The sequence below is a fragment of the Ascaphus truei genome, chromosome 13, assembly GCF_040206685.1.
Source record: "Ascaphus truei isolate aAscTru1 chromosome 13, aAscTru1.hap1, whole genome shotgun sequence".
NCBI classification, from domain to species: domain Eukaryota; kingdom Metazoa; phylum Chordata; class Amphibia; order Anura; family Ascaphidae; genus Ascaphus; species Ascaphus truei.
In genome coordinates this window covers 4,951,306-5,023,394 of record NC_134495.1, presented here as the reverse complement: position 1 = coordinate 5,023,394, position 72,089 = coordinate 4,951,306, and the positions used below count along the sequence as shown (strand labels likewise).

The window sequence follows — 72,089 nt, the reverse complement described above, 5'->3', positions numbered from 1 at the left end:
GTTCCTGGGAGAGTACCAGTGGGGCTGTTCCTGGGAGAGTACCAGTGGGGCTGTTCCTGGGAGAGTACCAGTGGGGCTGGGACTCAGGGAGAGTCATGGTGTGTGCGTATATACTGTATTAATACATATGTGTTACTGGGATACATGTCATCGTGTGCGTGTGTGTGGACACACACACGTTTCATATATACAGTTGTGTGAAAAAGAAAGTACACCCTCTTTGAATTCCATGGTTTTACATATCAGGACATAATAACAATCATCTGTTCCTTAGCAGGTCTTAAAATTAGGTAAATACAACCTCAGATGAACAACAACACATGACATATTACACCGTGTGTGTGTGTGTGTGTGTGTGTGTGTGTGTGTGTGTACACATGACATCTTACAGTACACCGTGTCATGATTTATTTAACAAAAATAAAGCCAAAATGGAGAAGCTATGTGTGAAAAACTAAGTACACCCTTACTGCTTCCATAGGAATTAAGATGCTAAGTAGCAGACAGGTGCTGCTAATCAATGCCCTTGATTAATTGATCATCAGCAAGTGTGACCACCTCTATAAAAGCCGAAGTTTTAGCAGTGACTGGCCTGTCAGCCCGGATCCCAGTGACTGGCCTGTCAGCCCGGATCCCAGTGACTGGCCTGTCAGCCCGGATCCCAGTGACTGGCCTGTCAGCCCGGATCCCAGTGACTGGCCTGTCAGCCCGGATCCCTGCGACTGGCCTGTCAGCCCGGATCCCAGTGACTGGCCTGTCAGCCCGGATCCCTGCGACTGGCCTGTCAGCCCGGATCCCAGTGACTGGCCTGTCAGCCCGGATCCCTGCGACTGGCCTGTCAGCCCGGATCCCTGTGACTGGCCTGTCAGCCCGGATCCCAGTGACTGGCCTGTCAGCCCGGATCCCAGTGACTGGCCTGTCAGCCCGGATCCCTGCGACTGGCCTGTCAGCCCGGAACCCTGCGGCTGGCCTGTCAGCCCGGATCCCAGTGACTGGCCTGTCAGCCCGGATCCCTGCGACTGGCCTGTCAGCCCGGATCCCTGCGACTGGCCTGTCAGCCCGGATCCCTGTGACTGGCCTGTCAGCCCGGATCCCAGTGACTGGCCTGTCAGCCCGGATCCCAGTGACTGGCCTGTCAGCCCGGATCCCTGTGACTGGCCTGTCAGCCCGGATCCCTGTGACTGGCCTGTCAGCCCGGAACCCTGCGGCTGGCCTGTCAGCCCGGATCCCTGCGACTGGCCTGTCAGCCCGGAACCCTGCGGCTGGCCTGTCAGCCCGGAACCCTGCGGCTGGCCTGTCAGCCCGGATCCCTGCGACTGGCCTGTCAGCCCGGATCCCAGTGTCTGGCCTGTCAGCCCGGATCCCAGTGACTGGCCTGTCAGCCCGGATCCCAGTGATTGGCCTGTCAGCCCGGGTCCCAGTGTCTGGCCTGTCAGCCCGGATCCCAGTGACTGGCCTGTCAGTCCGGATCCCAGTGTCTGGCCTGTCAGTCCGGATCCCAGTGTCTGGCCTGTCAGCCCGGATCCCAGTGACTGGCCTGTCAGCCCGGATCCTTGCGGCTGCCACACTGCCCAGAGATACAAAGTGTCTTTTATGCCTCTGCGCTCTTCAAACTCACGCTACGGCCCATATTCCCTCTGCGCTCTTCAAACTCACGCTACGGCCCATATTCCCTCTGCGCTCTTCAAACTCACGCTACGGCCCATATTCCCTCTGCGCTCTTCAAACTCACGCTACGGCCCATATTCCCTCTGCGCTCTTCAAACTCACGCTACGGCCCATATTCCCTCTGCGGTGCCTACATTTTAGCCCTAAGGCCGCGGTCCCATTGAGCACTGTAGCACGCGCGCCCGGCGGGGGAGCGGCGCACGCACAGCGCTTCACCGCGATCTTGGACAAGACTACAGAGTTTGCGACAGGGGGCGTGGCTAGCGCAGCCCCATTGAGCGGCGGTGTTTCTTTGCGCAGCGCACGCCAAGGCGTACGCTGTAGAAGGCACAGGGGCCGCGGCCTAACTCCTGTTCAAATGAATGTGAGTTAAGATGTGCTAAAGCTTAGTACTGTTTAGTGAATATAGGCCTAAGTCTACACTAAAGCAGCTCTAGATTGAACCCCGCTCAGCGTACGCCATGAAGCGGGGTACCCTGGAGGCCTCTCACCATTGCGTCCAGTATTTGTGAGGATACCACCTGGCGACCCTACCTGGGGTCCCCCGGTTCTGGAGATACTTACAGGTTTAGGGGCGGGGCTTCTTCGTGTAAAATACAACATGGCCGTCGGTGTCGACCAATAGTAAGCAGCAACTAATGACGTTGAGGCTTCCCATTCGCCCGTGGGACTTACAAGGTTTGGAGGCCATGTTACAAGGTTTGGAGGCCATGTTACAAGGTTTGGAGGCTATGTTACAAGGTTTGGAGGCCATGTTACAAGGTTTGGAGGCCATGTTACAAGGTTTGGAGGCCATGTTGGTTTTCCTCTGGAAGCTTTAATCATCGGCACCGAAAACTGTCTAAGTATCCCCAAAAAGGGGGGTCCCTGAAGTGGAAAATAACGGTATTAAATATTTCTTTTTTAGCAGTCGGGACACTTTAATTTAGCAATGAGGTGTGAAGTCAAATGACACGTCTTCATTATAAAGGGGAAGTCCCGCATAATGGCCATAAACTGAACGCGATCTGATGGGAAGAGGAGGACTCCTCCACTTCCGTTCCGTCATCAATGACGCCGCAAATCCTGTGATCGCATTGCGCCAGAGCGGCTGCGGCACTCAAAGGGTTAAAAAAAACCACGTTTTTCTAACCCTAATCTTATCTGATAACGATGGCCTGATAATTAATAAGCAAAGAATGAAGAAAAGAAGGAACAATTGAAAATGTGCCTGTAGATTACAAGGCTGCCAAGCATTCTTTCCACAAAAGAGATAACGATTTAAAAAACTTTCCTAAGCAGCAAAATACTGAATCTTTCAACTATTTAAAATGAGCTATAATTGGTATTTTGTCAGCCACATACATTTAAGTCATCAATATACGCCGAGCACCTTCTCTCCTCACCTTTCAGAATAACCTTAAAACTCACCTTTAAATGAATCACTCCACTAGCCTGGACTCATGGCTACTGTCCCACTCCCACAGTCACTCCTACCTGTCCCACTCCCACAGTCACTCCTACCTGTCCCACTCCCACAGTCACTCCTACCTGTCCCACTCCCACAGTCACTCCTACCTGTCCCACTCCCACATTCACTCCTACCTGTCGCACACCCACAGTCACTCCTACCTGTCCCACTCCCACAGTCACTCCTACCTGTCCCACTCCCACATTCACTCCTACCTGTCCCACTCCCAGTCACTCCTACCTGTCCCACTCCCACAGTCACTCCTACCTGTCCCACTCCCAGTCACTCCTACCTGTCCCACTCCCACAGTCACTCCTACCTGTCCCACTCCCACATTCACTCCTACCTGTCCCACTCCCAGTCACTCCTACCTGTCCCACTCCAAGTCACTCCTACCTGTCCCACTCCCACAGTCACTCCTACCTGTCCCACTCCCACAGTCACTCCTACCTGTCCCACTCCCACATTCACTCCTACCTGTCCCACTCCCACAGTCACTCCTACCTGTCCCACACCCACAGTCACTCCTACCTGTCCCACTCCCACAGCCACTCCTACCTGTCCCACTCCCACAGTCACTCCTACCTGTCACTCCTACCTGTCCCACTCCCAGTTACTCCTACCTGTCCCACTCCCACAGTCACTCCTACCTGTCCCACTCACACAGTCACTCCTACCTATCCCACTCCCCCAGTCACTCCTACCTGTCCCAGTCCCACAGTCACTCCTACCTGTCCCACTCCCACAGTCACTCCTACCTGTCCCACTCCCACAGTCACTCCTACCTATCCCACTCCCCCAGTCACTCCTACCTGTCCCACACCCCCAGTCACTCCTACCTGTCCCACTCCCACAGTCACTCCTACCTGTCCCACTCCCACAGTCACTCCTACCTGTCCCACAGTCACTCCTACATATCCCACAACCACAGTCACTCCTACCTGTCCCACTCCCACAGTCACTCCTACCTATCCCACTCCCCCAGTCACTCCTACCTGTCCCACACCCCCAGTCACTCCTACCTGTCCCAGTCCCACAGTCACTCCTACATATCCCACACCCACAGTCACTCCTACCTTTCCCACTCCCACAGTCACTCCTACCTATCCCACTCCCCCAGTCACTCCTACCTGTCCCACACCCCCAGTCACTCCTACCTGTCCCACTCCCACAGTCACTCCTACCTGTCCCACTCCCACAGTCACTCCTACCTGTCCCACACCCCCAGTCACTCCTACCTGTCCCACTCCCACAGTCACTCCTACCTGTCCCACTCCCACAGTCACTCATACCTGTCCCACTCCCACAGTCACTCATACCTGTCCCACACCCCCAGTCACTCATACCTGTCCCACTCCCACATTCACTCCTACCTGTCCCACTCCAACAGTCACTCCTACCCGTCCCACTCCCACAGTCACTCCTACCTGTCTCACTCCCACGGTCACTCCTACCTGTCCCACTCCCAGTCACTCCTACCTGTCCCACTCCCAGTCACTCCTACCTGTCCCACTCCCACAGTCACTCCTACCTGTCCCACTCCCACAGTCACTCCTACCTGTCCCACTCCCACAGTCACTCTTACCTGTCCCACTCCCACAGTCACTCCTACCTGTCCCACTCCCACAGTCACTCTTACCTGTCCCACTCCCACAGTCACTCCTACCTGTCCCACACCCACAGTCACTCCTACCTGTCCCACTCCCACAGTCACTCCTACCTGTCCCACTCCCAGTCACTCCTACCTGTCCCACTCCCACAGTCACTCCTACCTGTCCCACTCCCACCTGTCCCACTCCCACGGTCACTCCTACCTGTCCCACTCCCACAGTCACTCCTACCTGTCCCACTCCCACAGTCACTCCTACCTGTCCCAGTCCCACAGTCACTCCTACCTGTCTCACTCACACGGTCACTCCTACCTGTCCCACTCCCAGTCACTCCTACCTGTCCCACTCCCAGTCACTCCTACCTGTCCCACTCCCAGTCACTCCTACCTGTCCCACAGTCACTCCTACCTGTCCCACTCCCACAGTCACTCCTACCTGTCCCACTCCCACATTCACTCCTACCTGTCCCACTCCCACAGTCACTCCTACCTGTCCCACTCACAGTCACTCCTACCTGTCCCACACCCACAGTCACTCCTACCTGTCCCACTCCCAGTCACTCGTACCTGTCCCACTCCCAGTTACTCATACCTGTACCACTCCCAGTCACTCCTACATGTCCCACTCCCACAGTCACTCCTACCTGTCCAACTCCCACTGTCACTCCTACCTGTCCTACTCCCACGGTCACTCCTACCTGTCCCACTCCCACGGTCACTCCTACCTGTCCCACTCCCACAGTCACTCCTACCTGTCCCACTCCCACAGTCACTCCTACCTGTCCCACTCCCACAGTCACTCCTACCTGTCCCACTCCCAGTCACTCCTACCTGTCCCACTCCCAGTCACTCCTACCTGTCCCACTCTCACAGTCACTCCTACCTGTTCCACTCCCACAGTCACTCCTACCTGTCCCACTCCCACAGTCATTCCTACCTGTCCCACTCCCACAGTCACTCCTACCTGTCCCACTCCCACAGTTACTCCTACCTGTCGCACACCCACAGTCACTCCTACCTGTCCCACTCCCACAGTCACTCCTACCTGTCCCACTCCCACATTCACTCCTACCTGTCGCACACCCACAGTCACTCCTACCTGTCCCACTCCCACAGTCACTCCTACCTGTCCCACTCCCACATTCACTCCTACCTGTCCCACTCCCAGTCACTCCTACCTGTCCCACTCCCACAGTCACTCCTACCTGTCCCACTCCCAGTCACTCCTACCTGTCCCACTCCCACAGTCACTCCTACCTGTCCCACTCCCACATTCACTCCTACCTGTCCCACTCCCAGTCACTCCTACCTGTCCCACTCCAAGTCACTCCTACCTGTCCCACTCCCACAGTCACTCCTACCTGTCCCACTCTCACAGTCACTCCTACCTGTCCCACTCCCACATTCACTCCTACCTGTCCCACTCCCACAGTCACTCCTACCTGTCCCACACCCACAGTCACTCCTACCTGTCCCACTCCCACAGTCACTCCTACCTGTCCCACTCCCACAGTCACTCCTACCTGTCCCACTCCCACAGTCACTCCTACCTGTCCCACTCCCACAGTCACTCCTACCTGTCCCACTCCCACAGTCACTCCTACCTGTCCCACTCCCACATTCACTCCTACCTGTCCCACTCCCAGTCACTCCTACCTGTCCCACTCCCACAGTCACTCCTACCTGTCCCACTCCCACAGTCACTCCTACCTGTCCCACTCCCACAGTCACTCCTACCTGTCCCAGTCCCACAGTCACTCCTACCTGTCCCACTCCCACAGTCACTCCTACCTGTCCCACTCCCACAGTCACTCCTACCTGTCCCACTCCCACAGTCACTCCTACCTGTCCCAGTCCCACAGTCACTCCTACCTGTCCCACTCCCACAGTCACTCCTACCTGTCCCACTCCCACAGTCACTCCTACCTGTCCCACTCCCACAGTCACTCCTACCTATCCCACTCACAGTCACTCCTACCTGTCCCACTCCCACAGTCACTCCTACCTATCCCACTTACAGTCACTCCTACCTGTCCCACACCCACAGTCACTCCTACCTGTCCCAGTCCCACAGTCACTCCTACCTGTCCCACAGTCACTCCTACCTGTCCCACTCCCACAGTCACTCCTACCTGTCCCAGTCCCACAGTCACTCCTACCTGTCCCACAGTCACTCCTACCTGTCCCACAGTCACTCCTACCTGTCCCAGTCCCACAGTCACTCCTACCTGTCCCAGTCCCACAGTCACTCCTAGCTGTCCCAGTCCCACAGTCACTCCTACCTGTCCCTCTCCCACAGTCACTCCTACCTGTCCCACTCCCACAGTCACTCCTACCTGTCCCACTCCCACAGTCACTCCTACCTATCCCACTCACAGTCACTCCTACCTGTCCCACTCCCACAGTCACTCCTACCTATCCCACTCACAGTCACTCCTACCTGTCCCACACCCACAGTCACTCCTACATGTCCCAGTCCCACAGTCACTCCTACCTGTCCCACAGTCACTCCTACCTGTCCCACTCCCACAGTCACTCCTACCTGTCCCAGTCCCACAGTCACTCCTACCTGTCCCACTCCCAGTCACTCCTACCTGTCCCACTCCCAGTCACTCCTACCTGTCCCACTCCCAGTCACTCCTACATGTCCCACTCCCACAGTCACTCTTACCTGTCCAACTCCCACTGTCACTCCTACCTTTCCCACTCCCACAGTCACTCCTACCTGTCCCACTCCCATGGTCACTCCTACCTGTCCCACTCCCACGGTCACTCCTACCTGTCCCACTCCCACAGTCACTCCTACCTGTCCCACTCCCACAGTCACACCTACCTGTCCCACTCCCACAGTCACTCCTACCTGTCACACTCCCAGTCACTCCTACCTGTCCCACTCCCAGTCACTCCTACCTGTCCCACTCTCACAGTCACTCCTACCTGTCCCACTCCCACAGTCACTCCTACCTGTCGCACACCCACAGTCACTCCTACCTGTCCCACTCCCACAGTCACTCCTACCTGTCCCACTCCCACATTCACTCCTACCTGTCCCACTCCCAGTCACTCCTACCTGTCCCACTCCCACAGTCACTCCTACCTGTCCCACTCCCAGTCACTCCTATCTGTCCCACTCCCACAGTCACTCCTACCTGTCCCACTCCCACATTCACTCCTACCTGTCCCACTCCCAGTCACTCCAAACTGTCCCACTCCCACAGTCACTCCTACCTGTCCCACTCCCATAGTCACTCCTACCTGTCCCACTCCCACAGTCACTCCTACCTGTCCCACTCCCACATTCACTCCTACCTGTCCCACTCCCACAGTCACTCCTACCTGTCCCACACCCACAGTCACTCCTACCTGTCCCACTCCCACAGTCACTCCTTCCTGTCCCACTCCCACGGTCACTCCTACCTGTCCCACTCCCACAGTCACTCCTACCTGTCCCACTCCCACAGGCACTCCTACCTGTCCCACTCCCACAGGCACTCCTACCTGTCCCACTCCCACAGTCACTCCTACCTGTCCCACTCCCACAGTCACTGCTACCTGTCCCACTCCCACAGTCACTCCTACCTGTCCCACTCCCACAGTCACTCCTACCTGTCCCAGTCCCACAGTCACTCCTACCTGTCCCACTCCCACAGTCACTCCTACCTGTCCCACTCTCACAGGCACTCCTACCTGTCCCACTCCCACAGGCACTCCTACCTGTCCCACTCCCACAGTCACTCCTACCTGTCCCACTCCCACAGTCACTCCTACCTGTCCCAGTCCCACAGTCACTCCTACCTGTCCCACTCCCACAGTCACTCCTACCTGTCCCACTCTCACAGGCACTCCTACCTGTCCCACTCCCAAAGTCACTCCTACCTGTCCCAGTCCCACAGTCACTCTTACCTGTCCCACTCCCACAGTCACTCCTACCTGTCCCACTCCCACAGTCACTCCTACCTGTCCCACTCCCACAGTCACTCCTACCTATCCCACTCACAGTCACTCCTACCTGTCCCACTCCCACAGTCACTCCTACCTATCCCACTCACAGTCACTCCTACCTGTCCCACACCCACAGTCACTCCTACATGTCCCAGTCCCACAGTCACTCATACCTGTCCCAGTCCAACAGTCACTCCTACCTGTCCCACAGTCACTCCTACCTGTCCCACTCCCACAGTCACTCCTACCTGTCCCAGTCCCACAGTCACTCCTACCTTTCCCAGTCACTCCTAACTGTCCCACAGTCACTCCTACCTGTTCCAGTCCCACAGTCACTCCTACCTGTCCCACTCCCACAGTCACTCCTACCTGTCCCACTCCCACAGTGACTGCTACCTGTCCCACTCCCACAGTCACTCCTACCTGTCCCACTCCCACAGTCGCTCCTACCTGTCCCACTCCCAGTCACTCCTACCTGTCCCACTCCCACACTCACTCCTACCTGTCCCACTCCAACAGTCACTCCTACCTGTCCCACTCCCACAGTCACTCCTACCTGTCCCACTCCCAGTCACTCCTACCTGTCCCACTCCCACAGTCACTCCTACCTGTCCCACTCCCACAGTCACTCCTACCTGTCCCACTCCCAGTCACTCCTACCTGTCCCATTCCCACAGTCACTCCTACCTGTCCCACTCCCACAGTCACTCCTACCTGTCCCACTCCCAGTCACTCCTACCTGTCCCACTCCCACAGTCACTCCTACCTGTCCCACTCCCAGTCACTCCTACCTGTCCCACTCTCACAGTCACTCCTACCTTTCCCACTCCCACAGTCACTCCTACCTGTCCCACTCCCACAGTCACTCCTACCTGTCCCATACCCACAGTCACTCCTACCTGTCCCACTCCCACAGTCACTCCTAGCTGTCCCACTCCCACAGTCACTCCTACCTGTCCCACTCCCAGTCACTCCTACCTGTCCCACTCCCACAGTCACTCCTACCTGTCCCACTCTCACAGTCACTCCTACCTTTCCCACTCCCACAGTCACTCCTACATGTCCCACTCCCACAGTCACTCCTACCTTTCCCACTCCCACAGTCACTTCTACCTGTCCCACTCCCACAGTCACTCCTACCTGTCCCATTCCCACAGTCACTCCTACCTGTCCCACTCCCACAGTCACTCCTACCTGTCCCATTCCCACAGTCACTCCTACCTTTCCCACTCCCACAGTCACTCCTACCTGTCCCACTCCCACAGTCACTCCTACCTGTCCCATTCCCACAGTCACTCCTACCTGTCCCACTCCCACAGTCACTCCTACCTGTCCCAGTCCCAGTCACTCCTACCTGTCCCACTCCCACAGTCACTCCTACCTGTCCCACTCCCATAGTCACTCCTACCTGTCCCACTTCCACAGTCACTCCTACCTGTCCCACTCCCACATTCACTCCTACCTGTCCCACTCCCACAGTCACTCCTACCTGTCCCACTCCCACAGTCACTCCTACCTGTCCCACTCCCACAGTCACTCCTACCTGTCCCACTCCCACAGTCACTCCTACCTGTCCCACTCCCACAGTCACTCCTACCTGTCCCACTCCCACAGGCACTCCTACCTGTCCCACTCCCACAGGCACTCCTACCTGTCCCACTCCCACAGGCACTCCTACCTGTCCCACTCCCACAGTCACTCCTACCTGTCCCACTCCCACAGTCACTCCTACCTGTCCCACTCCCACAGTCACTCCTACCTGTCCCACTCCCACAGTCACTCCTACCTGTCCCAGTCCCACTGTCACTCCTACCTGTCCCACTCCCACAGTCACTCCTACCTGTCCCACTCTCACAGGCACTCCTACCTGTCCCACTCCCACAGGCACTCCTACCTGTCCCACTCCCACAGTCACTCCTACCTGTCCCAGTCCCACAGTCACTCCTACCTGTCCCAGTCCCACAGTCACTCCTACCTGTCCCACTCCCACAGTTACTCCTACCTGTCCCACTCCCACAGTCACTCCTACCTGTCCCACTCCCACAGTCACTCCTTCCTGTCCCACTCCCACAGTCACTCCTACCTATCCCACTCACAGTCACTCCTACCTGTCCCATACCCACAGTCACTCCTACCTGTCCCACTCCCACAGTCACTGCTACCTGTCCCACTCCCACAGTCACTCCTACCTGTCCCACTCCCAGTCACTCCTACCTGTCCCACTCCCAGTCACTACTACCTGTCCCACTCCCACAGTCACTCCTACCTGTCCCACTCCCACAGTCACTCCTACCTGTCCCACTCCCAGTCACTCCTACCTGTCCACTCCCACAGTCACTCCTACCTGTCCCATACCCACAGTCACTCCTACCTGTCCCACAGTCACTCCTACCTGTCCCACTCCCACAGTCACTCCTACCTGTCCCATACCCACAGTCACTCCTACCTGTCCCACAGTCACTCCTACCTGTCCCACTCCCACAGTCACTCCTACCTGTCCCACTCCCACAGTCACTCCTACCTGTCCCACTCCCACAGTCACTCCTACCACCCATTGTGCCCAAGCACTGCCATCTCCTGCACTTATTCCCTCACCTGCTGTCTCTGTAACTCTCCCATCATACCACTTAGATTGTAAGCTCTCCGGGGCAGGGATTTCCGTTCCTATTATCTGATTTTATTTGTTGCACTTACGGTATAATAATGTCTCTGAGAGTAAAGTCAATGTCTACAGCAGGGGCAGCAAACTCCAGTCCTCAAGGGCCACCAACAGGCCAGGTTTTCAGGATATCCCTGCTTCAGCACAGGTGGCACAAACATTGGCTCAGTCCATCACTGAGCCACTGATTGTGCCACCTGTGCTGAAGCAGGGATATCCTGAAAACCTGACCTGTTGGTGGCTCTATAGGACTGGAGTTGGCCACCCCTGGTCTAGAGGGTAGAGAAAATGTTGACCTAGCACTGGCACCTCCTGGGGTATTTCTCTGCCTACAGTACTGCACTGCAGTAACAGCACTGGCACCTCCTGGGGTATTTCTCTGCCTACAGTACTGTACTGCAGTAACAGCACTGGCACCTCCTGGGGTATTTCTCTGCCTACAGTACTGCACTGCAGTAACAGCACTGGCACATCCTGGGGTATTTCTCTGCCTACAGTACTGCACTGCAATAACAGCACTGGCACATCCCTGGGTATTTATCTGCCTACATTACTGCACTGCAGTAACAGCACTGGCACCTCCTGGGGTATTTCTCTGCCTACATTACTGCACTGCAGTAACAGCACTGGCACCTCCTGGGGTATTTCTCTGCCTACAGTACTGCACTGCAGTAACAGCACTGGCACCTCCCTGGGTATTTATCTGCCTACATTACTGCACTGCAGTAACAGCACTGGCACCTCCTGGGGTATTTCTCTGCCTACATTACTGCACTGCAGTAACAGCACTGGCACCTCCTGGGGTATTTATCTGCCTACAGTACTGCACTGCAGTAACAGCACTGGCACCTCCTGGGGTATTTCTCTGCCTACAGTACTGCACTGCAGTAACAGCACTGGCACCTCCCTGGGTATTTATCTGCCTACATTACTGCACTGCAGTAACAGCACTGGCACCTCCTGGGGTATTTATCTGCCTACAGTACTGCACTGCAGTAACAGCACTGGCACCTCCTGGGGTATTTCTCTGCCTACAGTACTGCACAGCAGTAACAGCACTGGCACCTGGGGTATTTATCTGCCTACAGTACTGCTCTGCAGTAACAGCACTGGCGCCTCCTGGGGTATTTCTCTGCCTGCAGTACTGCACAGCAGTAACAACACTGGCACCTCATGGGGTATTTCTCTGCCTACAGTACTGCACTGCAGTAACAGCACTGGCACCTCCTGGGGTATTTATCTGCCTACAGTACTGCACTGCAGTACCAGCACTGGCACCTCCTGTGGTATTTCTCTGCCTACAGTACTGCACTGCAGTAACAGCACTGGCACCTCCTGGGGTATTTCTCTGCCTACAGTACTGCACTGCAGTAACAGCACTGGCACCTCCTGGGGTATTTCTCTGCCTACAGTACTGCTCTGCAGTAACAGTACTGGCACCTCCTGAGGTATTTCTCTGCCTACAGTACTGCACTGCAGTAACAGCACTGGCACCTCCTGGGGTATTTCTCTGCCTACAGTACTGCACTGCAGTAACAGCACTGGCACCTGGGGTATTTATCTGCCTACAGTACTGCTCTGCAGTAACAGCACTGGCACCTCCTGGGGTATTTCTCTGCCTACGGTACTGCTCTGCAGTAACAACACTGGCACCTCATGGGGTATTTCTCTGCCTACAGTACTGCACTGCAGTAACAGCACTGGCACCTCCTGGGGTATTTCTCTGCCTACGGTACTGCACTGCAGTAACAGCACTGGCCCCTCCTGGGGTATTTCTCTGCCTACAGTAATGCTCTGCAGTAACAGCACTGGCACCTCCTGAGGTATTTCTCTGCCTACAGTACTGCCCTGCAGTAACAGCACTGGAATCTGGGGTATTTATCTGCCTACAGTACTGCACAGCGGTAACAGCACTGGCACCTACTGGGGTATTTCTCTGCCTACAGTACTGCACTGCAGTAACAGCACTGGCAGCTCCTGGGGTATTTATCTGCCTACAGTACTGCACTGCAGTAACAGCACTGGCACCTCCTGGGGTATTTATCTGCCTACAGTACTGCACTGCAGTAACAGCACTGGCACCTCCTGGGGTATTTCTCTGCCTACAGTACTGCACTGCAGTAACAGCACTGGCACCTCCTGGGGTATTTATCGGTGTGAGCCCAAATCCTGCAATGAAAATAAGGTCAGCCTGCAGACTTTATGCACAGTTTTATTGGCAGTGCCCTTAACCCTTTCACAGCAGGACACTGTCCACACGTGCAGATCCTCTGCTCTCTGCCCACACGTGCAGATCTCTGCTCTCTGCCCACACGTGCAGATCTCTGCTCTCTGCCACACGTGCAGATCTCCGCTCTCTGCCCACACGTGCAGATCCTCTGCTCTCTGCCCACACGTGCAGATCTCTGCTCTCTGCCCACACGTGCAGATCTCCGCTCTCTGCCCACACGTGCAGATCCTCTGCTCTCTGCCCACACGTGCAGATCTCTGCTCTCTGCCCACACGTGCAGATCTCCGCTCTCTGCCCACACGTGCAGATCCTCTGCTCTCTGCCACACGTGCAGATCTCTGCTCTCTGCCCACACGTGCAGATCTCTGCTCTCTGCCCACACGTGCAGGTCCTCTGCTCTCTGCCCACACGTGCAGATCTCTGCTCTCTGCCCACACGTGCAGATCTCTGCTCTCTGCCCACACGTGCAGATCCTCCGCTCTCTGCCCACACGTGCAGATCCTCCGCTCTCTGCCCACACGTGCAGATCCTCCGCTCTCTGCCCACACGTGCAGATCTCTGCTCTCTGCCCACACGTGCAGATCTCCGCTCTCTGCCACATGTGCAGATCTCTGCTCTCTGCCACACGTGCAGATCTCTGCTCTCTGCCCACACGTGCAGATCCTCTGCTCTCTGCCCACACGTGCAGATCTCTGCTCTCTGCCCACACGTGCAGATCTCCGCTCTCTGCCACACGTGCAGATCTCTGCTCTCTGCCACACGTGCAGATCTCTGCTCTCTGCCCACACGTGCAGATCCTCTGCTCTCTGCCCACACGTGCAGATCTCTGCTCTCTGCCACACGTGCAGATCCTCCGCTCTCTGCCCACACGTGCAGATCTCTGCTCTCTGCCCACACGTGCAGATCCTCCGCTCTCTGCCACACGTGCAGATCTCTGCTCTCTGCCCACACGTGCAGATCCTCTGCTCTCTGCCCACACGTGCAGATCTCTGCTCTCTGCCCACACGTGCAGATCCTCCGCTCTCTGCCCACACGTGCAGATCTCTGCTCTCTGCCCACACGTGCAGATCATCTGCTCTCTGCCCACACGTGCAGATCTCCGCTCTCTGCCACACGTGCAGATCTCTGCTCTCTGCCCACACGTGCAGATCTCTGCTCTCTGCCCACACGTGCAGATCCTCTGCTCTCTGCCCACACGTGCAGATCTCTGCTCTCTGCCCACACGTGCAGATCCTCCGCTCTCTGCCCACACGTGCAGATCATCTGCTCTCTGCCCACACGTGCAGATCTCCGCTCTCTGCCACACGTGCAGATCTCTGCTCTCTGCCCACACGTGCAGATCTCCGCTCTCTGCCACACGTGCAGATCTCCGCTCTCTGCCCACACGTGCAGATCTCTGCTCTCTGCCCACACGTGCAGATCTCCGCTCTCTGCCACACGTGCAGATCATCTGCTCTCTGCCCACACGTGTAGATCTCTGCTCTCTGCCCACACGTGCAGATCCTGTTTTCTGCCACACGCCACACGTGCAGATCCTCCGCTCTCTGCCCACACGTGCAGATCCTCCGCTCTCTGCCCACACGTGCAGATCTCTGCTCTCTGCCCACACGTGCAGATCCTCTGCTCTCTGCCACACGTGCAGATCCTCTGCTCTCTGCCACACGTGCAGATCTCTGCTCTCTGCCCACATGTGTATATCTCTGGTCTCTGCCCACACGTGCAGATCCTCTGGTCTCTGCCCACACGTGCAGATCCTCTGCTCTCTGCCACACGTGCAGATCCTCTGCTCTCTGCCACACGTGCAGATCCTCCGCTCTCTGCCCACATGTGTATATCTCTGGTCTCTGCCCACACGTGCAGATCTCTGCTCTCTGCCCACACGTGCAGATCCTCCGCTCTCTGCCCACATGTGTAGATCTCCGCTCTCTGCCCACACGTGCAGATCCTCTGCTCTCTGCCCACATGTGCAGATCTCTGCTCTCTGCCCACACGTGCAGATCCTCCGCTCTCTGCCCACACGTGCAGATCTCTGCTCTCTGCCACATGTGCAGATCTCTGCTCTCTGCCCACACGTGCAGATCCTCCGCTCTCTGCCACACGTGCAGATCTCTGCTCTCTGCCACACGTGCAGATCTCTGCTCTCTGCCCACACGTGCAGATCCTCCGCTCTGCCCACACGTGCAGATCCTCCGCTCTCTGCCCACACGTGCAGATCCTCCGCTCTCTGCCCACACGTGCAGATCCTCCGCTCTCTGCCCACACGTGCAGATCTCTGCTCTCTGCCACACGTGCAGATCCTCTGCTCTCTGCCCACACGTGCAGATCTCTGCTCTCTGCCCACACGTGCAGATCTCTGCTCTCTGCCACACGTGCAGATCCTCCACTCTCTGCCCACACGTGCAGATCTCTGCTCTCTGCCACACGTGCAGATCCTCTGCTCTCTGCCCACACGTGCAGATCTCTGCTCTCTGCCACACGTGCAGATCTCTGCTCTCTGCCCACACGTGCAGATCTCTGCTCTCTGCCACACGTGCAGATCTCCGCTCTCTGCCACACGTGCAGATCTCTGCTCTCTGCCCACACGTGCAGATCTCTGCTCTCTGCCCACACGTGCAGATCCTCCGCTCTCTGCCCACACGTGCAGATCCTCTGCTCTCTGCCCACACGTGCAGATTCTCTGCTCTCTGCCCACACGTGCAGATCCTCCGCTCTCTGCCACACGTGCAGATCTCCGCTCTCTGCCCACACGTGCAGATCTCCGCTCTCTGCCCACACGTGCAGATCTCTGCTCTCTGCCCACACGTGCTGATCTCTGCCACACGTGCAGATCCTCTGCTCTCTGCCCACACGTGCAGATCTCTGCTCTCTGCCCACATGTGCAGATCTCTGCTCTCTGCCCACATGTGCAGATCTCTGCTCTCTGCCACACGTGCAGATCTCTGCTCTCTGCCCACACGTGCAGATCTCTGCTCTCTGCCCACACGTGCAGATTCTCTGCTCTCTGCCACACGTGCAGATCATCTGCTCTCTGCCCACACGTGTAGATCTCTGCTCTCTGCCACAAGTGCAGATCCTCCGCTCTCTGCCACACGTGCAGATCCTCCGCTCTATGCCCACACGTGCAGATCCTCCGCTCTCTGCCCACACGTGCAGATCTCTGCTCTGCCACACGTGCAGATCTCCGCTCTCTGCCCACACGTGCAGATCTCCGCTCTCTGCCCACACGTGCAGATCCTCCGCTCTCTGCCCACACGTGCAGATCCCCGCTCTCTGCCACACGTGCAGATCTCTGCTCTCTGCCACACGTGCAGATCTCTGCTCTCTGCCCACACGTGCAGATCCTCCGCTCTCTGCCCACACGTGCAGATCCCCGCTCTCTGCCACACGTGCAGATCTCTGCTCTCTGCCACACGTGCAGATCTCTGCTCTCTGCCCACACGTGCAGATCCTCCGCTCTCTGCTTACACGTGCAGATCTCTGCTCTGCCACACGTGCAGATCTCTGCTCTCTGCCACACGTGCAGATCTCTGCTCTCTGCCACACGTGCAGATCCTCCGCTCTCTGCTTACACGTGCAGATCTCTGCTCTCTGCCACACGTGCAGATCCTCCGCTCTATGCCCACACGTGCAGATCCTCCGCTCTCTGCCCACACGTGCAGATCCTCCGCTCTCTGCCCACACGTGCAGATCTCTGCTCTCTGCCCACACGTGCAGATCCTCCGCTCTCTGCCACACGTGCAGATCCTCTGCTGTCTGCCCACATGTGCAGATCTTCAGAGTCCAGCCACATTATCTTAGATGTTGTATGATTAATCTTATATCCTGCTTCTTCTCCACAGATTTGGAGCACTGGGTGTAGCTCTGGGAGGGATTTCCCGGGCTTTCTCACCTGTCTAGTTCCTCGTGTCAGGGTGAAATATGGGGTCTTATTTCCATTAATTAAGAGTGCAGCTTTGGATATGTTATAAAGGGCCTGGATCAATGAACAGAATTTAGGACCAAATCCAAATAGCTCCAAAGTGGCCCATATCTGTGGCCATTCCATCCGGTCAAAGGATTTTTCAGTATCTAATGAGAAAAGAGATTTATCTACACTCTGTGATAAGTGCTTCACATTTTGTATTAAACACGTACTATTGGCAAATTCATTGTTTAGGTAAGTGCTGTAATTGTGTATTATCCCGTTACATCATAACTTTAAAAGTACAGTAATTCGTCCAGATAAAATGCAAGGTCCCATTTGATGACACCCACAGTGCTGCATTTAGCACTAACATTATGCAATAAAAACACTTCTTTGCGTGTGTGTGCGTCGCTTTTTAAGTGACTGTCCTGGCAGTTTGTCCCGGGTTTGCAGAGGAGCTGCAGCGCGCAATGTCTCCTCCGGCTGTTAGGTGGCGCTGCTCATGTTTATCCAACTGAGGGGGGTGGGGGAGACTTGAGGGGGGGAATAGAGACTGGGGGGTAGGAGGGTGAGTGAATAATACAGCATAAATGGAGGCACTATTATACAAATAACATTATATTTATTTTTAAGTGGTGTCATTTGTTTTATACATTTTTTTTTTATTGTGTCCAGGTTTTTACTTAAAAATAAATAAATATATATATATATATATACCTGGAGGGTCGACCAATGTCTTGTGGATCTTTGGGAGATGGTGGAAGATAGGAATAATGGGATGAGATGGAATAATGAATTTAACCTCGTCCTTCGACAGAACTTCCATAATAACACCTGAGTCAACCAGTTCTACAAGGAACTCCAAGAATTGCGGTGTGGGGTCGGCGGATAGTACACGATAGGACCGGCCATCATCCAGTTGGCGTAATGCCTCCCTGATGTAACCGTCTCTGCCCTGCACCACCACCGCACCCCCCTTGTCCGCACTCTTAATGACCAATGCAGAATTATTTTTCAAAGATTTTAAAGCTAAACGTTCACTTTGATTCAAATTGTCATGATCTATATAGGATAGGGAAAATCCCTGAGCTAGAAGACGAAGGTCTCTTATAACCAGATTTTCAAACATAGTCAGAAATTGACCCTTGGCATGAGTGGGGTAGAACACAGAACTCCTTTTTAGGCCTGAATTCCATTCAGAAAATGTAGGAATATTAACATCATCAACCGTCTGTTCAGATAAAAGATCATTCATATCTTGCAGGGTACAAAAATCATTAAATGTATGTAAAGCAATAGATACCGGAGGAACAGAGTCGGATGAGGGGACATCACTCTCGGTAGCGTGTGATGGCCCCCCATCTAAATCCTCATCTCCGGTCGACCTAGTAACATTTGGAATAAAATTGTCAAAAAACTTTTTCAAGGATAATTTCCAAACAAACTTATACACATCAATAGTGGTTTCGAACAAATTAAAGTTCATTGAAGGTGAAAATTTTAGGCCTTTATCCAGTAGTGACAACGTTTGTGCTGGTGCGCTTTTTGGTCTCCCTTTTACTTATATACCAAAGCATGGCTCACCAGGAAGTGACATTCCTGCACCAATAACCACGAGTATGAGTGTGTATACATACACATACACTTCACGAGCTCTAATGCTGTGCCGGCACCGAGTAAGAGACATTGTGGGACAACCCAATTACCATCAATATCTGTTCTACTAAGTGTTGTCCAGTGTCCGCTTATTTTGTGGGGTGTTTTTTGTGCTTTGCATACGTGAAAGTATTGTTATTCAAAGTATATGTGCCTCTGCTTCTGACCTCAGCTAGGCTCCTTCATTTAATAAGTATACACGGGAGGCAGATTCAGGGCCCTGCCGTGGTATCTACATATTAATACTTCTAGGGAAATAATGAGGGGTTACACATACATGTAACCAGATTTAGACTTTTTTTTTTTACCAGCTTTAAAAATCAGGTCACTGAAAGAATTCCTACGGCAACAATGGCTTTGTACTACCAAGAAATTGTTTAAAACATCTTCATTAGGTGGCATTTAACCAGCCTACACTGCCGCCCTGCTGGAGGGGATGTGGGTAGCCTGGTTGGTAGTGGACTTGCCTCAATTTACAATGCACGATTCTCAGATGTACCCGTTACAAGGGCACTACTTGCTCAATAGACCCATTTAAAAACAGTGGGCAAGCGAACAAATACTCTTGCATCCCACATATTGTATCCGCCACGCGTTACAGCTCGTTTGCCACAACAACCCACCAAATTATAAACAGCATCTGGCAGGTGTGCGCAACGGAGAAAGCGAACTTCTGCTAAAGTTTCAGCCTGTGGTTTAATTCCCAAGTTTCATTTTCTTTTCCAAACCAAGTTCTTTGTAGAATACTAATCACGTGTCCCACCGACACCTTTAATCTCACGCTTCTCTTTTAGACATTTCCATTGTGCAGTTGTACTTCCCATGGGAGGAAGTTTCCATCATAAAATAATTATCTCCCCCCTAATATGTAACTACTATTAACAACTTCTAAACAGATTTGTTAGATACATATTTGAAGCAAACTACTGCGCTGTATCCCTTCTTTGATTTACCCACATGCCAATCAATCAGGTGTTGATAAGATTATCCTTACCTCTTCCCCATTTTGTTTCCTGCACGCTTACTCCAACTTCCAATACAAAACCACACACACCGTACGATGACAATCAAATCCCCTAAAAAAAAATAACTGGGGTATAGAAATTCTAGTATTTGCCCCCTTCATATTGGGGGTGCTGGATGTCGGGGATCCTCGCGTATATCTGACCACTGTCACCCACTATCCCATTTAGACTGCAAGCCTAGGTCACAACCGCCCAAAATGGTAACCACTGAACTGTCCCAAAGCTCCCTGTATAACCGCCACACGTTATTACCAGGGTCCCTTTGTCATTCCGGTTATCACAAATTCTTCTGTGTGTATGACAGCATGGGGCAACGCAAAGAGACAAACCCATTACATACACATCACAATCTACCATCAGTTTTACAAGATTTTTTTTTTTTAATGAGCTTTGCTGAAAACTTTAGAAGACCAATTTGTGAGGGTACATTCCATTAGACAGGAAGAATACGGAGCGCAGGTAACCACGCAGCTGGGGCTCTTTCTTGACGAGAGGCAGGAGTTGCGAGTCCACAAATTTCTGATCCGCTTTGCGCTGCTGTGTGACAGAGTATTTCTAGGGAAAAAAAACAAACAAGGCGATAAATATATACAAGAAATCGCACACAACGGCAGATCTTACATAGCATGTTAAAGTTGATGTATCGATTAAGTTAAAGGATTTGTCTCAAGCTTCTATGCAGAACTAAAAAGGGTCCCAGTATTGTTACTGTTATAATGCTAAAATTGTTTTTATTATGCCTATAAACAATTCCATGTTAAACAGAACGATGAAAGCACATACATGGAAGTTTGTTTCCAATTCCTTTAGAATATTGACATTTTCTGATACATTAGCAGTATTGTAAAGGAATTAAATAAAGATAATATGCCATTTTTATTTAAAATGCAACACCTTCAGGTTCTGTGAAGTGGCCCTTCTGGTATAACAATTCCGATTTAATTTAATCCATGGGGATAGTCATCCAAAAACCGTTCACATGGACGCGTCGGGGTATATAAAATGACCCCCCTTAAAGCTGCAGACCAAGCAACATCCTGTTTTTTTTAATAAATCAGTTCTGTACTATGACAATACGTTTAGCATTCTTCTTTAAAACCACTGAATTATTTTTATGTATTATAATGTAACAAAAATTTTGTTTCTATAGCAACCATTTATAAAGTCACACTCCTTTATGAGCCCTGCCCTCTCTAGCAGTGCCCCAATTGTATCTAGCAACTGCCTGGTCACATGATCTTCCTCACAGAACTTTGCATCCTTGGTCCTCTTCTGCTGCACTAGCAGCCATTTAGTGAGCCCTCGAGCGGAATCTTCGACAATCTATCACCGGAGAACGGATCGATTGGCAACTTGGACAACCATTTGTATGGATTGTATTGATGCACATATTAAAGGGGGGGGGGGGGGGGGGGGGAGGAGAAAATAAAATGAAAGCTTGGACAGCTGCTTTAAAGTCTCCTGAAAAAGCACAATGGCAAAATCAAGATCGTAAACATGTGATTTTTACCATGTAACGGGGCTGTATTCAACATCAATGTTGCTGCTTTATAAAATCCTGCAGCACCATACTTCCCAGAGATTGATATTTGGATGTCCACTATTTAATATCTTCAGAATAAAGGGCATTTAGTCTCCATACTGCACAAGAGCCGCCTATTCTATTGGAACAGAATACGGAGCCACACAAGGTGCACGGGCAAGGCCTTACTTCCTTCTCTGTGTCGAAGATCTCGCCCTCCTGGTGCTTGGGTTTTCGCAGCTTCTTCTTCTTGAAGTAAGTGTCGGTCAGATGCTTCGGGATCTTCATGCTGGAGATATCAACCTTGGTAGAGGTGGCAATGACAAACTTCTGGTGAGCTCTGCGCAGAGGAACCCTGTTGATGGCCAAAGGTCCTGTGGGAGGAAAACAAATATATATAACTTTTTTGTTTAGAATAAGACAGTTTTAGTTACTAAAAACAGGTTTTGCTACAAAAATCTATTAAAAATGTTGGTAGGCATTTTAAAATGTATAAAATGCGAAAGCCATTGTCTAATATTTGGTAAGCAGCTATACCTAGCTCTATCTGCCGGTATATGGGATTCCCTTTCCTGAAGAGATTACAGAAAAAAGGGCAAAATAGTGAATATGCCAACTTCTACCAAGTTTAAGACCCGCAGTGCTGCCTGTAACGCAAAGCAATGTATTGCTTGTTAAGAAGTCTCCAGAGGAAGCCGTCACTTAGATTTTCTACTAGTCCCACAGCACATACAGAACATATAGAACATATAGAACATAGCTCCATAGTCCGGCTAGGAAGAACAGCATACAATCTATTACTTGTTAAACATTTTGGTTAAGATTAAATCGCAATGCTGGGATAAAAACACAAGATCAACTTAATCCAATTAAAACACTACTTTTTAAAAGCAGATTTTATTACCTGTCACTAACAGAAGGCCGGTTGGGAGCTGCTTTAGGAAGACAACACGCTGTAAAAGATAAAAAAAGAGTGTGTCAAATAAAATCTAGCTTCTCAAAAACACAAGGACTCACATTACCAGGAACACAGCTTGGCATTGGGCCTGGCAATGTTATCTTTGGGTGTGTGTTTTTTTTTTTTTTAAGTTTAAACATGGCGGTTTAAAAAGTGCCGCGGGTAAATAGGAAGCCACAACGTCATCTCTTGGGTCTTCCTATTGGACCGCGGGAGAACAGCAGAGATACCGGCATCTCCTATGGAGGCAAGTATCCCGGGAAGAAGGGGGTCCCCGGAGATGAAATCAACATAGTTTAGCTCCAAAGATCACCCACTTCAAACCCAAATAAACAATGTGTCACCAGTAGTGCTCCTATAAAGCAAGCGGTAAACTTATCCACTGAAGGAGTAAGCAGCTAGGTGTAAAGTTACCTTCCCCCTGTGGCGCCCATTGAGAAGGATGAGCACTGTTCCAGGAGTAATGGTGGCTCGCAGATTGCGCTTGTGCTTGCTGAAAGGCTTCTTGCCGTGGCTCAACAGTTTACGGGGGACATCTTCAGTGGGATAGTAACGGGGCTAAGGGAAAAAAAATAATAATTTTATATATCTTTATAGCTGTATCTATCTCGATTCAACCGCAGTGTGCTAAACTCACAGTATAAAAAAAAAAAGGCGTTACCCCAGAAGGTCAGTTAAATGCGTGAAAAAAGGTCTCCGCAGGTCCAATGTAAGCAGCGCTTCACATACATTAATATACAAGGGGATTATAATCCAAGTTATTGCACCTGTTCCGGCATGAACACCTGCAGTCTTCAAAATGGGAGCCGATGCTGGAACGGTGCGATAAGCCATACCGGCATTTGATAAGTTGTGCCCCCTACTACTTTACAACCACTTAAATCTATTGCGCTTTGGGCATAACTTCCAAAAGCAAAATACTGTCCAGACATACAGGTTCTTGAAATGTGTCTAATGTTCTGGACACATCAGTTTAGAAGTAACTTGTTCATTGTTTAAGCTCATCTGTAGACACTAATTGTGCCGTGTAAATTATAGAAGTAATTCTTAATGCCACAAACTTTCAACAGTTAAAAGCTACTACAGTATATTACAATAGCTTTGTACATAGCTGACTTTCAGGTAAAAACATTTTTTAAATGAACATTTTTCTTACAATCGTGATTAAATTAGTATTTAATAGTGGGCAAGGGAAATATTCTGAGCCAATTCAATAAGACCTCTTCTGGCTTATTCAAGTGAATGACTTGTAAGGTTTCTGCCAGTTCCGGACATCCTCATAAAACCTAAGAATCACTTCGTAATTATGGACCCTTTAGGGTGGGGGGGGGGGCAACGTTCTATACCATGTGGCAAAATCAGATTCTGCATTTGCTACGGCCTCATACCATCTTGCGAATCTTCACCACACGGGTACCACCATTCTTATCTCCACCAACTGACTTGGTCACTGTAGCAGGCGCCTTTTCTTTCTTCTTTTCAATCTACACGCAAAGAAATAAGCAGGTTTTAAAACAAACGGGGATAACCGCATGCCACATGATGATCATTCAGACGGAACGGACTCGGTACCTTTGTTTCTGGGGCCTTGTACTTGCGCTTGTAAAGGGCTTTCCTGGCGTACATGACAGATCGGGAATATTTCCCAATCCCACGCACCAGCACAGGGTTACGGCTGGCATGGTGTTTGTTGACCTTCTTTACTGCCGGCTCTCCTGCCATCTGCAAGAATGAAAGAAAAAGCATTAGAAACACACAATTCTCTAGTGCCACAGGAAGTGGTGTATTACAGGGCCCGTTAAATATGAATATGCTGGGGTTGCCGTTATCAGTCCAGCATTGGCAGCAGACATATGAAGAACTGCAGATGTATACAGGCATACCCCGGTTTAAGGACACTCGCGAGTAAGGACATATCGCCCAATAGGCAACCGGCAGTTCACGCATGCGCCTGTCAGCACGTCCTGAACAGCAATACCGGCTCCCTACCTGTACCTAAGCTGTGAGACTATAGAGCCTGTTACAAATGCGTTATTTACATCAGTTATGCACGTATCTAACGATTGCAGTACAGTACATGCATCGATAAGTGGGGAAAAAAAGTAGTGCTTCACTTTAAGTACATTTTCATATTACATACATGCTTCGGTCCCATTGTGTACGTTAATGCGGGGTATGCCTGTATTGACAACTATCCCAGTTGAAGAATATTAAATCCATATTAACTGCACGGTCCAAAAGTTGTATGCTGCACTGGCAACTAAGCAGTTCCACGAGATACACACAAGCTAGGGATATATTATTGGAGCACAAAAACATATCGGAGACAGGATTTAACAGAAAATACAAAGTCAGCACAAAAGCAATAGCCCCAATACACTTCAAAAACGGTTCTCCAGTGCAGAACGTGAAAAGCATCAAATACATATTCACCTGAGGGTTTATAGAACAAATGCTTGGTGTATAAAACATTTTTTTGTAAAAGCCTATAATATGAGCATGCAATTCTCATGCCACAAATTAAGCAGACCCCATTTGGCATTCCTTAGTGTTTTGGAGCCTCACCTCTACCCCAAACATGTTTAAATCCCGTTACTGCATTTGCCCCTACCACCTCTGCTGGGAGGCAGTTCGTCTACCAGACAGAAGGCATCAAGTCTACCTTACTCGTGGCTCTGGATACTCATGGACGCAATAAGTCCAAAACCACTCACCCGGGCGAGTGGGCGGTTTGCTGCGGGGCTGGAGCTGCTCTGAGCAGCTGCCACATGCGTCTCCCACCCGCTCACTGCCACATTGTAGCAGCAGGAACCCAGACACCGGCTGCACCCCCTAATGTTCCCAGGCCGCTGCTCTGGGCCTTCCCTCGGAGGGGCCCCCCCTGAGATTGCAGGCACCAAGTGTTGGCCTACCACCCATCCTCCTACCTACCCCAACACCCCCCAAGATGGGTCAAACTCGCTCAATATCGGGGTATTCCGTGACCCCGCTCCGCCATTACTACCCCGGGGCACATGCGAGGGGCGCGGGCCGCCGCCCGGGGCAGGATTATATCGGATTGGGATACAGGGCCCCGAGCCGCCACCAGAGATCCGCCATTCCTACCTTGGCTGAAAGCAAAAAGGAATTAACATCCGGGGGAAGTGACGTATAAAACCCCCGCCGTGCCCACGTCACGCGTACGCGGTGCGGGAATTCTGGGAGTTGTAGTCCAGCGCCTGGTTAAGCGGAACAGGCCGCAGTCTGACGCTTGTTCCATTGCGCGTCGGCCGCCACTTGACGCTCCGTTACCGACGATTAACGCCGCCGGGCAGAGCAATAAACCGGGCCGAAGAAACGTCACGCGTCGCCGGGAGACCGGAAGTGACGCAGGCACACCGCCGCCCGGGCTTTGCCAGTGAAATTAAACGCGACTCGCTCCCTCCCGCGGTGGCGCCAAGCGTGTCCCCGTGTCCCGTGCTGATCCCGGTCCCCGCCGGCGTCACGCGGCCCTGTCCGGGGCCTCCACAGACACCCGGAGAGCGGCGCGGGTTGATGACGTCACGGGAGGCCGCCATGGGGTGTAAACCCGAATAAACCCGAGGGTGACCCGTAGAGAGAGAGAGAGCGAGAGCGCGCGGGAGGAGGCGGCGGCGGCACTGGCAGGGAGTGAGGGGGTCACGGAGCCGGGAGCTGAGCGCGCACCATGACATCCAGGAGGTGAGGAGCAGCACACCCGCGGGTCACCTGCACCCGGGCCAGACAGGGGGACAGGGACGGACACAGGGCCTTACTGTGCAAATGATGCCTGTCATACCATGTATACCATGTATCTGTGTCATGCCAGGCTATAATACTCTCTATAATAGCATGTATCTGTGTCATGCCAGGCTATAATACTCTCTATAATAGCATGTATCTGTATCATGCCAGGCTATAATACTCTCTATAATAGCATGTATCTGTGTCATGCCAGGCTATAATACTCTCTATAATAGCATGTATCTGTGTCATGCCAGGCTATAATACTCTCTATAATAGCATGTATCTGTATCATGCCAGGCTATAATACTCTCTATAATAGCATGTATCTGTGTCATGCCAGGCTATAATACTCTCTATAATAGCATGTATCTGTATCATGCCAGGCTATAATACTCTCTATAATAGCATGTATCTGTATCATGCCAGGCTATAATACTCTCTATAATAGCATGTATCTGTGTCATGCCAGGCTATAATACTCTCTATAATAGCATGTATCTGTATCATGCCAGGCTATAATACTCTCTATAATACCATGTATCTGTGTCATGCCAGGCTATAATACTCTCTATAATAGCATGTATCTGTGTCATGCCAGGCTATAATACTCTCTATAATACCATGTATCTGTGTCATGCCAGGCTATAATACTCTCTATAATAGCATGTATCTGTATCATGCCAGGCTATAATACTCTCTATAATAGCATGTATCTGTATCATGCCAGGCTATAATACTCTCTATAATAGCATGTATCTGTATCATGCCAGGCTATAATACTCTCTACAATAGCATGTATCTGTATCATGCCAGGCTATAATACTCTCTATAATAGCATGTATCTATGTCATGCCAGGCTATAATACTCTCTATAATAGCATGTATCTATGTCATGCCAGGCTATAATACTCTCTATAATAGCATGTATCTGTGTCATGCCAGGCTATAATACTCTCTATAATAGCATGTATCTGTGTCATGCCAGGCTATAATACTCTCTATAATAGCATGTATCTGTGTCATGCCAGGCTATAATACTCTCTATAATACCATGTCTCTGTATCATACCAGGCTATAATACTCTCTATAATAGCATGTATCTATGTCATGCCAGGCTATAATACTCTCTATAATAGCATGTATCTGTGTCATGCCAGGCTATAATACTCTCTATAATAGCATGTATCTGTGTCATGCCAGGCTATAATACAATGTATCTATATTACACAGTTACACACCAGGCTATAATACTTTATATAATACATAGTATTTATTTCATACAGTGTTACACACCAGGCTCCAATACTCAGGAGTCAGATCAAATAAAATCAGTTTTTATAGCACATTGCATTATTTATGATGCATTCAGAGTATTGGAGCCTGACCACGTATCCATAACATTGTATTGTATGTCTTTATATAGCGCCATTAATGTACATAGCGCTTCACAGTACATGTGGTTATCAAATAATTAACAGATAATATAAATAACAGGTCATGGGAATAAGTGCTTTAGACATAAAAGTAACATTAAGGAAGAGGAGTCCCTGCCCCGAGGAGCTTACATTGTTGCACACCAGACGTCAATATTCTGAGTCCGATTCAAGTAATACGAATACATTGTATCATACATAGTTACACACCAGACTTCATACTTAATCTCATACATACAGAATATCCAGATCACACTGTTACACATTAGAATTGTATATTCTCTGAATCATATCCCATAAATGCAATGTGTACCATCACATTGTTTCATATCAGGCTTCAATGCTGTTTTTAATTTCATAGTTCATTATACAATGTATCCATATCGTACATGCCATAACACTATCCTTTGTGTCATAATACCCTTCCATGCTTCACTTCAATATTTTTTAGGAACCACTGTTTCAGAAAAGCAGTGGTTTTATCCTAGTATATATTGTCAGGCCTCGTCCATAGTGAATGCATGCGTGCGGCGTCACGCCTGCAGCAGGAGAGATTTCTGTCGGGGGGGGGGGGGGGGGGGGCGCAGCCGTGACGTCACAGAGCTGGTTCTCCCTCATTGGGCGATCCGCTCACGTGACCTGGCTAAGAGGAACTTTTTTTGTCTCGCCATGCATCGGTCGCCCTGCCGATCACGTGCACACACTATGCACATGTGCATTGGCTTCCATTGGTTGGTTTTTGGCGCCAGCGACGTTGCTAGTGCCGTCAGCTGCGCTATGGCCAAGGCCTTACACATCAGATCTCTGTATCCCTTTATCTTTAGGTGTAAATCCCAGGACAGAGTCAGGTTTTCAAAGAGAGCAAAACAGCCAAATCTTCGGTTTAAGTATAATAAACCTTGTTTAATTACTTGAATGCCCAAAGACGCATACCCTGCACCTCATAATTGCCGGTACCCGTGTTGTGCAAGCCGCTTTTTCTAAGGGGTGATCGGCTTCTCTGCTCCAAAGAAGCAATGAACGCAGTTGTAATGGTGGTGACGTATCCTCCTCTTCCATTCACATCATTGGGGGACCTGCCAGTGACCATGTGATGTCCTCACCAAGTGATGAAGTGGTTGCGTGATAGAAAAGCGGTGTCCCTCGGGTGCTGCCCTCTTCCGCCACTCAAAGGGTTTAGGAAGGCAACGCCATTGTCTTAGCTCTTGTTTCTTCGCAAGCCTTTTGTTTTTAAGCGTGTTTTATTCTTGCGTGGTTCGGTATTGGAATAAATTCCAGTGCCATGTTGGCATTCGGGTGGGGAATTGCAGAACAAAATGTCGGGCCGGTCATCTTGACCACCACAAAGCATCTCGCTTCAATGCACGCAATGGTAAAAAAAAATCCCGTTCATTAAAACGTGATGCTTGATTGCGGTCACCATATAAAGTGTCTGCCATTTTGTTCTGCAATTCCCCACCCGAACGCCAACATGCGGTGCAACTCAAGGGTACTTGTAGTGATGAAAGGGTGGTGGTACCAGTGTGTATGAAGTACCACAACTAGTTACATTACAAACCTGAGTTTTCCATTCTTTTAAGACAATCATTTCCATTAACATTTTTGATGCCTGAAAGGCACTAACCAGTTGAATTACAAGATAATATAGAACAAGAACATGTCCTTCTAAATATAGAAAGTTAACTATCTATAGTTCTTGTTTTCTCTATTAAAGCTGCAGTTCAGTCGTTTTTTTTTTTTTTTTTTTACTTCAATAGTTTCATGTGGGCAATCTCTAATTACCTAAAAATCTGCATAGCTGCCGGTCAATTCGTTCTCCGTCTATTCATCGGCAAAGTTTGGCGACATCTTTAAATATGGGGAATGTAAATCGTTGCTATAGGAACAAGCATGCTTGTTAAAATAGAATACAAGAAAATTGGTCTTTCAAAGTTGTTTTTTTTTTTAACAGAAAATGCTAAAAGTATTTTTTCTTACTACAGAACTGATTTATTAAAAAAAAAAATACACATGCAGGATATTGGCTGAACTGCAGCTTTAACTACGCAGGTAATACCTACAATCAGACCTGAAATAGAAAGTATTAATACTGTGATACTACCATTTCTGGATGTAGGGCGTACCTTCTGATATCACCGTCACAGTGTACAGAAGTCCGTAATTGCGTTGAAAGATTTGGAGATACGGTCGCCCAAAATAGTTGCAACTTTTCTCTCAATTCTGTGACATTCTGGTCCAACTCGAGGTGTTTGCCATGATTTTACAAACGTAGACATTGTGATTACTCCTAAGAACTGTGAGTTCATGCTGGCAACAAATTATTTTCATTTAATTTGCTGTGATCAGAACATAAATGAATGTATTCTCACTCTTTGCGTTTCTGGAGAATGTGTGTTGCACATAGACGATATTGCCTATATGTAGCTCAGGCCCACACTTTCTGGCTTTTTCTAAAATATTTCATGGTTATCTGTCCATGTTTTTGAGTTCATTTAAAGATGAAAATCTATCCATTTTATGCTCTCTATTTTTAGCGTACGCCCAGCTTACTTATTGGAATTCCGTGTCACTTCTTGCGAAATCTATGAGTGCGCAGTCTCTTATCTTCTCGGTGTTCTTGTGATACCTGTCAGTAAAGAAACATGAGAAAATAAAATAACCCTTTGCTGCCTGAACGCCATTGCTCCAAGGATCTAGGGCAGGGATTGGCAACTCCAGCCCTCAAGGGCCATCAACAAGTCGGGTTTACAGGATATTCCTGCTTCAGCACAGGTTGCTCAGTCAAAGAGCCTGCTTCGGCACAGGTGACTCAGTCCTGATTGAGCCACCTGTGCTGAAGCAGGGATATCCTGAAAAACTGGCCTGTTGGTGCCCCTTGAGGGTGGAGTTGCCCCCCCCCCTGATGTAGGTAAAAGACGATGTGTATCCCAGGACTGGAGCTAGGGTGACATAGCTGCAACGAGGTCATATTTAATTTGTGAGTGGCCAAATTAAGTACAGGGGCCCGAAATGTTCTCTTACGCAAGCCCATCACTGCCAGGTGGGGTACGCAATGCATTCTGGGATGTAAAAATCAAGAAGATGTTGCACTGCTAAGCGCTTTCCATTTCCTGAATCTAGGCCAGGGGTGCGCAAACTTTTGCAGCTGCGCCCCCCCCCCCTGCATGCTGCCCACGGTGCTCGCCCCCGGTACCTCCGTTCCCTGCGTCAAATGACACCACGGGGTCATGTGACCCCGCGGTATCATTTGATGCCGCGTTGCCATGGCGACACGTCAGCAGCCGTCTGACTCTTGGTAAGTAATAGGTTGCAGAGGCCTCACGTGATCCCCCGGCATTTAATTTAAATGTCGTGGGGAAGAGCGCGGGGCCTCTGCAACCACCGCGCCCCCCTCAGTTTTGCGCACCGCTGATCTGATTGCTCCTTCAGACCAGTGAGTACAAAGCGAGGTTCCACCTATTAGCCACTAGAGGGAGCTGCAACCCCAGGGTGTTAGCTCTGTTGCAATGACAAATCTTTTAAAGGTCGGTTACACCCTAAAACATTTAAAGGTGACACCCCAGTTGGGCAGAAAACAGAAATGTACCAGTCTAACTGGCCTCCCTAAATCTTACTGTGCGAACGGCAAAGGTTTGGCTGCTTTAATTTTTTAGGGGAAGTGAGTTACAAGTTGAATTTGTAATATGTGCCTCTGATGTTTTCTTTCCACTTACCCCACACTGTCCTTATCAGAGACCCAATAAAGATAAGGTGGGGACTCTGTCTGTAGAAGCACACGCTCATCACAGTGACATCACAGTGACATCATGCAAGGGAGGAGCCAGAGTACATCAAACTCCTCCCAAGTCTAACCATAACATACATTAAGAATAGGTGTCAGATTTGGGTTAAAAAAAAGGTATCAATTACCCAGACGAGGTCCCTTAAATGTAGAATTAGATCACTTTGTCCTAGCAGGGATTGGCCCTTAAGTTTTTTTTTTTTGTTTGTTTGTTTTTTAAGATGTACATTGTAGCTAAATATTGAAATAAAAGGTACTTCATCTTACCCACTTTGCCTGCTCTGGTTTTCCGTCTGTTGTACGTCTGTTTCCCAGATACTTCTGCTTGTATATTTCAGGATATCTGCGCTTATAGGGTTGTCCTGCAGGCTGCAATACCATTCCATGGGAACACACAGAGCGCCAGGCAGAGATAGATAAATCGTGGTGTTTTCCTGCTCTTAATGGCAGACTGTTCTGACTTTTTTTTACTCTTTTAAATGCCAGGGGAGTTTGCAAAGTTATTTCATTATGAAGCCATCATTCATCAAACAGATAAACATAAGTGGCTGATTTATGCTGAATACAGCGTTCCTGACCGGAAGTGACACACGCAGCTTTTCCGAGACCGGTTCTTTAAGCGCTATTTGATTTTCAAATATACTGAGAATTTTAAAAATTAAACAATTGGAAAAGTTACACAATACACGCGCACACGCTCAGTGAGAATATCTCAAAACAACGTGTAACACGCGGGAAAAGACTAACAGGACCAAACCAGGGCGGCGCGGGTCAGAAAAGATGTTCTATTTGGGAGCCGTAGGTTGCGGTACCTTTTATTGGATCCGTGATAGACTGCTTTCCCTGGGCCCTGCCGCGCAGACGGTTAGGTGTTCGGTTCTCCTTGGTGACTGCGTTATTGACTTTATGCAATGTGAAAAGCTGCCTTTCTTGTATGAAACTAGGTCAGCTGCAGCATTCGTTAATCCAGGACTAACAAAAATGCCTTATTTATAGTCTTACCATTCAGACTACATGGGAACTCGTTTAACACACGGCTGCTGTTTTTCTAACACCTTTGGCGCCTGCCACGAGGGCACATGTTTTACGTTATTGTTGTGTACAAAATAAAGGAAATTAGTCTCGGTATTAATATTTGCACCTGGATTGAAAACTAGTTTAAGGATAAGACAGAGAGTTGTCATAAAACCTTTACAGTTTGGGCTAAAGTCGTGAGTGGAGTACCTCAGGGATCGGTACTGGGACCCCTGCTTTTTAACTTGTTTATTAATGACCTTGAGGTTGGGATCGAGAGCAAAGTCTCCATCTTTGCTGATGATACTAAATTGTGTAAGGTAATAGAATCAGAGCAGGATGTAATTTCTCTCCAGAAGGACTTGGAGAGACTGGAAACGTGGGCAGGTAAAAGGCAGATTAGGTTTAATACAGATAAATGTAAAGTTATGCATTTGGAAAGCAAGAATAAACAGGCGCTTTACAAGTTAAATGGGACACAATTGGGTAAATCCTTGATGGAGAAGGATTTAGGAGTGCTTGTAGACTGCAGGCTTAGCAATGGTGCCCAATGTCGGACAGTAGCTGCAAAGGCAAACAAGATTTTATCTTGTATGAAACGTGTGTGCTGGAAGGGAAGAAAGTATAATTTTGCTACTGTATAAATCATTCGTAAAACTACTCCTTGAAAACAGAGTACAGTTTTGGGCACAACTCCGTAAAAAAAGATATTATAGAACTTGAAAAAGTGCAGAGGAGAGCCACCAAATGAATAAAGGGATTGGACAATCTGACTGATGAGGAAAGGCTAGCTAATTTAGATTTGTTTACATTAGAAAAGAGGCATCTAACGGCATATGAGAACTATTTCCTATATTCAGCTTAAATACAAAATGATTCATCCCACGGGCAGAACAAATGACACCGCCATCTTTTAACGTCGGAGGAAAGGAGATTTCACCCGCAAAAAGGACAAGGTTCTTTACAGCGAGGGTAGTTACAGTGTGAAATTCATTATCCGCGGAGGCTGTGATGGCGGAAGCAATACTGTACACATCTTTAAGAAAAGGTCAGACATCTTTTTAGAAAATGCTATTGATCCAGGGAGAAATTGAAGTAGGGAAGAAATTGTATTTTTCCTCTTCTGAAACCTCATTGGATGTTTCACTGGGGTTTTGTGTTTGCCTTCCTCTGGATTGATATACTGTAAAGGAAAATACAGGATATGTATGTGTCTAAATATAACGTAGGTTGAACTTGATTGAAGAGACATTTCAATCTCCCATACTATGTATGTAACCTTCTGCCTAGCTTTGTATACAAATATTAAATCTGTCCTAAAACCGCAACGCCCTGTGAGGATTATTAGTTTTATGTATTAAAAAACAGACCTAGTTGAGTCATCTTTATTAAAATCGCTTATGCTGTAAGCGACGCTCTCCAGTGAGCGGCACGAGAGACGGCGACTTGGCTGCCTGTAAGTTCGCTACTTTCCGGGTTGCCAGTAGAAACACATCAGACTATTTTTTAATAGTCCATTGTATTCAAATTTAGCCTAAAGCAGTAGTTTGGTAGCTGTTATATTTTAATTAAAAACACAAACACAAAAGTGATTCTTTAAGATAGTATTTCAAAAAGTCAGCTGTGTTTTCTTCTTTTAACATTTGGGATAAACTTTGTTTCCTTTGATCAAATGATGGGAATATAACCAGTATGAGGATTGCACCATTAAACCGTGAAGCACGGAAGTGTGTGGTGAAATGCATCACCAGGGCTCCGATTTCTGAGAACTGTAATGGATTTAAATGGCAGAACCTCATTTGCGTGCCTCAGAAAATGTGGAATTGGCCCTTATTTTGCATTGTTTGATGGTATGTATCTTTAACCATTTAGTTGCTGAAAGATGTTGCCTATATTTTCATCACCAGGTCACTATTGTCTGCTCACGTCTCCTGAGAAACCGGACACAGAATGTCTTACACATTGTTACATTTCTTTACGGTACAGATGGTTTCACCCGAATATCACCGGCGTTGAGGCAGAGAATCTTCTCCTGACCCGCGGAGTTGATGGGAGTTTCTTGGCTCGTCCGAGTAAAAGTAACCCCGGCGATTTCACTCTCTCTGTGAGGTACGTTGCCATTCAATTCTCTTGGACCCGTATTTTATTCTCTGATCAAATATGGGTTGTTAGATGTGTGTGTGTGTGATGGGGAGGGAGAAAGTTACACACTCCACCGTACAGCGAGAATAAAGAACTCTTGCCTGAGGAATGTGAACGTGCTCACAAGTCCCCAAACTGCCGCCCCCCATAATCACACGGCCTGCAATGTGTAACTGCAGCCAGGGATTCTGGGTAATGACATGCTAAGGAGCACTCCGTTTTTCACTTCCCCACTTGGACACGGCTCCCTTTTCTGCTGCTGCCGGCTGCATTACAGTTCTGGCGTTAGAAAATCCTGGGTAGAGCAGTGAAGGGGACATCTTGCCGAATTTGGAGACCTCTGTAATGAGAGGGGCTTTCAAGCGGCTTCTCTTTGCCAGAGAAGATATCTGCTCCAGTGAATGGGACTTACCCAGTGCAGGGAAGTGGCCTCACGTCATATTGGCGAGCCAGTTGTAATCTACACAATGATTTTGTGCTTTGTCATTTTGAAATCTTATTCAAATCAGTCTTAAAGCTGCAGTTCAGTCAAGATCCTGCATGTGTGGTTTTTTTAATAAATCAGTTCTGTAGTAAGAAAAAATACTTTTAGCATTTTCTGTTTTAAAAAAACAACTTTGAAAGACCAATTTTCTTGTATTCTATTTTAACAGCCATTTGCTAAGGCACTGCCCCTTCATGTCCTGTCACAAGCCCTGGCACACCCCTTTGTCAGCCCTGCCCTCCCTCTAGCACATGTCAGTGCAGGAGTGCTCATGAATATTCATGAGCTTCCACTGCCAGTCAAGCAGATTATAAACAAATGCCAGCTTTTAATATGTCACCAAATTTCGACCTATCAATACATGGAAAATGAATTGAGCTGCAGCTATACAGTTCTTTAGCTAATTAGAGATTGCACACATGAAACTATTGAAGTAAAAAAATACATGTAAAAGAAAAAAAGACTGAACTGCAGCTTTAACCCAGAATGAACAATATGAGACCAGCTCCCACATTAACCAGAGAATACGGCTGTTAGAATAACACCGCTGCACACATTGACGGTTAGACCCCACCGGGGAGATTGTAGCATTAGTTTTGCGACGCGATGGTCTTGCATGGGCAGTATGTGACTTTTTTTTACGTTTTCTAATCGGTCTTGACTATCATGTAAAAAATTACTAATCCGGCGATTGAAGGTCATTAATAATGGATCAATCACCTAAAAGTGCCGTAAATCCGTAACGTTGAAGACTTTTTATATTTGTTTTATTTTTACGCTCACAGGCGGAACGGGGCAGTGACGCACATAAAGATCCAAAACACCGGTGATTACTATGATTTGTATGGCGGGGAGAAGTTTGCCACGCTGGCGGAGCTGGTGCAGTATTACATGGAACATCACGGGCAGCTCAAGGAAAAAAATGGCGACGTTATTGAGCTGAAATATCCACTGAACTGTGCTGATCCCACATCTGAGAGGTGGGTGCGCTCAGACTAATCCTTCAAAAAGGAAGTACCCACAAAATGAAGGGGGCCCTGTTAGATTTTCGGTGCCTAATGTCCCAATAATTATATAGCATAAAATATTTGTTTCTGAATTAAGGGAAGGAAAAAACCAATTGACCACCACTCGCCTTCAGAAACATAAAGACAGCAGGATAAATAGTAATCCAGTTTGCGTTGTGTTATATATGGCACGGTCAGGAGGTATTCTTGCTGCTGCCGCCCTGTGTCGCCGCATATATAGGATGCGGGCAGTCCCCTCCGACCCGTTGCGGAAACGCTCTCGTTCTAGCACTTCTTTCTCTGATACCTGCTTCCCTCTTGCACTTTGACATTTTTAAATTCATAAAGGGTTTCAACAATCATACCCCCTTTCTATCATCTTAGTCTAAGCTGTACGTATTGGGGTCTTCCCTGATGAGTCTTCTGCTTTAGATCATGCTCTATTCTTGTAGCTGTTCTTTGCACAATCCCAAATGTATGTATGTCCCGTTCTTGAGACCGTAGCTCTGGAAGAACACCGTATTCTAGGTAAGTTCTTACCTAGATCTATAAAGTGGTATCACGGCCTGGTGAATGTGGTGCGCTTGTACCACCTGTTGAATGTGGTGCGCTTGTACCACCTGTTGAATGTGGTGCGCTTAGTACCACCTGTTGAATGTGGTGCGCTTAGTACCACCTGGTGAATGTTGTGCGCTTAGTAACACCTGGTGAATGTGGTGCGCTTAGTACCACCTGGTGAATGTGGTGCGCTTAGTACCACCTGGTGAATGTGGTGCGCTTAGTAACACCTGGTGAATGTGGTGCGCTGTCTCTCTGCTTTCAGGTGGTTTCACGGACACCTCTCGGGGAAGGAAGCCGAGAAGCTGCTGACGGAGAAAGGTAAACACGGGAGCTTTCTGGTGCGGGAGAGCCAAAGTCACCCCGGGGATTTTGTTCTTTCGGTACGCACGGTCGATGACAAAGGAGAAAACAATGACGGCAAGTCGAAGGTGACGCATGTTATGATACGGTGCCAGGTATATATAAAATTTTGAACATTCAGAGTCCACCTGGGTCCTATTCAATATGGCGGCTTGATACAGTCGGCGACGCACTCACATCCAATCAAGTAGATCTAATTTTCTATCGTACAAAGTGCTTTACGTTTGCAAGTCCCTATGCTCCCAGCTCTGGTAATCATGAGGATTTCAATGGCAACAGCAGAGAGATGAAAAAAAGCTTTTTTTGATCAAATTCAGAGGGCAGAACTTTCCCTTTCAGATAAAACCGCATTTTGTGTATCCCCACTGAGTTTCCTGTGCATGAGATGGGTAGGTAAGGGAAAATGCCACCAATCAATTGGAATTTAAATGCAAATTGGATGTAGCTAGTCGGCTGCTGCTGTCCAAATTCAATGTATCTTCTATTTTTTTCCAAAGCAGAATGCTCAGTACTTGATGTTGGCACACAACGGTATTTAAATGGAAAGCTTATGTGCTTTGTATTAGGTCTGTGTACATATATATATATATATATATATATATATATATATATATATATATATATATATATATATATATATATATATATATATATATATATATATATATATATATATATATATATATATATATATATATATATTAATCTCCGGCACCTCTGGACATCGTGCGATGTGACGCATAGGGAGACGCGCCTAACATGTCACAAGTAGTGTCAGCATGTTGGGTAACGTCCTTGTTATGCAGAGGAAACTTTGTTATTTTTATCTTCATGTTGCCAACATATTTGCAGTGCAGTACAATAAGGGAGGGAGGACAATAACATTGTGTGACGAGTACATATGTGAAGACAAACTGGGACAGTAGGAAGGCGGTCGGTCCCTGGCCCAAGGAGCTTACAATCTATCTAAACATGTCACTATTGAAGCGGAAAGCCTGGGTGAGTGACGGAGAAGCCGGGAAGGGAAGGCACGTCGCCACAATATGGGGGTGTCCCCCAACCCAAAAATATTTGATGAGGAACCCAATATAATTAATGTAGGAGTGGCTCAGTGAGTAAAGAGACTGACTGGCACTGTGTTTGAAGCAGGGGAACCTGGTTCAATTCCCGGTGTCGGCTCCTTGTGACCATGGGCAAGTCGCTTCATCTCCCTCTGCCTCTGGCACCAAAATCATAGATTGTAAGCTCCCCGGTGCAGGGGCCTGTACCTAGCAGTGCTATACAAGAACATATTATTAATATATTATATTATAACCCACACTGAAGTTTGCGTCAGTTCTGCCATTTTCTTTTTGTGCTAAACAAGAATAAAAGTTGTCATTACAAATCTCCACGCACTAAAATTGCCTCGTTTCAGCCCGATGTTTCTGGGTACATGAAGTCGTCGTCTCGTGACATATTTCTGGTTTATCCCGCCACAGGATCTCAAATACGATGTTGGAGGGGGGGAGAAATTTGACTCTCTGACAGATCTTGTGGAACATTATAAGAAGAACCCCATGGTGGAGACGCTGGGCACTGTCCTGCAGCTGAAACAGGTACGAGGGGAGAGACGTCATTTAAAGAGCCAGTCCTATGTATTAAAATAAACTTTCATGCAATTTGGCTTCCTTTTGAAAAGATTGAATCGCTCTCATTAGTGACAGTTGTACTTGTTTTTTTTCCCCTTCTTTTTGACAAGTTCCTGAGACATTATCAGTATATTGGTGTTTTGTATTTTTGGCCTTCTACTGGCATCATGATGACTTTGTAAAAAAAAAAAAAAAACGACCAAAGCTCGCACTCCCGATATTTTGGCGATCCGCTTCATTGAAATGAGTGGGACCAAAATCTTATCAGCAAAGGCTCGGGTTCTGTAACTTTAAGGTTCCACACGAAAGCGCTTGGAAAACAATTATAAAGAAAATAAACAAAGCAATTCATTAGCAGGAAAACCGTACAAGTTGAAGATCATAACTTTACATTTTTTTTTTCTCAGTTCCCTCTATTCACCTGATAAACCTATCCCTTCTATTCACCTGATAAACCTATCCCTTCTATTCACCTGATAAACCTATCCCTTCTATTCACCTGATAAACCTATCGCTTCTATTCACCTGATAAACCTATCGCTTCTATTCACCTGATAAACCTATCCCTTCTATTCACCTGATAAACCTATCCCTTCTATTCACCTGATAAACCTATCCCTTCTATTCACCTGATAAACCTATCCCTTCTATTCACCTGATAAACCTATCCCTTCTATTCACCTGATAAACCTATCCCTTCTATTCACCTGATAAACTTATCCCTTCTATTCACCTGATAAACCTATCCCTTCTATTCACCTGATAAACCTATCCCTTCTATTCACCTGATAAACCTATCCCTTCTATTCACCTGATAAACCTATCCCTTCTATTCACCTGATAAACCTATCCCTTCTATACACCTGATAAACCTATCCCTTCTATTCACCTGATAAACCTATCCCTTCTATTCACCTGATAAACCTATCCCTTCTATTCACCTGATAAACCTATCCCTTCTATTCACCTGATAAACCTATCCCTTCTATTCACCTGATAAACCTATCCCTTCTATTCACCTGATAAACCTATCCCTTCTATTCACCTGATAAACCTATCCCTTCTATTCACCTGATAAACCTATCCCTTCTATTCACCTGATAAACCTATCCCTTCTATTCACCTGATAAACCTATCCCTTCTATTCACCTGATAAACCTATCCCTTCTATTCACCTGATAAACCTATCCCTTCTATTCACCTGATAAACCTATCCCTTCTATTCACCTGATAAACCTATCCCTTCTATTCACCTGATAAACCTATCCCTTCTATTCACCTGATAAACCTATCCCTTCTATTCACCTGATAGGTTTATCAGGTGAATAGAAGGGATAGGTTTATCAGGTGAATAGAAGGGATAAACCTATCGCTTCTATTCACGTGATAGGTTTATCAGGTGAATAGAAGGGATAGGTTTATCAGGTGAATAGAAGGGATAGGTTTATCAGGTGAATAGAAGGGATAGGTTTATCAGGTAAATAGAAGGGATAGGTTTATCAGGTGAATAGAAGCGATAGGTTTATCAGGTGAATAGAAGGGATAGATCTATCGCTTCTATTCACCTGATAGGTCTATCCCTTCCATTCACCTGATAAACCTATCCCTTTTTTACACCTGATAGGTCTATCCCTTCTATTCACCTGATAGGTCTATCCCTTCTATTCACCTGATAGGTCTATCCCTTATATACACCTGATAGGCCTATCCCTTTTTTACACCTGATAGGTCTATCCCTTCTATTTACTTTGCTCCTGGGGAAACTGCTCCTTTTTAACGGATTAAAATTACAATAATTTCTTAATGCTTCAGTTTGTACCAAACCATTATTCCTAGAAATAATCTGCTATATTTTATCTTGATCTGAAACATTGTAAAGGGGCAACCCCTCCTAGTACCAAAGTGACCTCATTTCAGTGACATACTTAGGGGATCTTTTCTTTACCCAAATCTGACAGCCTAGAGCATATATTTATTTGTTGGTGTGTGATATGTGTGTGATATGTGTGTGATATGTGTGTGAGTGTGTGTGTGAGTGTGTGTGTGGTGTGTGTGGTGTCAGCATCAGCGAGCGCTTGTACAGCCAGAGGGTCCCCCTTATATCTTTACTAGGTCTCTGAAGGGGATAAGGGGAAAGGAAACACTTGATTGACAAACATTTCCCCCATTCAGAGGCCTCTAAGGAATTCAACTGTCTACTGTATGTGTGGTTGTAGCTTTAAGGCGGCCAGACAAATACACAGAAGTTGTGATGGAATAAAATACTCTGGGCATAAGGTTCCCTAGAAGCAAATTGACCATGTACACTCCTATGCTGGCCACGTACACTCCTATGCTGGCCACAGGTTTAACCTCAGGGGAAAGCATTTTCTATGTGCAATACTTAGACGTTATTTTCTCCCTCACTATCATGAAGTGTGGTCATTGGATAATATATAAAACATATCCTAGAGGTATTTGTATTCTGAAAAGTGAAACCAAGAAGATAAAACAGAGATACAATCACATGGTTTGATAAAGGAAATATGTAGTGCTTGTATTAATACTTGCATGTGTGTTTATATGCATTATGTATATCTGTATTTTTTCCCGTCAGCCTTTGAATACAACTCGTATTAACGCAGCAGAGATTGAGAGCCGGGTGAAAGAATTGAGCAAACCAGCCGAGAGCGCGGATAAAGTGAAGCAGGGATTCTGGGAAGAGTTCGAGGTAACGTTTGCCCTTCACACAGATGCCGGTTCATGCACCTGGGACCCCCTGCTTTGCAGCCATAAAAAAAAGGGGGGGAGGGAGAGGCTCCTTTAACCCCTTCACTGCCAGGGCAGCAAACAATGTACACCTAACACAGCAGTGAAAGGGTTAAATCTGATTGTGATGTCCTTTTGGTGGAAGTTAATCAATATCCTGACAATTTCCTTTATTTCCAGTCACGTTTCCCTATTTTAATTGATTTTCTCCTTTTTTAGTAGCTTTTCCTTCCTCCTTTCTCTCAGAGCCTCGTGGGCTCACTTTGTGGCCCTGCAATATTGTCGCTAAGCTAGCGCGGCACGCACTGCGTTGTGCTGTCATCCACGGTGGTGTTTCAAACGCAGAGATACAGAATAGTTAGTAGGAAGGCTACATCATCGAAAATGCTGGGGCGGGCGGTGGGCAGAGTCGGGGCGAGCGGGTCCTCTGCCCGGCCGCACAGACATCGACTATCGAAGATCGGCCCAAGGGGGAGAGCGGGGGCACCGGCGCCTGGGGCGGTCTGAATCCTGGAGGTTGGGCCTAACTTCCGGTAGCAGTGAGAGGGGAGGGAGATCAAGAGAAAAGGGGTAAAGAGAGGTAGTGAGAGAGGGAAGAGGGGGGGGGGGGGCAGAGAAGAAAGAAGTGGGCAGGAAAGAGAGGAGGGGTTCTATAAAATAAGGGGGGGGGAGCGCAGTTGGTGGAACTTGCCTCAGGTGCAAAAATACCTAGTTCTGACTGGGGATGAGTGATGCCCAAAGGGTAAATGTGGGTGATTAGGAGAAGGAATAGCATAGTGCTAATGTCTGCCTTTGAAACAGCGGAAACTGGTTTGAATCCCAGTGTCGGCTTAGGCGAGTCGCTGCTTGTCAGCTCTGTAGGAGATACGCATTGCTCCTGAGAAATTCAGTGTGCAGCGCTGCATACACTATCTGCCCTATATATGAAAACAAATACTGTGTGGTTATGATTTAGGAGCATCGCTAAAGGTTATGCAACTGGCAAACACATCCGTTTGAATACCGGGTTCCTTCAGCGCCAGTTTTCTGCAGCTTGATCAATGAGTCTATTCGATCATCCATTCAATGTATTGCCAAGGATAGCGTATAGTGCTAAGCTTCCCTGCATGATCTGCGGGAGGAAGCCCATGAGAAATACAATTTGTAGCTGAACATTTTCAGTGCAGGGAGACCCTTAGCACTGCGTGGAAGGGAGTCCCTTAGCACTGCGTGGAAGGGAGACCCTTAGCACTGCGTGGAAGGGAGACCCTTAGCACTGCGTGGAAGGGAGTCCCTTAGCACTGCGTGGAAGGGAGTCCCTTAGCACTGCGTGGAAGGGAGTCCCTTAGCACTGCGTGGAAGGGAGTCCCTTAGCACTGCGTGGAAGGGAGTCCCTTAGCACTGCGTGGAAGGGAGTCCCTTAGCACTGCGTGGAAGGGAGACCCTTAGCACTGCGTGGAAGGGAGTCCCTTAGCACTGCGTGGAAGGGAGTCCCTTAGCACTGCGTGGAAGGGAGTCCCTTAGCACTGCGTGGAAGGGAGTCCCTTAGCACTGCGTGGAAGGGAGTCCCTTAGCACTGCGTGGAAGGGAGTCCCTTAGCACTGCGTGGAAGGGAGTCCCTTAGCACTGCGTGGAAGGGAGTCCCTTAGCACTGCGTGGAAGGGAGTCCCTTAGCACTGCGTGGAAGGGAGTCCCTTAGCACTGCGTGGAAGGGAGTCCCTTAGCACTGCGTGGAAGGGAGTCCCTTAGCACTGCGTGGAAGGGAGACCCTTAGCACTGCGTGGAAGGGAGTCCCTTAGCACTGCGTGGAAGGGAGACCCTTAGCACTGCGTGGAAGGGAGTCCCTTAGCACTGCGTGGAAGGGAGTCCCTTAGCACTGCGTGGAAGGGAGTCCCTTAGCACTGCGTGGAAGGGAGTCCCTTAGCACTGCGTGGAAGGGAGTCCCTTAGCACTGCGTGGAAGGGAGACCCTTAGCACTGCGTGGAAGGGAGTCCCTTAGCACTGCGTGGAAGGGAGTCCCTTAGCACTGCGTGGAAGGGAGTCCCTTAGCACTGCGTGGAAGGGAGTCCCTTAGCACTGCGTGGAAGGGAGACCCTTAGCACTGCGTGGAAGGGAGACCCTTAGCACTGCGTGGAAGGGAGTCCCTTAGCACTGCGTGGAAGGGAGTCCCTTAGCACTGCGTGGAAGGGAGACCCTTAGCACTGCGTGGAAGGGAGACCCTTAGCACTGCGTGGAAGGGAGACCCTTAGCACTGCGTGGAAGGGAGACCCTTAGCACTGCGTGGAAGGGAGTCCCTTAGCACTGCGTGGAAGGGAGTCCCTTAGCACTGCGTGGAAGGGAGTCCCTTAGCACTGCGTGGAAGGGAGACCCTTAGCACTGCGTGGAAGGGAGTCCCTTAGCACTGCGTGGAAGGGAGTCCCTTAGCACTGCGTGGAAGGGAGACCCTTAGCACTGCGTGGAAGGGAGACCCTTAGCACTGCGTGGAAGGGAGACCCTTAGCACTGCGTGGAAGGGAGACCCTTAGCACTGCGTGGAAGGGAGACCCTTAGCACTGCGTGGAAGGGAGACCCTTAGCACTGCGTGGAAGGGAGACCCTTAGCACTGCGTGGAAGGGAGACCCTTAGCACTGCGTGGAAGGGAGACCCTTAGCACTGCGTGGAAGGGAGTCCCTTAGCACTGCGTGGAAGGGAGTCCCTTAGCACTGCGTGGAAGGGAGACCCTTAGCACTGCGTGGAAGGGAGTCCCTTAGCACTGCGTGGAAGGGAGTCCCTTAGCACTGCGTGGAAGGGAGTCCCTTAGCACTGCGTGGAAGGGAGACCCTTAGCACTGCGTGGAAGGGAGACCCTTAGCACTGCGTGGAAGGGAGACCCTTAGCACTGCGTGGAAGGGAGACCCTTAGCACTGCGTGGAAGGGAGACCCTTAGCACTGCGTGGAAGGGAGACCCTTAGCACTGCGTGGAAGGGAGACCCTTAGCACTGCGTGGAAGGGAGTCCCTTAGCACTGCGTGGAAGGGAGTCCCTTAGCACTGCGTGGAAGGGAGACCCTTAGCACTGCGTGGAAGGGAGACCCTTAGCACTGCGTGGAAGGGAGACCCTTAGCACTGCGTGGAAGGGAGACCCTTAGCACTGCGTGGAAGGGAGTCCCTTAGCACTGCGTGGAAGGGAGTCCCTTAGCACTGCGTGGAAGGGAGTCCCTTAGCACTGCGTGGAAGGGAGTCCCTTAGCACTGCGTGGAAGGGAGTCCCTTAGCACTGCGTGGAAGGGAGTCCCTTAGCACTGCGTGGAAGGGAGTCCCTTAGCACTGCGTGGAAGGGAGACCCTTAGCACTGCGTGGAAGGGAGACCCTTAGCACTGCGTGGAAGGGAGACCCTTAGCACTGCGTGGAAGGGAGTCCCTTAGCACTGCGTGGAAGGGAGTCCCTTAGCACTGCGTGGAAGGGAGTCCCTTAGCACTGCGTGGAAGGGAGTCCCTTAGCACTGCATGGAAGGGAGTCCCTTAGCACTGCATGGAAGGGAGACCTGGCATACAGTGTTTCTGAGCCGACTTCTTTATATTCACAAACTCTGTTCTTTCAGTCCAACGTTTCGTAACTCCGGCATTGGAGCAACCTTATTGTTTAGTAATTGGTACTAGCAAAAATGTGTTTCTTTTGGAAGCATTCTTAATAAGATCCCGTACTCCTGTGTCCCCCAATGAGGGGAACATCTGTAAAAGGCTTGGCACCGAAACATATACGAACAATGGTCTTCTTTGGAAGGACCCGTCAATGACTTCAATGAGATTAGCAGATGCCACTTAGATTGTAAGCTCTTTAGGACAGAGTTTAAATTATCATTTATTATGTCTTGTTACATAATAGATGAGGTTGAAAAAAGACCTGTCCATCACGTTCAACCTATTCTAGATGTAGATGACAGATACTTTAGCCTATATCTATACATACAGTATATTGATCCAGAGGAAGGCAAACAAAAACCCCAGTGACATATATAATCTAATGATATCTCATAAGGGAAAATAAATTCCTTCCTGACTCCAAATATTGGCAATCAGATTACTCCCTGGATCAACATGTCTACTTATTTGGTATATCCCGGTATACCTTCCCTTTTTAAAAAGATGTCCAAGGTTTTTTTGAGATCTATTGTACCTGCCGTCACAGTCTTCCACATTTTAACTGCCCTTGCTGTAAAGAACCCTTTCCTTTGTTGCTGGTGAAATCTCCTTTCCTCCAACCTTAATGGATGACCCCGAGTCCTTTGTACTGCCCGTGGGATGAATAGTTCTTTTGAAAGCTCCTTGTATTGACCCTGAATATATTTGTATATAATTATCACATCCCCTCTTAGACGCCTCTTTTCTAATGTAAATAAATCTAAATTAGCTAGCTTCTCATAAGTTAGATTGTCCATCCCCTTTATTAATTTGGTGGCTCTTCTCTGTTCTCTCTCTAGTTCCATAATGTATTTTCTAAGGATTGGTGCCCAAAATTGTACCCCATACTCAAGGTGTGGTCTTACTAATGCTTTATAGAGGGACATAATTATATTTACTTCCCTTCCATCCATTCCCTGTTTTAATGCAAGATCAGATCGTATTTGCCTTTGCAGCTACTGCCTGACATTGGGCACTATGGCTAAGCCTGTTGTCTACAAGCACTCCTAAATCCTCCTCCATCAAGAATTGACCTAATTTTGGCCCATTTCATTTGTAAATTGCCTCTTTAATCTCGTTTCCCAAATGCATAACTTTACATGTATCTGTATTAAATCTCATCTGCCATTTACCTGCCCAAGTTTCCAGTCTATTGAAGTCCTTCTGGAGAGAAATTGCATCCTGCTCTGATTCTACTACCTTACACAATTTAGTATCGTCAATAAAGATGAAGCCTTTGCTCTCTATGCCAACCTCCAAGGCCATTAATAAACAAGTTAAAAAGCAGGGGTCCCAGTACCGATCCCTGAGGTACTCCACTCACAACTTTAGCCCAACCTGAAAAAGTTCCATTGCTGACAACTCTCTGCTGTCTCTCCTTCAACCAGTTTTCAATCCAGGTGCAAATATGTTTTACTGAGACCAATTTGCTTTATTTTGTATACTAACCTCTTGTGTGGCACAGTATCAAAATTTAAGTAGACCACATCAACTGCATTATCCTGGTCCAAATTTCTACTTGCCTCCTCAAAGGTACTAATACACTATTTTTCATAAATCACTAACCCTAAATTAATGGTGACTGTTACTAATAATTTTGTTATCCATTAGCTTTTCCTGAATATTATCACGTACTAAAGCTTTCAAGTAGCTTCCCCACTATTGATGTGAGGCTTACAGGTCTGTAATTCCCTGGTTGTGATGCAATTCCCCCTGCTTGTTCTAATCTCTCTGGATTGCATTCTGCATTATTTCAATCTTTTAGAAACTGGAACTACATAAATCAAGTTTAAACTTATTAGATAAGGCTGAAAAGCATTTTTGGGAAGTAGATCAGAAAACAGTTGTAGGTAATTAAGCCTTCACTTTATTTTTCCCTGTGTAGTTTCTTGTATGTAGCTGTGCTGTGTTACCCACACGACACCTGTGTATATGAAGAGTACACTGGCAGCAGAGCTTGTTCTGACTGGCGGTTAATTGCCTTAGTCTGGGGAATGTTCAGCAGTTTTTCGTGCGGCCGGTGGAGAAACCGTGACACATCTGGCGTAACTGACGAAGATAAATGTCGCGTAATCGTCCCGTGAAGTTTGTGCTGCAATTCTTTCTTCTTTTCCCCCCCCCCCCAGACTTTGCAACAGCAGGAATGCAAACTGCTGTACAGTCGTAAAGAGGGGCAGCGGGCGGAGAACAAAAACAAGAATCGATACAAGAATATCTTACCCTGTGAGTACGGCACACATGGGACGCGTCTACTCGTGTTTAGGGCCGCCTGAGAGATGCTGATTCTGGTGGGAATGCTATATATCAAACACAGTGGGAGTAAAGAAATGGCACACCGCTGCTTTACAGAAAAAAGTTAACAATATTTCCCTCCTTGTTGCTCACCCTCTGTTGATCCCGGCGTCTCAGAACTGGATCCACGTGGACATGAGCAGGTATTGGTAATAGAGGAAGCACACAGGAGCCTTTGGTTGAGTTTAATTAACTTCTGCTGTATTAAGGCATCAGAGCGGGTATATACATATGGTAACGTTTCAGGACTATCCCGTCCTTTCTTCAGACCATACACCTGTGTGTTTGTACAACCTTTGCTTTATTTTAATTGGGCAACATTTTCATCCCATATCTTACATTGGGCTCCACCTGCTTGGTAATATTTGCTCTGCGAACCCCTAATTAATCCTATTGCCTACTCATCAGACTATCGCTAGCAAAACTGTGTGGTTTATCCCAGGCAGTATAGTGTTCTGAGCTCGTAAGGGTAACACACGCTTAATAAGGCCCCAAACTGCACCTCAGTGTATGCAGACAGCATGAGGGGGTATAGCTGTCATTCACTGCCGGTGCTTCCAAAGTGACGCCCCACAATACCTTGCTGCAGTTGTGAATGCGGAAAGCAATGTGTGAAGCAACTTTGGATGCGCCTGCTGTAAGTGACAGGTTACCCCCCGCTAAGGTGCAGTTTGGGGTCTTACGAAGTGCTCAGGATCTTGCTACACTGCATGGGATTTGGGAACACATAACACACCTCTCGGTGTTTGTGAGCCCCCTTTTGGGAATCGGTGATCCTTGAAGCGGGCAAACCAGAAACCCGGTGATGCATTTGCTAAATGTCTCCGTAAGATGAAAAAGAAATCTTGCCTGGCTCCATTAACGTAATTAGATTTTTCCCTGGACAATGGTCTTCCTATATTTTGGCTTGTTCAGCACTTCCCTGCACACATTTCCTTTCTAAAAAGGTGTGTGCGCGTCCCGTAATGCAGCTGTGCCACCTGCACAAATAGAGGCAATTTGAATAGTAGCTGACCGAATCCCATTACTTTTACTGGTCAGAGATATAATTGACCATCTTGACTGACGCAGGCCCCTCAAGACAATGGTGTGTGTACACATAATGCACTACAAAATAATGTGCATTCTGTAGGATCATTACATTCAGCTGACACTTCAAATGTGGTTAGTAGAACATTTCTGAATACAAAACAAACCCATATTATACAGAACCAGTCCGTCTAGTGTATATAAAATGTTATTCCTTATAACAATGTATTACTCCATCAAACCACATCATATAAGCTTAAAAGTACAAGACTTTCTGCACCGTTCATAAGCAATATACTATACAAAAGCAAGGGACACCTGAAGCATTCCCCCATGTAATACATTCATTAACCAAGTGGTATAATGGGGAACTTTAGTATCCCAGTACAGTTCTTTCTGTAACAATGATCATTAATGACGACACGTTTTAATGCCCGCGTGTTGTCTGTGTTCGTAGTTGATCACACACGGGTCGTACTGAACGACGGCGATCCCAACGAGCAGGTTTCTGATTACATCAATGCCAATACTATCATGGTAAGTTCAATTCGTAAAGCCTCAATACGCCCCAGGACAGGGGTGCTCAACTCCAGTCCTCAAACCAACCCGTCAGGTGTTCAGGATTTCACTGCTTCAGCATAGGTGGCTCAATCAGAGGCTCAGTCGAAGGAGGCACTGGTTGAGCCACCTGTGCTGAAGCAGAGATATCCGACCTGTTGGGGGGGGGGCTTGAGGACTGCAGTTGAGCACCTCTACCAGGAGACAGAGATTAACTCATATAGGCCCATACTCCCTAAAGGGTGCTAAGCTTTAGCAAGACCTAACTCCCATGTAACGCAGCAGTTCTAGCAGTTACTCTACATGTGTGGGTTTTAATAAATCAGTTCTGTACTATGAGAAAACACTTGTAACATTTAAAAAAACAAATGTTTTTAAGACATTTGTAATGTTTCTAATGTAGGAAGCATTAACAAAGTCACAGCCCCTTCCCCTTCTGATTGTCTCTGGCTCCTGACCCCGCCCTCTCTCTAGCAGTGCACCAATTGTATCTAGTATCTGCCCAGTCACATAATGCTGGACTATATTGCCCACAATGCTGTGCAAGAACTGAATTAAATGACCTGAGCAAGCGCTCGATTTGCAGGACAACGACTCGATCTGCAGCTTAGCTAATCACGTGTCCGTGTGCAGATTGTATTGATGCGCATATTGAATGGGAATTTTTTATTTTTTTAAACGGCAGCTTGAACTGCAGCTTTACTTTGAATATGGGCCATGGTGTCCTACACTCTTTCTGTACCTCCTGAGGTTACCATGGCAACCTTTGGGCGGCAGTCTGCTCTGAAAGCTCCATTTTAATCTCCCATGTACTATTTCAAACGCTTATTTCTCCTGAGAAGAATATCAGATTAAAAAAATAAAAACAGCGTTGGCCAGCACATGAAGCGATCGTTTCATAGATAGCAGCACATCTTTGTAAATATAACGCTGCTCATTGCTAGCTGCTTCAACAGGGCTAGTGATATTCCCTTTGCCGGATAAAAGCTAACTCTCTTATTTTGTTCCCCCCCCCTTATTATTTTTAGTCTGAATTTGAAACAAAATGCAACAACTTGAAACCCAAGAAACGTTACATTGCTACTCAGGGCTGTCTCCAGAACACCGTGAACGACTTCTGGAGGATGGTGTTTCAGGAAAATTCCAGAGTTATCGTGATGACCACGAAGGAAGTGGAAAGGGGAAAGGTGCGTGCGTGTGTGCGTGTGTGTGTGTGCGTTAATCTTTTGCGTATCTGTAAAGCGAGAAGTGTGGGTTCATCCTCCTTCAGCCATTATCCACCCACTGCTGGATGAAGCCTCCCCAGTGATCTCCCAGGTCCTGCGGTTACAGCCTTTCTTCTTCACGTCGCTCCCACACATTCCCTCACCCCATCCTCCCCTGCACGTGTCCCCGCATTGCTGGATGAAGTCTCCCCAATGATCCGCCAGGGTACTGCAGTTACCGCCTCTCTTCTCCACGTCGCTCCCACACATTCCCTCACCCCATCCTCCCCAGCCCGTGTCCCCGCACTGCTGGATATAGTCTCCCCAATGATTCCCCAGGTTCTGCGGTTACAGCCTCTCTCTTCTCCACGTCACTCCAACACATACCCTCACCCCATTCTCCCCTGCCCGTGTCCCCGCACTGCTGGAGGAAGGCCTCCCCATATGATCAGCCAGGGTACTGCGGTTACAACCTCTCTCTTCTCCACATCGCTACAACACATCCCCTCATTCCCTCACCCCATCCTCCCATCTGACTTTAGGTCTTCTGCGTCTTTTAATTTCCCATGGTATCCAGTCAAGTACCACCATTGTCCAACGATGATCCTTTCGTCTTGTGATGTGCAGTCCACCGCCATTTTATTTTCTTCCCCCTTTATATATTCTGTGTGTATATACAGAGAGAGAGAGGGGTATGGCCGCATCGTTTGGTATAGATCTAGCAAGCTCGAAACGAGGGGTCTCCGGAGCTGAAAGTAACGCGGTTGAGCCCAGTAAACGCCCCGCTTTCTGTGGCAGATGGGTTTGACTTTAAGATATTCCAAGCATGCACATTCAGATGAGCCCAAACAGTCTTGACTATTGACCGTTTAAAAGAGACCAGCTAACAGAAACCTCTCGTACACACGGTGATTGTAAGGGCTAATGCAATCACAACTTGATATACGCTGGATATTCCATCAACACTTGTAATATTAGCAGCCACTGTGTTTGCTCTTACTTGGATGGCCAATAATGACGATCGCCCGGTTATAGATACTCTTGTGACTTCTCACATTGGCTTGTTGGGTTCTTTTTAACTGCAGGGTTATTATGCTTTGTTTTCCAGAGTAAATGTGTGAGATATTGGCCAGAGGAGTTCGCTCTAAAAGAATATGGAGTTATGCGTGTAAGGAATGTTAAAGAGACCCCAGCTCACGACTATATGTTAAGAGAGCTTAAACTTTCAAAAGTGGGACAAGTAAGTACTCTTGTTTTATTATTTGGAAGTAAATATAGAAACATATAAATTAGCGACTGAAAAGGAAAATTAGATGCACCTGACAACCTAAACTTCCATATTTTCTAAAACAAGTGTTTATTTTCCATAAGGGGAACACTGAAAGGACAGTATGGCAATACCATTTCAAAACGTGGCCAGATCACGGTGTCCCTACTGACCCTGGTGGTGTCCTGGACTTTCTAGAAGAGGTCCATCACAAACAGGACAACATTACCGAACCTGGGCCTGTTGTAGTTCACTGCAGGTATGTCACTTATAGATGGAATTAATATGTACATATAGATCTATATGTAACCCTCCTTGCCCGGCTCTTAACACATTTACGTCCGTTGACTATGTACATGGCTTTGCACAGTCTCATACCTTGTCGGGGTGCTGGGTCAGTGCAGGATGGGGGGGGCGTAGATATGCGGATGGCATAATGAAGGCCGCCAGGAACTTTTTATAGTACAAACACGAGCTTTATTGACAGCTGTCCACAATGCTCCTCACACAGTGACATTACCCACAATGCTCCTCACACACTGACATTACCCACAATGCTCCTCACACATTGGCTTCAGCCACAATAGACACGTCGGGTATCAGTGTTTGTACTATTTATATTGTATTATATTGTTATTATATTGTTAGCACCCAATCTTAATGCTCTAGGGAGGTATTTAAGCGTGTTGCTGTCATCTCAAGTGCCCATCTTCTGCGTTGCGTCAAACTCCACCAATTGGGTCCCATTTTGGATTCCCCTTCCTATCCCGAACTGTTGGATCATTATCCCTGTGCAGGGTACTGCGTGCCACTCGTAGTCACTGTTTCTGAGGTAGCACTGGACCTCTTAGCAAGGCTGACCCGACTAGGTTCCATGGCTACTATTTCGGTAACCTAAATAGAACATAGGCTTCCTCTTTTGGTGAGACTGTGTACTTCTGTAGTACCATGTCTATGGGCACTAACTGTATGGGACACTTTCCCTAACTATAAAACCCATACATGAGGACAGGGCAGTATCATTATACAGTAACTACACACTTAAACATATTTACATTACAAACAGTGAGGCCCCTCCAACTGTCACTCCCAGGGACCCCAGTTCTAGAACCTTCAGGGCTGTCTTATACACCCTGATCGTGACGTCACTGACCACCAAACAAAGTGGGTGTGGCTTTTCTGCCACGTCACTCTTTACCACGTGATGGGAGAGGGGCGTTACCCTGCGTGACCACGTGCAGGTAACCCATTAGGGCCATTAACCCCTTAACTCAATAGTAGTCCCAAAGGGATATATATAAATGGGTAGGTTTATATGGTACTGCTGCAACAAACTCCTAGCTTCTGTGCATCCTGCCTCTTTATGAGAGACCTTTTCATATCCAGCTCTCTTTTCTTGGGCGGGATATAGGTAGAAATGTGCAGTTTTAGATCCCCCAGTACGACGGTTGGTAACCCAGACCATGTGGCCACTTATATTGCCACTTCTTTCCATGTCTCTTGACCTTGGGTAGCTGGCCGCACTGCTGCTGTAAACGGTTGGACGTGGTTGTCCGAGCAGCAGTGCGGTGTTGACCTTTTTTTTATTGATTTTTAAGCGGGTGCCTATTCTATTTCTGCACTCGCTCTGTAACCTGCTTACGTTGGATGCGTCCAACCGCCTGCTTCAGTGCATGGGATCGTTATTAAGCAGAGTATCTGTAATTGAATGTTGGCTGTTCATACTGTAGTAGACCCTCTGTCTGTGCTTCTCGTGTATTTTGAAGGTTTATTGCTCATATGATCGTTTGGTTAGAATACATGTTTTTATTCCCGCCATAAATTGGTTGCTTTCTAATCCGTATTGTCATACGACCGGCACAAAGTTGCCATATGTAGCCTGTGCTCACTGTGCTGTCATATTCATCAACAGCGCTGGAATCGGGCGGACGGGGACTTTTATTGTGATTGATATTCTCATTGATGTCATCAGGGAAAAGGGTGAGTATAGTGTGTGTTTTGTTTGTTATCTCCCACATAAATAACACAAGAGGCCATTTATTAGTCCCCATATAGATCGTTAAACACACACATACAGTTCACACCGTTATGGTAATCGTGGTTTCCTTCTCACACATACAGTTCACCCCGGTATGGTAATCGTGGTTTCTGTCTCACACATACAGTTCACCCCGGTATGGTAATCGTGGTTTCCGTCTCACACATACAGTTCACCCCGGTATGGTAATCGTGGTTTCCTTCTCACACATACAGTTCACCCCGGTATGGTAATCATGGTTTCCTTCTCACACATACAGTTCACACCGTTATGGTAATCGTGGTTTCCTTCTCACACATACAGTTCACCCCGGTATGGTAATCGTGGTTTCCGTCTCACACATACAGTTCACCCCGGTATGGTAATCGTGGTTTCCTTCTCACACATACAGTTCACCCCGGTATGGTAGTCGTGGTTTCCGTCTCACACATACAGTTCACCCCGGTATGGTAATCGTGGTTTCCTTCTCACACATACAGTTCACCCCGGTATGGTAGTCGTGGTTTCCGTCTCACACATACAGTTCACCCCGGTATGGTAATCGTGGTTTCCGTATTTGATCAGGAACTCTGCAGTTTTGCAGAACAGAGAACAAGCTTTAGGCCTGGGACCCGGTGCGCTCGGTGGCGCGGGCGGCCACACGCGAGTTCCCCACCAGCAGCGGAATCCTGCGGAGCCGGTCCCCCCTGGCTGCACAGCTCACTACACGCTGTGACGCATCAGCCGCTACGGGATACAAGAGAATGGTGATCCCTAGTGTTGACGCGTCACGTGGTGTGGCTGTGAGCCAATGGGGAGGGGAGGCTTCGGGAGGAGGAGAGGCTTCGGGGAGCGGGGAGGAGTGTGGAGTGAAAGCAGCGTGAGTGTGTGTGTGTGTGTGTGTGTTGCTTACCATCAGCAGCTCCAGCCCGAGCCCGTGGGGGGGGGGAGAGTAGTGGGTCCCTCCGCTCAAGCCACGCCCCCCCTCCCTGTCAAGCCTCCAACTCCCGCCCACCTCCCGCTCCGGCTCCCGCTCCCTACAGACCGCATATCGCGGTCTGTGTATGTCAGCGCCCCGCCTGTCTGCAGTGCGGGCGCGCTGACGGAGGGAGCGGGGCCGTAGCCTTAGAGACATTAGAGCGGATGCTTTTAAGGATAAATGTTCTGCACCCCTGCCGTGTTCTCCTCCCCCCTCCCCCCACCCTGTCCCTGCTAGAGGGGCCAGCAAATGTTTCTCTGCAAGGCATTGCAGGCCCAACTGGCAGCGATGGGGTTAACAGTAGCAAATTTACATTGGATTGAGGGCAAGCAGAGGCAAGGACGGCTGCACTACCAGCGCAGATCTAACCATTGGAATATGCTGTAATGTAGAGTAAAACAATGTAAGACTACACATGTCCGACATCCCAAGTTTTTACAGCGAAGAGAATTTAAAAAGACCTCCCTGCCCCCCTTCCACTACTGAACCTCCCCCCCCAACCACCAACACTAAACCTCCCCCCAACCACCACTACTGAACCTACCACCAACACTAAACCTCCCCCAACCACCACTACTGAACCTCCCCCCCAACCACCAACACTAAACCTCCCCCCAACCACCACTACTGAACCTCCCCCCCAACCACCAACACTAAACCTCCCCCCAACCACCACTACTGAACCTCCCCCTCAACCACCACTACTGAACCTCCCCCAACCACCACTACTGAACCTCCCCCAATCACCAACACTAAACCCCCCCCCAACCACCACTACTGAACCTCCCCCAACCATCACTACTGACCCCCCCAACCACCACTACTGACCCCCCCAACCACCACTACTGAACCTCCCCCCAACCACCACTACTGAACCTCCCCCCGAACCACCACTACTGACCCCCCAACCACCACTACTGAACCTCCCCCCCAACCACCACTACTGAACCTCCCCCCAACCACCACTATTGAACCTCCCCCCAACCACCACTACTGACCCACCAACACTAAACCCCGCCCCCCATCCACCACTACTAAACCCCGCCCCCTCAACCACCACTACTCACCCCCCTCCAACCACCACTACTGAACCTCCCCCCAACCACCACTACTGAACCTCCCCCCAACCACCACTACTGAACCCCCCCAACCACCACTACTGAACCCCCCCAACCACCACTACTGAACCCCCCCCAACCACCACTACTGAACCCCCCCAACCACCACTACTGAACCTCCCCCCAACCAACACTACTGAACCTCCCCCCAACCACGAACACTAAACCCCGCCCCCATCCACCATTACTAAACCCCGCCCCCTCAACCACCACTACTGACCCCCCCAACCACCACTACTGAACCTTCCCCCCAACCACCACTACTGAACCTTCCCCCCAACCACCACTACTGAACCTCCTCCCCCATCCACCACTACTGAACCCCCCCTCAACCACCACTACTGAACCCCCCCTCAACCACAACTACTGAACCCCCCTCCAACCACCACTACTGAACCCCCCTCCAACCACCACTACTGAACCCCCCCAACCACCACTACTGAACCTCCCCCCAACCACCACTACTGAACCTCCCCCCAACCACCACTACTGAACCCCCCCTCCAACCACCACTACTGAACCCCCCCAACCACCACCACTGAACCCCTCCCCCTCAACCACCACTACTGAACCTCCCCCTCAACCACCACTACTGAACCTCCCCCTCAACCACCACTACTGAACCTCCCCCCCAACCACCAACACTAAACCCCGCCCCCCATCCACCACTACTGAACCTCCCCCCCAACCACCACTACTGAACCTCCCCCCAACCACCACTACTGAACCCCCCCCTCCAACCACCACTACTGAACCCCCCCAACCACCACCACTGAACCCCTCCCCCTCAACCACCACTACTGAACCTCCCCCTCAACCACCACTACTGAACCTCCCCCTCAACCACCACTACTGAACCTCCCCCCCAACCACCAACACTAAACCCCGCCCCCCATCCACCACTACTAAACCCTGCCCTCTCAACCACCACTACTGAACCTCCCCCCCGTAACACTGTCACTTCTGGCTAACCTGTGTAACGCTGTCACTGCTGGCTAACCTGTGTAACGCTGTCACTGCTGGCTAACCTGTGTAACACTGTCACTGCTGGCTAACCTGTGTAACACTGTCACTGCTGGCTAACCTGTGTAACACTGTCACTGCTGGCTAACCTGTGTAACACGGTCACTGCTGGCTGACCTGTGTAACACGGTCACTGCTGGCTGACCTGTGTAACGCTGTCACTGCTGGCTAACCTGTGTAACACGGTCACTGCTGGCTAACCTGTGTAACGCTGTCACTGCTGGCTAACCTGTGTAACACTGTCACTGCTGGCTAACCTGTGTAACACTGTCACTGCTGGCTAACCTGTGTAACACTGTCACTGCTGGCTAACCTGTGTGACACGGTCACTGCTAGCTAACCTGTGTAACACTGTCACTGCTGGCTAACCTGTGTAACACTGTCACTGCTGGCTAACCTGTGTAACACTGTCACTGCTGGCTAACCTGTGTAACACTGTCACTGCTGGCTAACCTGTGTAACACTGTCACTGCTGGCTAACCTGTGTAACACTGTCACTGCTGGCTAACCTGTGTAACACGGTCACTTCTGGCTAACCTGTGTAACACTGTCACTTCTGGCTAACCTGTGTAACACTGTCACTGCTGGCTAACCTGTGTAACACTGTCACTGCTGGCTAACCTGTGTAACACTGTCACTGCTGGCTAACCTGTGTAACACTGTCACTGCTGGCTAACCTGTGTAACACTGTCACTGCTGGCTAACCTGTGTAACACTGTCACTGCTGGCTGACCTGTGTAACACTGTCACTGCTGGCTAACCTGTGTCACGCTGTCACTGCTGGCTAACCTGTGTAACACGGTCACTGCTGGCTAACCTGTGTAACGCTGTCACTGCTGGCTAACCTGTGTAACGCTGTCACTGCTGGCTAACCTGTGTAACGCTGTCACTGCTGGCTAACCTGTGTAACGCTGTCACTGCTGGCTAACCTGTGTAACGCTGTCACTGCTGGCTAACCTGTGTAACGCTGTCACTGCTGGCTAACTTGTGTAACGCTGTCACTGCTGGCTAACTTGTGTAACGCTGTCACTGCTGGCTAACCTGTGTGACACGGTCACTGCTGGCTAACCTGTGTCACGCTGTCACTGCTGGCTAACCTGTGTCACGCTGTCACTGCTGGCTAACCTGTGTGACGCTGTCACTGCTGGCTAACCTGTGTGACACGGTCACTGCTGGCTGACCTGTGTAACACTGTCACTGCTGGCTGACCTGTGTCATTTATTTGTTCACATTGCTGTGGAGTGAAAGCATAAGGAAACACCACACACTTTGCCACTTTTAAAGTAGAATTTTACAACTACTATTTAATGGCGTTTTTAATTGAGCCCCGAAATTGAAGTTACAGACATTTGTACCAGCAAATACTCTCTAAATCTAACAAGCCTGCAGGTGTTGTGTTCGGGGTGAGGACATGGCATTAATGGGATCCGATAATCCTTATGAAGCAGTTTTTAGAAAGGTTGTTGTTTGGTCTTTTTGTGTAATATTTTTACACCAGCGCACCTCCAAAGGTGGAATGTTTTGGAATGAGAGAGATCACAATGGATTATGTAATCAGAAGGAAAAATCATTTGTGATTTAAAAAAACACCGCATTTCTTTGTGGGTTTGAGAGGGGGGTGGAACCGCTTCCAGTTCAGGAACGCCCACGTGCCCACGCACGCATGCGCCTCGGCTAAACCTTTGCACTGTGTGTACAGTGGGGTTTCTTTATTTAAATGTCATTTCTGGTGTTAATTCAGGTGTGGATTGTGACATTGATGTCCCCAAGACCATCCAGATGGTCAGATCCCAGAGGTCCGGAATGGTTCAAACAGAAGCACAGTACAGATTTATCTATATGGCAGTGCAGCATTACATAGAAACATTGCAGCGCAGGATTGAGGAGGAGCAGGTATGTCCCTTGTATACAAACTGTTTGTCTTTCTGCGGAAATGATGGAACACCGATTTAATAGTATTTATGGACCGGATTTAGTGACTACGTAATGCTATTCCATATAGCAATGAGACAATATGGTCCCTGGCCCGTAAGTGCTCTTCTGTCACTGGGTGGTGTCTTATGGAATAGCGCTGCTTAGTAAACATGGGCCTCGGGTGTTGTGGGAAAATAAATGAATCTAAACGCTCCTAGGAGCACAGACTGTGACAGCGGATCAGAACCAGCCCCCCCCCCCCCCCTCGTGTCTGTCCTTATTCCTATCCGCTGTAAGACCTCACACCCCGTCGGACCTTTTGCCTTTCTTTCGTATTTAGGAGCCTTATGTATATCCCAGGCATGTTTGAATTCCCTTACTGTATTAGCCCCCTACCACCTCTGCTGGGAAGCTATTCCATGAATCCACCTCCTTTTCCGTGATGAAGTACTTCCTCACATTCCCCCCTCGAGCCTCCCATCCTCCCGAGAGTGACTGCTAGCACTTCCCACCCTCCCGAGAGTGACTGCTAGCACTTCCCACCCTCCCGAGAGTGACTGCTAGCACTTCCCACCCTCCCGAGAGTGACTGCTAGCACTTCCCACCCTCCCGAGAGTGACTGCTAGCACTTCCCACCCTCCCGAGAGTGACTGCTAGCACTTCCCACCCTCCCGAGAGTGACTGCTAGCACTTCCCACCCTCCCGAGTGACTGCTAGCACTTCCCACCCTCCCGAGAGTGACTGCTAGCACTTCCCACCCTCCCGAGAGTGACTGCTAGCACTTCCCACCCTCCGGAGAGTGACTGCTAGCACTTCCCACCCTCCCGAGAGTGACTGCTAGCACTTCCCACCCTCCGGAGAGTGACTGCTAGCACTTCCCACCCTCCTGAGAGTGACTGCTAGCACTTCCCACCCTCCCGAGAGTGACTGCTAGCACTTCCCACCCTCCCGAGAGTGACTGCTAGCACTTCCCACCCTCCCGAGAGTGACTGCTAGCACTTCCCACCCTCCCGAGAGTGACTGCTAGCACTTCCCACCCTCCCGAGAGTGACTGCTAGCACTTCCCACCCTCCCGAGAGTGACTGCTAGCACTTCCCACCCTCCCGAGAGTGACTGCTAGCACTTCCCACCCTCCCGAGAGTGACTGCTAGCACTTCCCACCCTCCTGAGAGTGACTGCTAGCACTTCCCACCCTCCTGAGAGTGACTGCTAGCACTTCTTTGGCTGTTTCTTATCCTGGAAAGAAAAAGCAGATGGGGCGGCGACTTGAAACTAGCAGGGAGACGGTTCAGATTTTGACGCACTAGATGACGAGTTTGTGGATTTGACGCACTTTCACTTCAATGCTTTCCAGGCCCCGATGGGGCGAAGAGATTAGGCTGCAGAAGCCTGAAGCTCGTGTCATTGGGAGAGCGTTTACAGTTAAAACATAAGCATATGCTTTTTCAAAATGCGTAAGTTGCACATTTATTGCCTGCATTAAAAACAAGACGGGTCTTTATATGCGTTCTCTCGTCTAGTTTTAACGGGAAACCTTATTTAAACAGGTCACCCATTGATATTTTCTGAACATCGACAAACTGCAAAGTTTAAAAGCTGTACATCCTCCGAGTTTGAAGCGCAAATCCATCCGTGTGCAAAAGGGACCCGTTATGTGTCAAAGTATTAATCAAATATCTCGCGCACGCTAAAATAACCGGCTCTTGTTGTGAGACCGGAAAGAAAGCCGTGCTCAGTAACTATTAACCATGATTGTAAACGGAAAGCAAATGTGGTATGAAATGTGTGCTGCTTTAAAGCTGCAGTTCAATAAATATCCTACATGTGTGTTTTAAAATAAATAAATCAGGTCTGTACTATGAGAAAATAGTTGTAGCATTTAAAAAAAGTCATTTTTAATGTTTCTAATGTAGGAAGCATTTTTGTTTCTACAGAAACCATTTACAAAGTCACACCCCCTTCCCCTTCTGATTTGGCTCTGGCTTTTGAGCCCTGCCCTCTCTAGCAGTGCAACAATTGTATAGTAACTGCCTAGTCACATGATCTTCCACACAACTTTGCATTGTGGGTAATGTAGTCCAGCAATTACTAAATTAAATATCCCTGAGCAAAGCGATTGATTACAGGAGAACGGATGGATCTGCAGCTTAGCTAATCACGTGTCAGTGCGCAGATTGTATTGCTGCACATGTTGAATGAAATAATAATAAAACTGCAGCTTGAACAGCTACCCTCTCAGCCTGTAAAAAACATTGCCTTTATTCTGTGAGGGATACCAGTGCATGAGGTTATACACAGTACAGTGTATAAGTTACTGCGTTTCATGGTCTTAGTGCAATCCGTACATTGCAGGAGGCCACAAATAGATCTCTCTCTCTCTCGCCCTCTCTCTCTCGCCCTCTTTCTCGCCCTCTCTCGCTCTCGCTCTCTCTCTCTCTCTCGCCCTCTCTCTCGCTCTCGCCCTCGCCCTCTCTCTCTCGCCCTCTCTCTCTCGCCCTCTCTCTCTCGCCCTCTCTCTCTCTCGCCCTCTCTCTCTCTCGCCCTCTCTCTCTCTCGCCCTCTCTCTCTCTCTCTCGCCCTCTCTCTCTCTCGCCCTCTCTCTCTCTCTCTCGCCCTCTCTCTCGCCCTCTCTCTCGCCCTCTCTCTCGCCCTCTTTCTCGTCCTCTCTCTCTCTCGCCCTCTCTCGCCCTCTCTCTCTCTCTCGCCCTCTCTCTCGCCCGCCCGCGATACCTTTTAGCAATTCACATCTGTGAAGAACTGTAATGTAATGTAGCTCCACTAGAAGGTATCTCGGCCTACAGCACACGTGCTTTCCTCCCAGAAGAATGCAGCTATTTGATCGTGTGTCCATCTCACTGGTGATCTTGTAGCACTTGCCTGGGTGTTGCGATGAAGCTAGCGCTCTATCAACAGAGGAACATACAGGTGCCAGTCGTGAACCGAAACAGTAAATGCATCAGCGCTTCATAAGACCACTGAGTGCACGATATTTACCTTAGTTGAGAGAGATGTGTGTGTGTGTGTGTGTGTGTACACACAGTACGGTCTCTGTAGTAGAACACACACAGCTATAATTCTTCATGGGGAAAAACCCCATACCTGGCTGGAAATATTTTTTCTTGTTTGTTCCATAGTTGCGTGTTTGCGTAAGGAACATTTGCAAAGCTTCGGTATAAAGCCAAAACATAACAGGGATATATCCCTGCGTGTCAGCTTTTATTTATTGTGTGTTAGTATGTGTGTCGCCTGACAAAACAAATGTTGAATAAATGGAGGATAATATGGGAACTTCTTTGTTTTGTTTTTCAGAAAAGTAAGAGAAAAGGCCATGAATACACAAACATCAAATATTCCCTCTCTGACCAGACAGCAGGGGATCAGAGTCCCCTTCCCCCCTGTACCCCAACCCCATTACCAACACCCACCTGCCCGGAGTAAGTAAGCCCCGCCGTACAGAAGGTTACTTTCCATTCGGCCTTAGAGAAGATGCACAGACTCAAGAATACACACGTTTTGGGTTGTGTGTATATATGTGCATGCATACACTTGCCACCTATGCATGTGTTTATATATCTTTTGTAAAGACCAATTGTATGAGTTTGTGTCTCTCTCGCTCGTTTTTCTCTCCTCGCTCTCGCTCGACCGCCCGCTTTTTCTCTCGCTCGACCGCCCGCTTTTTCTCTCACCCGCTTTTTCTCTCGCCCGCTTTTTCTCTCGCCCTCCATACTCTAATTCCTGATTTTTTTTTTCCATCTATTACTTTAGCTCCAATTTTCAATTTTGAGCTCCGTGAAATAGAATCATCTCACCCGACATTAGGAGCCAGTGTTTGTGCCGCTTATTGATTGTTGCACAGACGCGCATTGCAGTAAGACGATAACCCCCCTCCCCCCAGTCAGGAGAGTCTGGCCAGAACCTTCAATAGAGCAACATGAGCAGCGTTTTCTGTGTGCACCGTGGGGAATTATACACTCCACTCTCCAAGTTTCACATAAATTATACCCCTGGCTGCGCTGCCACCGTTTAAATACTGAATTCAAACCATTCCAGTGTGCATTTTCGTTTTAACTTCTCCCAAAGTTGGATGAGCAAGTTTTATTACAATTACAATAAATTAATAAAATGAGGTACGTTCATCATATAAAGTTTAAGCCCGTGTATTTCAGTAAACCTCTTGAATATACGTTTAAGGGGCAGTTGCGTTTCGTTGTAAAAGACTTCTTCACTGTACCGTACTGTCCAAACCCTAAATGAATCCGGCTGCAAAGCCCCCGTCACTTCCTGCCGTTACTACACCTCACAATCTTATCTGAGACGATTAAGACCTTATTTTATTCCCTGTAAGACCCTTTGTATAGTGTAAATGTCGCTGCTCTGAAAACAATGACAGACGGAGGCCGGGAGCCCGCTTCAAATCCCAGTGTCGGCTCCTTGTGTCGTTTTCTCCCTGTGCCTCAAGCACCCAAATTAGATAGTAAGCTCTGTGGGGGCAGGGACTCCTTGCGCGTACAGAATACAGCGGCACTCGGTGAGCGCTATATACAAGACCATATTATTCTAGGAAGTGGCTCTGTGCTACCTGGGGGAGTGGGGAGCGTGAGAATAAACCCCAGGAGTTGCCATGTGGGGACTCTGCAGACACTTGGGCCTTTTTCAATCAAAATTACCGGTAATAGAAAACCAAAATGTTAAAATAAAGTTGGCGCACTGCTTCAAAGCCGCAATCCACGCTGGCCGGTTTATTTTATGTTTATCACCCCTCTCCCCCCCCCCCCAATAGAATTGAAGCAGGGGGTCTCCGGAGATTCCTCTGTAGGGGGTGTCGGTAGCCCTTGTGCTCGGCTTCCAGGGTTCACGTAATGGCCGCTTTCAAAGCTCCTGCGGGCCAATAGGAATCCATGAGGTCATCAGGTGCGGCTTCCTATTGGCCCGCGTGACACGGGAGCTTTACACTTGCAGGAGAAGTCGGAGCCCCCTTCGGAGGTACGTTTCTCTGGATGTAGGGGGGTCCCCGGAACGGAGATTAATGGGGTTCCCCTCCGGGGAGACCCCTGCTTTAATTCCATGTATGGCTCCTTTTTAAAGAGCAGCACATGGGCTCTCTTGGGGAAATAGGCCGTGCCTGGGGTGAGCTGCACCATCTCATAGGTCACTAGTGGTGATTGATACTGTAAGTAAGACTATACCGGCTGGATATTAAGTCCATGAACCATAAAATAATTAGTATAGTTATTTAATGTCGTCAATGTTTCTTAGTCGGGGGTACCAGTGCCCGCTGGTAATTTGTGTAGACAAGGTTAATGGCGACCCACACCTGACGTGTAAAGAAAAATGATCCCAAGACCAAGAGCGATGGATGCATCTGTCATCATATTTGCATCAACTAAACATCCCTTCGTTGGTTGGTGAGACGGACGGGGTCAGTTTAACCGACCTTTTCCGAATAGACTTTGAAGGTCATTTTGATGCCGTAGTCCAAGTGACGCGAACCCTTCAAGGGAAACTGGATAAGCGAGGTGGTTGGAGACGGCGCCCGTTTGTGTCTTTCCTGGCACACCAGGTCACTCGTTGGGAGGTAAGAGGTGTTAAGCGGTGTGGGGATTTTATACAAAACAACCTCCAGATTGGAAGTACAGAATTTTTAAAAATGTTTGAATCAGAAAGGATGGGGGTTGATTCTTCAGTGATACGGGGAGAACGGACAGGGGTTGGACGTCAGGATAACTACCAGTCCGAGGCTTTGTGAGACACGCAGGTTTGCACGTTTTGGGAGACTTCGCTGGCACCTGGAAAGGGATTACCTCGCGTTCTGTGGCAATGTGCAATAATACCCAATTATCCACGGCCTCACATTTTTGCAGCCAGATGAACTTGCAAGCAGATGAGTTGTTGGCCCTTCTGTTAGCGGAGATAAGGGCCACTGTTGCTTGCTAATCAGACTAAATAGCTGTGAGATCAGCATTTCCTTCCTCTGTTACAGGATAAGAGACGACGCCTCCAGGGTCTATGAAAACGTGGGGCTGATGCAGCAGCAGAAAAACTTCAGATGAAGTAGCTACAGAATGTCAATTGCAAAGACTGGTAATGTAACAAGTGGTTGTGTGTGGTTGGTTGTGTGTGTGTGTGTGTGGTTGGTTGTGTGTGTGGTTGGGTGGTTGGTTGTGTGTGGTTGGTTGGTTGGTTGGTTGTGTGTGGTTGGTTGGTTGGTTGGTTGGGTGTGTGGTTGGTTGGTTGGTTGGTTGGTTGGTTGTGTGTGGTTGGTTGGTTGGTTGGTTGGTTGTGTGTGGTTGGTTGGTTGGTTGGTTGTGTGTGGTTGTGTGTGGTTGTGTGTGGTTGGTTGGTTGTGTGTGGGTGGTTGTGTGTGGTTGGTTGTGTGTGGTTGTTTGTGGTTGTGTGTGTCTTTACACCTTTTTAATTTGATCCTTTTTCCCCCCCTAGAAATTAATATTGTGAAAAGGCAACAGAATGTGAAGAAAGGCGATGGGAGATATTTCACCTGAGGTTTAAAGGCTCGGTCCCTTTAAGCAAACGTGTGTCAAATCCCTAAACCATGAACAGATTAAGAATCAAGACCATTTGGAAATCATGTCTGTCCTCCCTGCATCTCCTGATTCGGGAAGTGCCCATCCTTCACAGCGATGCTTCTTCATCTCTACAATGTAGACAAATATTATTATTATGTAGAATTTTGGCTCAAATCCCAGCAATGACTCTTCCACTGACAGATCTGCTCTCTCCTTCTCAGAGGGACCCCTGTTGTACAGGTATAGTGAACACCTTTGGACGGGCTTTCAGGTCACTGGGCCGTGGTTTGGTGAATGCACAAATTCCAATGGGAACAATTTTTATCTGCCCAAGAATATCACACGCGGATAATAATTTCTAGGTAAAGCTGTGTTTTCTTTTCATTCGATAACATGCAACTGTGAAGATGTTTTTAAACAAATAATAATAGAATGGGAATATCTACACTATTGGTAATTTACACACACAGGTGCTTCTGTATCTTTTTTATTTTTTTCTGCCATGAGAGAGATTTTGTTGCTATAGCAGGAAGCCAGAAAGGAATATTATATGAATATAGGCCCAATGCCCACTTTTTATTATGGCACAGCTGCTGTTGATGTCCACATTCTCGTTCTGTATTGATCATGGTATGATGTGCAGGGTGACGAAAGGAAAGCAGTTCCGATGCACTTTACAAATGATGGTTTGATCTTTAACCCCTTCCGCACCCTAGGGGCCCGTAAGAACGTGTGAAGAGGGTGTTAAATCACATCAGTTTTGCCAAGTCCGTTTCAATAGATTAGACCAGTTGTCCCACAGAAAAATGGGGGAAGGCCTTGCAACACCCACGGCTATACATCTGTATTGCTAAGGGAAATACAGTATTCCGTTCTCATTGCACTAATAAGTGCTGTTTTGTGGAATTGCGCCTGATCTGCAGCTTTCTCATGGCGGGACCTTCATTATCCCCTTCCTTAAAGTGCCTTTACAGCCACAGCCTACCTGCAGACAGTTTGTGCTTTATCTGTTGATGCTCATCTGTACTTGCCATATAATGAACTGCAACAGCATTAACACAAGCCTGCCTCCATACCCTAGGTCCGGCCAACTCCAGTCCTCAAGGGCCACCAACAGGTCAGGTTTTCAGGATATCCCTGCTTCAGCGCAGGTGGCTCAGACGTTGACGGCCCTGTTGGTGGCCCTTGAGGACTGAAGCTGGCCGCCCCTGCACAGGGTTACTACTTTCTCCAGGTGCTTCATAATGTATATCTCGTGTTGCATGTAACGCAGCCTCGTGTTGCATGTAACGCAGCCTCGTGTTGCATGTAACGCAGCCTCGTGTTGCATGTAACGCAGCCTCGTGTTGCATGTAACGCAGCCTCGTGTTGCATGTAACGCAGCCTCGTGTTGCATGTAACGCAGCCTCGTGTTGCATGTAACGCAGCCTCGTGTTGCATGTAACGCAGCCTCGTGTTGCATGTAACGCAGCCTCGTGTTGCATGTAACGCAGCCTCGTGTTGCATGTAACGCAGCCTCGTGTTGCATGTAACGCAGCCTCGTGTTGCATGTAACGCAGCCTCGTGTTGCATGTAACGCAGCCTCGTGTTGCATGTAACGCAGCCTCGTGTTGCATGTAACGCAGCCTCGTGTTGCATGTAACGCAGCCTCGTGTTGCATGTAACGCAGCCTCGTGTTGCATGTAACGCAGCCTCGTGTTGCATGTAACGCAGCCTCGTGTTCCACACATGACTGATTTGAACTTGCCTTCTCCTTTTGCTATGAGGAAACTGATCACTGGCGCCGCAGGGATAAAACGCGGCTTTCGGGAACCTGCTTGGTCTTGCCGCAGGGTAGAACCATCGACGTGCACATTCTACAACCCAATCTCGAGCAAACCTATAGTTTTTTAAATGTTTCCGCTCATGCGGTAAAATATCGGCCATCTCCTTTTGCGCGACATCACTAGCGAAGTCTAATAAATTAGTGAATGTGACAGTGATAACGGTGAAAGTGGTTGGTTTTTAACTAATATTCTGCATATTTCATACACTGTTATGCAAGATCATTAATCATGTAGCCGCCATACAGCAGCGTGTGAGACGCACAGTATTTAAGCCATAAGCACTTGAACTGAAATGAATTCTCCACCTTTTTTGGCTTATTTCTTCAGCCGCTGATATGACAATATTTGAAATACTGATTGGCCTGGAAATCCTTTCTGTGCTGGTCAAAATGTAGTTAATGGTTTTAAAGTTTCTTTTCTTCCATACAATTGCAAAATTGTCTGTTTTTTATGAAATGCCAAATGGAAGGGTCCGGTTACATAGAACCCATAGAAATCATGCAAAGAAAAGTATTCTATTTTAGTGTCCACACTTATACAATATTAGATCATTTAAAAGAATATTTGTTAAGGAGGTTGTGGGAGGGAGAGAGTGGTCAGGGCTAAGAGGTATATGGTGTAATTCTGGGATAAAACAAACTGCTCCCAGATGTATTAAAGAATCCTTTTGATGTCGCTGAGATTTTTGTTCTTCGATACACACACTGCAGGTTTGTTTACCCTGGAATTGAATCACTTTTGCTGTGCTACATATATCCCTAAGTTTTCAGTATTTATTGCGTCGCATATAATTAGTTTTGAAATAAAGAGAAACAGATTAATTCAAGGTGGGGGGGGGGGGGAGGGCGTCATTTATCTAAGTGGAGGTCAAAGTTCAATTAAAAAAAAATCCTTTGTTTTACTTGTAACGACCGATTTTGTTTGAGAAAGATAGGAAACTAATGTAAGAAATGCATTCGTTCTCAATCCCTGTATGTCGTTGCGTATATCCCCTTTAAACTTTTTCTTTCCCTCATTCGGCAACTACACTCAGTCGTGCAATTCTAATAATGTTTTTGCTCTGCCAGTCGGTAAACCATATTTTGGGGCAGATAAGACTGGTTAAACAGTTAGAAAATTAAAAAAAATGGCGTTTTATATGGCATAACCGTAGTCTGAATGCTCATTGATTTGAGAAGTGATCCCCTAATGCTGAACAGTTGATTAAGTTATACATCACTGCTCTAAAATGTTCCGCGGTTCTGTTCTACACGTTTTTGTGCTAAAGAGGAATGTCCACTAATTTAGGGGTTTATTCCGAAAGGGTTTATCCTTCTTAGTACATTCACTACCTTTTTTTAGTGATTAACCCCCCAAGTCTCATCATATTTCTAATAACAGTGAGGATACCTTTCATTTATATTTTCCCCGTTGGGAAAATGTTGGTGTCACTTTATCCATAAGTGTACAACTTGTAATCTTGTGTTTTTAATGACAAATGTAGGTCTAAAACGCAATTCAGAAGTGCAACAGTAGAAATGACAATCTTCACAAGAGTGCATCGTCAATAAAGCACTCCATTTAAAATATCAAAAACACTTGCAGCACTCAGCAATGGGTAGCTAGCTGGTCATAAATAGCAGGAAATAAACTCATTCACCAGTAAATGACTTTTCAAATAAATTGCTGTTTTTTTTTTTTTTTTAACTTAAAGTATCAAACTACAGTACTGATGAGGTGTGTTCGCACGCGTTCGTGTTCCTGATTGTATATGCCAATATTACATGCCAATAATGATCTTCTCGGGTGTCTCCTATAGAATCGCACGGCTTAGTCAGAAATGGCTTTTATGTCCATGAAAACGCAAGATGTAACGCTCAAAAAATAGTCCATATTAAAGGGGACTGATTAAAATAACGGGTGTTTTGCAAATGAATAGCAGACACCTAGGATATTTTCGAGCAGTGACGGCATATTTAATCTCCTTTTGAAATTGAATTTATGAGTCAGTTTTCTGTTCTTTTTATGGGCAGAATTCAAAGCAACCTCTATGGGATGAGAATGTGGATGTCTAACTCGCTTAAGAGGATACATATTTGTATTTCCTTTCCTATGAGTTAGATGCTCTCATATAAATCTCCATTTTTCTTCTGTATTTTTAGAGCACCCATAAATACCATTCTGCTCTGACAATGCCACGTTACAACCTATTATATGTTGCTTTGACCCACAGACAAGTGTATGTAAAAGCATTGCTAGTGGGACAGCCAATGGTTTTGCTGGGCTAATATATTGGAATCTCCCCTTTTAACCCGTTATACTACAACGGCTGAGTTTGTCTTTCCCCAAGGTAATATAATACAGGCCCACCCACCCTTGAAGATGTGAATACATTGCAGTATGAGAAGGTTGTAAGAGTTCAGCCCTTCTCTGAACAATGCTAATTTGCTGTAACCGCAGCCTGTATGCTACCGGCTACATAATCATTTTATGTCAGAAGGGACAGAGTATCTGCGATGGCTCAGCGAAGATCGGGAAGACGTCACCATTAAAATGCTAAGCTTGGGGAGAACTGTAGGAGAGGACTGAGTATCTTCAATGGCTTTCACACGTACAAACATGCTGGCAATCTTATTATACCACTAACCATTTGGTAATGTTAGACAACCCAAGACCTAAAGCCTCAATTCCGCCCCTAGAGCTACCCTTTAACCCCGACCTGTCTGCTGCTTTTTCTTTTCCATTTATTCCTGGCTTAAAAGCTTTCAGTATTTTATACATTCAGTCTTGTAATCTCTCCCTCCAACAATATCCCCTCGCTGACCCTCACATCTTGCTACTTTTACCCAAGAAGATTTACATAATGTCAGCGGGATCACTTGCCGTTAGGGTGGTTATGATAAAGAGGAAAACGTAGAGGCAGCTACATTAACTATGGCCCCAGAAAATAAATACTACACACATTTAGCACTGAACTTTACCTCTATTATATAGTTCCATTATTTTAGGGGATAAACGGGAATGTAGATTATTTGTTGGAAATGCACCTAATTATAAACATGGATTGAGCGCTTGTTTAAAAATACTTTTTAATTTGTAATGATGGTGGTTTTAAGATTTAGGCAAAATAGCTATCTTTTGGACAAAAATAGGTTAGGGATTTCAGTTATTTTTCGTGGTATGATTCCTGTTCAATGCTAGTGAAGGGCAACCCCTTTCATTTATAAAGGGGCCTGCAGTGCATTATTTTACAGAGCACCTCTGGTACCAATGGGGTTTAAACCGGTGTGGCCAACTCCAGTCCCTCAAGGGCCACCAACAGGTCAGGTTTTTAGGATATCCCTGTTTAAGCACAGGTGGCACAGTCAAGGACTGCACCACCTGTGCTGAAGCAGGGATATCCTAAAGCGCTCTTGGGGGAGTTGGCCACGCCGGGTTAAACAATTGCATTATATTCAGATTATCACTAGAAAGCAAACCACTGTGCTGTGTGTCGGTGTAACCTTGTCATACACTGTCCTGGGCTAATGCATAGTACGGAGACCAGTGTTCTGTGTGTCGGTGTAACCTTGCCATACACTGTCCTGGGCTAATGCATAGTACGGAGACCAGTGTTCTGTGTGTCGGTGTAACCTTGTCATACACTGTCCTGGGCTAATGCATAGTACGGAGACCAGTGTTCTGTGTGTCGGTGTAACCTTGTCATACACTGTCCTGGGCTAATGCACAGTACAGAGACCAGTGTTTTGTGTGTCGGTGTAACCTTGCCATACACTGTCCTGGGCTAATGCATAGTACAGAGACCAGTGTTCTGTGTGTCGGTGTAACCTTGCCATACACTGTCCTGGGCTAATGCATAGTACGGAGACCAGTGTTCTGTGTGTCGGTGTAACCTTGCCATACACTGTCCTGGGCTGATGCATAGTACGGAGACCAGTGTTCTGTTTGTCGGTGTAACCTTGCCATACACTGTCCTGGGCTGATGCATAGTACAGAGACCAGTGTTCTGTGTGTCGGTGTAACCTTGCCATACACTGTCCTGGGCTAATGCATAGTACGGAGACCAGTGTTCTGTGTGTCGGTGTAACCTTGCCATACACTGTCCTGGGCTAATGCATAGTACGGAGACCAGTGTTCTGTGTGTCGGTGTAACCTTGCCATACACTGTCCTGGGCTAATGCATAGTACGGAGACCAGTGTTTTGAAGATACCGCAAGATAAAGGTCTGTCCTGAAGCAAAATGTCAAGTGATTTTTGTTTCTTTTTGATGTATTTCCAAGATAAATCCTCCCAATTCACTGTAAGGTGCTATCCCATGTATGGTTAAATTGGGTGATGTGTGGGACATGTATAATGGGTTATGGAGACCCTGTATATGGGGCAATTGAGGTTTGCTCCACCTAAAATGATCACAAAATCCAGTTTATTTACATTCCCTGCTTGTCAAATGACCAACTGGAAACGGGCAGGAGAAGGGCGATACAAAACGCCCCGAAACTTCAGGTTACAGTGTTTACAAACATTGCCAGGATACATTTTTAAAATACTTTATTTTTTTAAGGATTCAATCAAATAGTTTAAACTTATTAACTGTATCACTGCCATGTATTCAGTTTGTTCCCATGTGGGAGTGTTTGCCATTAATATTAGTCGGTAGAACAGAATGGTGCACTGTACCTGAAAACTCTGTTGTTTGGGTGCAGTGTGTAGAGAAATTGTATACAGCTCTGGTTTACTAAACCAGGGGTGCTCAACACCAGTCCTCAAGACCCCCAACCGGTCTGGTTTTAAGGATATCCCTGCTTCAGCACAGGTGGTGCAGTCTTCAACTGAGACACTGATTTGAGCCACCTGTGCTGAAGCAGGGATGTCCTTTAAAACCTGTCCTGTTGGGAGGGGGGGGGGGTCTTGAGGACTGGCGTTGAGCACCCCTGTACTAAAGGATACAATTGGGTTTTGCGTACAATAGTATCGGTGGTGATCAAAGAGTTTGATCAGAAAAGAAACCCTTCTAGGTAGCAGACTCTTGTCATGTGTGTAGTGTCATATTTACTGGACTTAATTGGTCCAACAGTTAGATACTGTATGTCTGAGTAGTGTCCAGATTCACAGGGGAAATCAAAAAATAATAAAATTTTATTAAATCCACATAGATATTAAAAACACATATACATTATTAAAAATCCCTATTATGTGG

The 72,089-nt window shown here is 48.1% G+C and overlaps 2 protein-coding genes across 3 annotated transcripts; one reads left to right on the top strand and one right to left on the bottom strand.

Annotated features, from left to right (window-relative positions):
* Positions 1–20,503: 20,503 nt before the first annotated feature.
* On the bottom strand, positions 20,504–24,370 carry RPL6 (ribosomal protein L6). The gene is made up of 6 exons (XM_075568137.1): positions 24,196–24,370; positions 24,012–24,107; positions 23,038–23,181; positions 22,570–22,618; positions 21,855–22,039; positions 20,504–20,698 (listed from the first exon to the last, which is right to left on the bottom strand). Exons 1-6 carry the CDS (start codon positions 24,367–24,369, stop codon positions 20,546–20,548), a joined length of 801 nt encoding a protein of 266 aa, XP_075424252.1. The 5' UTR covers position 24,370; the 3' UTR covers positions 20,504–20,545.
* A 1,463-nt stretch (positions 24,371–25,833) lies between these two features.
* PTPN11 (protein tyrosine phosphatase non-receptor type 11) lies at positions 25,834–65,500 on the top strand. 2 transcript variants are annotated; one of them, XM_075568135.1, is made up of 16 exons: positions 25,834–26,322; positions 34,582–34,704; positions 36,007–36,201; positions 37,052–37,244; positions 38,631–38,747; positions 41,377–41,490; positions 47,288–47,384; positions 48,940–49,019; positions 50,069–50,227; positions 51,354–51,485; positions 51,617–51,771; positions 53,425–53,492; positions 58,391–58,542; positions 61,873–61,997; positions 64,544–64,644; positions 65,002–65,500. In XM_075568135.1, the coding sequence occupies exons 1-15, from the start codon at positions 26,309–26,311 to the stop codon at positions 64,611–64,613; spliced, it is 1,794 nt and encodes a 597-aa protein (XP_075424250.1). In that variant the 5' UTR covers positions 25,834–26,308; the 3' UTR covers positions 64,614–64,644; positions 65,002–65,500. The 2 variants fall into 2 exon arrangements, 1 of the variants encoding a protein (XP_075424250.1); XR_012787703.1 differs by having other exon boundaries at positions 25,835–26,322; positions 61,873–64,138.
* The last annotated feature ends 6,589 nt before the right edge of the window (positions 65,501–72,089 follow it).

What these genes read in the sequence shown, in the direction of transcription:
- RPL6 (XM_075568137.1), bottom strand. Translation starts at nt 24,369, where the DNA reads ATGCTTTTTCTTTCATTCTTGCAGATGGCAGGAGAGCCGGCAGTAAAG. An exon ending in ATGGGCGCCACAGGGGGAAG is followed by an intron (nt 22,619 to 23,037) that starts GTAACTTTACAC and finishes TATCTTTTACAG; the next exon opens with CGTGTTGTCTTCCTAAAGCA. An exon ending in TCTTCGACACAGAGAAGGAA is followed by an intron (nt 20,699 to 21,854) that starts GTAAGGCCTTGC and finishes TTTTTTCCCTAG; the next exon opens with AAATACTCTGTCACACAGCA.
- PTPN11 (XM_075568135.1), top strand. An exon ending in GCTGATCCCACATCTGAGAG is followed by an intron (nt 36,202 to 37,051) that starts GTGGGTGCGCTC and finishes CTCTGCTTTCAG; the next exon opens with GTGGTTTCACGGACACCTCT. An exon ending in GATTCTGGGAAGAGTTCGAG is followed by an intron (nt 41,491 to 47,287) that starts GTAACGTTTGCC and finishes CCCCCCCCCCAG; the next exon opens with ACTTTGCAACAGCAGGAATG.